General features: G+C 42.2%; 4 protein-coding genes across 8 annotated transcripts; 1 reads left to right on the top strand and 3 right to left on the bottom strand.

Annotated features, from left to right (window-relative positions):
- Positions 1-13,335: 13,335 nt before the first annotated feature.
- Positions 13,336-15,787, bottom strand: rbp4l (retinol binding protein 4, like). The gene is made up of 5 exons (NM_001141608.1): positions 15,736-15,787; positions 15,061-15,178; positions 14,648-14,784; positions 14,027-14,352; positions 13,336-13,828 (listed from the first exon to the last, which is right to left on the bottom strand). Exons 2-5 carry the CDS (start codon positions 15,175-15,177, stop codon positions 13,818-13,820), a joined length of 591 nt encoding a protein of 196 aa, NP_001135080.1. The 5' UTR covers position 15,178; positions 15,736-15,787; the 3' UTR covers positions 13,336-13,817.
- Positions 15,788-20,083: 4,296 nt separating this feature from the next.
- LOC106568151 (rod cGMP-specific 3',5'-cyclic phosphodiesterase subunit beta) lies at positions 20,084-42,049 on the top strand. Its single transcript, XM_014138229.2, has 22 exons — positions 20,084-21,242; positions 23,587-23,739; positions 24,893-24,982; positions 25,149-25,289; positions 26,176-26,250; positions 26,363-26,427; positions 26,544-26,610; positions 26,724-26,771; positions 26,885-27,034; positions 33,046-33,189; positions 33,280-33,345; positions 33,456-33,602; positions 33,822-33,929; positions 34,317-34,426; positions 34,621-34,708; positions 34,837-34,937; positions 38,794-38,901; positions 39,028-39,091; positions 39,222-39,296; positions 39,367-39,450; positions 39,652-39,775; positions 39,895-42,049. Exons 1-22 carry the CDS (start codon positions 20,772-20,774, stop codon positions 39,918-39,920), a joined length of 2,505 nt encoding a protein of 834 aa, XP_013993704.1. The 5' UTR covers positions 20,084-20,771; the 3' UTR covers positions 39,921-42,049.
- On the bottom strand, positions 41,406-45,597 carry LOC106568152 (ATP synthase subunit e, mitochondrial). The gene is made up of 4 exons (XM_045692437.1): positions 45,490-45,597; positions 44,036-44,090; positions 43,655-43,753; positions 41,406-42,929 (listed from the first exon to the last, which is right to left on the bottom strand). Exons 1-4 carry the CDS (start codon positions 45,553-45,555, stop codon positions 42,904-42,906), a joined length of 246 nt encoding a protein of 81 aa, XP_045548393.1. The 5' UTR covers positions 45,556-45,597; the 3' UTR covers positions 41,406-42,903.
- Positions 45,598-50,380: 4,783 nt separating this feature from the next.
- On the bottom strand, positions 50,381-62,833 carry fyb (FYN-binding protein). 5 transcript variants are annotated; one of them, XM_014138161.2, is made up of 17 exons: positions 62,649-62,833; positions 57,038-58,031; positions 55,046-55,169; positions 54,352-54,448; positions 54,207-54,250; positions 53,914-54,034; positions 53,614-53,773; positions 53,338-53,470; positions 53,154-53,173; positions 52,967-53,039; positions 51,890-51,930; positions 51,653-51,719; positions 51,435-51,534; positions 51,182-51,344; positions 51,053-51,086; positions 50,863-50,894; positions 50,381-50,677 (listed from the first exon to the last, which is right to left on the bottom strand). In XM_014138161.2, exons 1-17 carry the CDS (start codon positions 62,649-62,651, stop codon positions 50,655-50,657), a joined length of 2,229 nt encoding a protein of 742 aa, XP_013993636.1. In that variant the 5' UTR covers positions 62,652-62,833; the 3' UTR covers positions 50,381-50,654.
- Positions 62,834-65,303: the final 2,470 nt, after the last annotated feature.

The raw sequence follows: 65,303 nt of genomic DNA, 5'->3' as shown, positions 1-65,303 counted from the left end.
ACATTTTGTGTGGGCCATATTCACATGGGGACTTTCCGGGTAAAGGCTTTGAAGGCTCACACAAAGAACTACATATTAGAACTAACTTGATCATTTAATAGGATATCTGTGGTCTCATGATTCAGGAGTTGAGGCCGTTGAGCTGGTGTGAGAGAGAACTGACTTACAGAACTGTCCTAGACTGGACCTAGTCTGGACCTAGCTGGACCTAGTGTGGACCTAGCTGGACCTAGTGTGGACCTAGGCTGGACCTAGCTGGACCTAGTCTGGACCTAGCTGGACCTAGTGTGGACCTAGCTGTACCTAGTGTGGACAGAGCTGGACCTAGTGTGGACCTAGCTGTACCTTGTGTGGACCTAGTCTGGACCTAGCTGTACCTAGTGTGGACCTAGTCTGGACCTAGCTGTACCTAGTGTGGACCTAGTCTGGACCTAGCTGGACCTAGCTGTACCTAGTGTGGACCTAGCTGGACCTAGTGTGGACCTAGCTGGACCTAGTGTGGACCTAGCTGTACCTAGTGTGGACATAGCTGGACCTAGTGTGGACCTAGCTGTACCTAGTGTGGACCTAGTCTGGACCTAGCTGGACCTAGTGTGGACCTAGCTGTACCTAGTGTGGACAGAGCTGGACCTAGTGTGGACCTAGCTGTACCTAGTGTGGACCTAGTCTGGACCTAGTCTGGACCTAGCTGTACCTAGTGTGGACCTAGTCTGGACCTAGCTGGACCTAGTGTGGACCTAGCTGTACCTAGTGTGGACCTAGCTGGACCTAGTGTGGACCTAGCTGTACCTAGTGTGGACCTAGTCTAGACCTAGCCTGGACCTAGCTGTACCTAGTGTGGACCTAGCTGGACTTAGTGTGGACCTAGCTGTACCTAGTGTGGACCTAGCTGGACTTAGTGTGGACCTAGCTGTACCTAGTGTGGACCTAGCTGGACTTAGTGTGGACCTAGCTGTACCTAGTGTGGACATAGCTGGACCTGGACCAGTGGAGTCTCCATCTGCCAGTATTCACAGTTCACAGACTATGGGAGAACAACTGAGCAGGTAAATCCACTTATATTATTAACTATGGCTCTTACAAAGAGGTTCTGTGAGGAGAAGCTTTAGTTAGCAATCTGGCGTCTGAGGGACTGGTGAGTGGGACCATCTGGACCAGTGGAATACAAAACAACAACACAATAGACTCAAAACAAACTAGCTACACTGTTAAAAAGGCCAGCTCTTTGAAACTACAGGGCATGTTAGCTAATCCTTACCTTAACCCTTTAACCTAACTCCTAATCCTAACAATAACCCTAAACTTAAATCTTTAACCTAACACTTAACCCTAAAGTTAACCCTTTAACATAATTCCTAACCTTAACCATAACCTTAACCTCTAACCTTAACCCCTTGCCTTGCTAAAGTTAGCCACCTAGCTAATGTTAATTTTAACCACCTAGCCACCGAGCTACAAATTGTAGTTTTTTACATATTATAAATGTTTCAAATTCATAACATATTGTATGAAATTGCAGTTAGTGACATATTGCGCTAACTGAAATTCATAACATATCAAATTAATTGTAATTCGTAACATATTATACAAGATGTATGATGGACATTCACAAATGAATACATACCATATGAAATGTAACATATCATACTAATTTGAGTGTCTCAGATTTACATTTATTGTGTTACGCCTACCCCTGAGTCCAGTTTTATGCAACAGGTGTTTGTGAATGTTTACTTTATCTATATACAGTGTCTTCAGAAAGTATTCATATCCCTTGACTTATTCCACATTTTGTTGTCTTACAGTCTGAATTCAAAATAGATGAAGTCTTTTTTCCCACCCATCTACACACAATACCCCATAATGACAATGAAAATATATTTTTAGAAAAGTTAGCAAATTTACTGAAAATTAAATACAGATTGTATCATCTACATAAGTAGTTACCGCTGAGTCAATACATTTTAAAATCACATTTGGCAGCAATTACAGCTGTAAGTCTTTCTGGGTACGTCTCTAATAGCTTTGCACACTTGTCCTGGATTGTACAATATTCATACATTATTCTTTTTAAAATTCTTCAAGCTCTGTCAAGTTGGTTGCTGATCATTGCTAGACAGCCATTTTCAAGCCGTGCCGTAGATTTTAAAGCCGATTAAGTCAAAACTGTAACTTGGCCCCTCAGGAACATTCAATGTCATCTTGGTAAGCAACTCCAGTGTATATTTGGCCTTGTGTTTTAGGTTATTGTCCTGCTGAAAGGTGAATTTGTCTCCTAGTGTCTGTTGGAAAGCAGACTGAACCAGAATTTCCTCTAGGAGTTTGCCAGTGCTTGACGCTATTCTGTTTCTTGTGATCATAAAAAACATAGTCCTTGCCGATGACAAGTATACCCATAACATGACGCAGCCACCACCATGCTTGGAAATATGAAGAGTGGTACTCAGTGACGTGTTGCGTTGGATTTGTCCCAAACATAACACTTTGTATTTAGGACATAAAGTGCCTTCGGAAAGTATTCAGACCCCTTGACTTTTTCCACATTTTGTTACATTACAGCCTTATTCTAAAATTTATTAAATAAATAAAAAAAATCAGCAACACAGAATACCCCATAATGACAAAGCAAAAACAGGTTATTAGAAATGTTTGCAAACGTATTATAGATAAAAAATAGAAATACCTTATTTATGTAAGTATTCTGACCCTTTGCTATGAGACTCGAAATTGAGTTCAGGTGCATCCTGTTTCCATTGATCATCCTTGAAATGTTTCTACAACTAAAGTTCCTTCGGCGTACACATCACAGACAAACGGAAATGGTCCACCCACACAGACAGTGTGGTCAAGAAGGCGCAATAGCGCCTCTTAAACCTCAGGAGGCTGAAGAAATGTGGCTTGTCACCTAAAACCCTCACAACAGATGCACAATTGAGAGCATCCTGTCGAGCTGTGTCACCGCCTGGTGCGGCAATTGCACCGCCCTCAACCGCAAGGCTCTCCAGAGGGTGGTGTGGTCTGCACAATGCATCACCGGGTGGCAAACTACAGTGGGGAGAACAAGTATTTGATACACTGCCGATTTTGCAGGTTTTCCTACTCACAAAGCATGTAGAGGTCTGTAATTCTTATCATAGGTACACTTCAACTGTGAGAGACGGAATCTAAAACAAAAATCCAGAAAATCACATTGTATGATTTTTAAGTAATTAATTTGCATTTTATTGCATGACATAAGTATTTGATACATCAGAAAAGCAGAACTTAATATTTGGTACAGAAACCTTTGTTTGCAATTACAGAGATCATACGTTTCCTGTAGTTCTTGACCAGCTTTGCACACACTGCAGCAGGGATTTTGGCCCACTCCTCCATACAGACCTTCTCCAGATCCTTCAGGTTTCGGTGCTGTCGCTGGGCAATATGGACTTTCAGCTCCCTCCAAAGATTTTCTATTGGGTTCAGGTCTGGAGACTGGCTAGGCCACTCCAGGACCTTGAGATGCTTCTTACGGAGCCACGCCTTAGTTGCCCTGGCTGCGTGTTTTGGGTCGTTGTCATGCTGGAAGACCCAGCCACGACTCATCTTCAATGCTCTTACTGAGGGAAGGAGGTTGTTGGCCAAGATCTCGCGATACATGGCCCCATCCATCCTCCCCTCAATACGGTGCAGTCGTCCTGTCCCCTTTGCAGAAAAGCATCCCCAAAGAATGATGTTTCCACCTCCATGCTTCATGGTTGGGATGGTGTTCTTGGTGTTGTACTCATCCTTCTTCTTCCTCCAAACACGGCGAGTGGAGTTTAGACCAAAAAGCTCTATTTTTGTCTCATCAGACCACATGACCTTCTCCCATTCCTCCTCTGGATCATCCAGATGGTCATGGCTTGAGCAGGAGGACCTTGCGTGCGCTGCAGGATTTTAATCCATGACGGCGTAGTGTGTTACTAATGGTTTTCTTTGAGACTGTGGTCCCAGCTCTCTTCAGGTCATTGACCAGGTCCTGCCGTGTAGTTCTGGGCTGATCCCTCACCTTCCTCATGATCATTGATGCCCCACGAGGTGAGATCTTGCATGGAGCCCAGACCGAGGGTGATTGACCGTCATCCTGAACTCCTTCCATTTTCTAATAATTGCGCCAACAGTTGTTGCCTTCTCACCAAGCTGCTTGCCTATTGTCCTGTAGCCCATCCCAGCCTTGTGCAGGTCTACAATTTTATCCCTGATGTCCTTACAAAGCTCTCTGGTCTTGGCCATTGTGGAGCGGTTGGAGTCTGTTTGATTGAGTGTGTGGACAGGTGTCTTTTATACAGGTAACGAGTTCAAACAGGTGCAGTTAATACAGGTAATGAGTGGAGAACAGGAGGGCTTCTTAAAGAAAAACTAACAGGTCTGTGAGAGCCGGAATTCTTACTGGTTGGTAGGTGATCAAATACTTATGTCATGCAATAAAATGCAAATGAATTACTTAAAAATTATACAATGTGATTTTCTGGATTTTTGTTTTAGATTCCGTCTCTCACAGTTGAAGTGTACCTCTGATAAAAATTACAGACATCTACATGCGTTGTAAGTAGGAAAACCTGCAAAATCGGCAGTGTATCAAATACGAGGTCAGTGCATCAAAGCTGGGACCGAGAGTCTGAAAAACTGCTTCTATCTCAAGGCCATCAGACTGTTAAATAAATGTATAAATCTTCTTCAGGATCGGTGGGTCCCCTGCGGAACGGTTGAGCTAATGTAGGTTAATGAGATTAGCATGAGGTTGTAAGTAACAAGAACATTTTCCAGGACATAGACATATCTGATATTGGTAGAAAGCTTAAATTCTTGTTAATATAACTGCACTGTCCAATTTATGGTAGATATTATAGTGAAAGAAAACCATGCTATTGTTTGACGAGAGTGAACAGTTTTGAACATGAAAATGAATCATAAACAAATTAGGCACATTTGGGCAGTCTCGATACAAAATGCAATAGTTCTTTGGATCAGTCTAAAACTTTGCACATACACAGCTGCCATCTCGTGGCCAAAGTCCAAATTGCAGCTGGGCTGGAATAGTACAGTATAGCCTTTCCCTTGCATTTCAAAGATGATGGTACAAAAAATACCAAGAAACTGTAGTTTTTTTCTTTGTATTATCTTTTACCAGATCTAATGTGTTATATTCTCCTACTCTCCTTTCACATTTCCACAAACTTCAAAGTGTTTCTTTTCAAATGGTACCAAGAAAATACATATCCTTGCTTTAGGGCCTGAGCTATAGGCAGTTAGATTTGGGAAGGTCATTTTAGGCGAAAATTGAAAAAAGGTCCGATCCCTAATTTTTAATGCCAACATACAGACTAAAATCATTAGTCACTTTAATAAATGGATCACTAGTCACCTTTAAAAAATGCCACTTTAATAATGTTTACATACAGTTGATCTCGGAAGTTTACATGCACCTTAGCCAAATACATTTAAACTCAGTTTTTCACAATTCCTGACATTTAATCCTAGTAAAAAATTCCCTGTCTTAGGTCAGTTTGGATCACCACTTTATTTTAAGAATGTGAAACATCAGAACAATAGTAGAGAGAATGATTTATTTCAGCTTTTATTTCTTTCATCACATTCCCAGTGGGTCAGAAGATTATATACACTCAATTAGTATTTGGTAGCATTTCCTTTAAAATTGTTCAACTTGGGGCAAATATTTTGGGTAGCCTTCCACAAGCTTCCCACAATAAGTTCGTTGAATTTTGGCCCATTCCTCCTGACAGAGCTGGTGTAGCTGAGTCAGGTTTGTAGGCCTCCTTGGTCACACACACTTTTTCAGTTCTGCCACACATTTTCTATAGGTTTGAGGTCAGGGCTTTGTGATAGTCGCTCCAATACCTTGACTTTGTTGTCCTTAATCCATTTTGCCACAACTTTGGAAGTATGCTTGGGGTCATTGTCTATTTGGAGGACCCATTTGCGACCAAGCTTTAACTTCCTGACCGATGTCTTGAGATGTTGCCTCAATATATCCACATAATTTTCCTTCCTCATGACGCCGTCTATTTTGTGAAGTGGACCAGTCCCTCCTGCAGCAAAGCACCCCCACAACATGATGATGCCACCCCCGTGCTTCTAGGTTGGGATGGTGTTCTTCGGCTGGCAAGCCTCCCCCTTTTTCCTCCAAACATACGATGGTCATTATGGCCAAACAGTCCTATTTTTGTTTCATCAGACCAGAGGATATTTCTCCAAAAAGTACGATCTTTGTCTCCATGTGCAGTTGCAAACCGTAGTCTGGCTTTTTTTATGGCGGTTTTGAAGCAGTGGCTTCTTCCTTGCTGAGCGGCCTTTCAGGTTATGTCGATATAGGACTCGTTTACTGTGGATATAGATACTTTTGTACCTGTTTCCTCCAGCATCTTCACAAGGTCCTTTGCTGTTGTTCTGGGATTGATTTGCACTTTTCGCACCAAAGTACGTTCATCTCTAGGAGACAAAATGCGTCTCCTTCCTGAGCGGTATGACGGCTGCGTGGTCCCATGGTGTTTATACTTGCATGCTATTGTTTGTACAGATGAACGTGGTACCTTCAGGCATTTGGAATTTGCTCCCAAGGATGAACCAGACTTGTGGAGGTCTCCAGTTTTTTTTCTGAGGTCTTTTGATTTTCCCATGATGTCAAGCAAAAAGGCACTGACTTTGAAGGTAGGCCTTGAAATACATCCACAGGTACACCTCCAATTGACTCAAATTATGTCAATTAGCCTATCAGAAGCTTCTAAATCCATGACATCATTTTCTGGAATTTTCTGAGCTGTTTAAAGGCTCAGTCAATTTAGCGTATGTAAACTTCTGACCCACTGGAATTGTGATACAGTGAATTATAAGTGAAATAATCTGTCTGTAAACAATTGTTGGAAAAATTACTTGTGTCATGCACAAAGTAGATGTCCTAACCGACTTGCCAAAACTACAGTTTGTTAACAAGAAATTTGTGTAGTGGTTGAAAAACGAGCCAACTCCCCGTGCTTACCGTGGGGAGCGGGTGACGAGGAAAGCACCGAGCTATGCGAAAATGTGCACTGTATCGCCCATACGCAGGCACAGTCCGGTGTGGTCAGTACGGGCTCCTCAGCATTGCCGTGCAAGAGTTGGCCGGCAGCCAGGGAGAAGTGCGCCGGCACAACGTATCTGGTCTCCAGTGCGTCTCCTCGGCACAGCTTACCCTGCGCCTGCTCTACGCACGGCAGCCCTCATTTTCCAGCACAGCCCAGTTCGCCCTGTGCCAGCGCTCCTCCCGTGCCGGGCTACAGTGACCATTCAGCCAGGACGGGGTGTGCCAGCCCTGAGCTCCAGACCTTCGGTGCGGACCCAGTCTCCTGTAAGTCTCCCCAGTCCGGGGAGACCGGTCCCAGCTCCACGCAGGAGTCCTCCAGTGACGCTCCTCAGCCCGGAGCTGCCAGAGACGCTCCTCAGCCCGGAGCTGCCAGAGACGCTCCTCAGCCCGGAGCCTCCAGCGACGCTCCTCAGCCCGGAGCCTCCAGCGCCCCTCCTCAGCCCGGAGCCTCCAGCGACGCTCCCCAGTCAGAAGCCTCCAGCGACACTCCTCAGCCCGGAGCCTCCAGCGACGCTCTTCAGTCAGAAGCCTCCAGCGACGCTCCTCAGCCCGGAGCCTCCAGCGACGCTCTTCAGCCCGGAGCCTCCAGCAACGCTCTTCAGCCCGGAGCCTCCAGCGATGCCTCTCAGGCCGGAGCATCCAGCGACGCCTCTCAGCCCGGAGCCTCCAGCGACGCCTCTCAGCCCAGAGCCTCCAGCGACGCTCCCCAGTCAGGAGCCTCCAGCGACGCTCCTCAGCCCGGAGCCTCCAGCAGTGCTCCTCAGCCCGGAGCCTCCAGCGACGCTTCTCAGCCCGGAGCCTCCAGCGACGCTTCTCAGCCCGGAGCCTACAGCGACGCTCCTCAGCCCGGAGCCTCCAGCGGCGCTCCTCAGCCCGGAGCCTCCAGCGACGCCTCTCAGCCCGGAGCCTCCAGCGACGCCTCTCAGCCCGGGGCCTCCAGCGACGCCTCTCAGCCCGGGGCCTCCAGCGACGCCTCTCAGCCCGGAGCCTCCAGCGACGCCTCTCAGCCCAGGGCCTCCAGCGACGCCTCTCAGCCCGGGGCCTCCAGCGACGCCTCTCAGCCCGGGGCCTCCAGCGACGCCTCTCAGCCCGGGGCCTCCAGCGACGCTGCGCAGCCCGGGGCCTCCAGCGACGGTCTGCAGTCCGGAGCCTCCAGCAGGGGTCGGCAGCGCAGAACGGGGCTACGCCCGGAGCCAGAGCCACCTCCGTGGCTGGAGGATTGGCGAAGGGTGGGTGTAGCACAGGAACCGTCGTAGACGGTGGCCACCCTCCCTTCCCTCCCTTTAGGTTTGGGGTTGGTTTAGTGTTTTTTTGTTGTTGAGAGATGAAGTCGGGGTCTGCACCTTCGGGGGGGGTACTGTCATGTCCTGACCAGTGAAAAGGGTCATTTGCCATAGTAGAATGGTCAGGGCGTGGCAGGGGGGTTGTTTTGTGTGTTTTGGGGTTTGTTTGTTTCCAGGGGAATGTGTTATAGTTTTCATTTTCTATGTTTTGTTTTCCTGGTTTGGCCGAGTATGGTTTCCAATCAGAGGCAGGTGTCTTTCGTTGTCTCTGATTGGAAGCCATACTTAGGCAGCCTGTTTTCCTTTGGGTTTTGTGGGTGGTTGTTTTTCGTATAGTCGTGGTAGCTTACGGAACTGTTGTTTGTCGTTTGTTTATATTGTTTAAGTGTTCTCTCATTAATAAAAGAAGATGAGCACTCAACACGCTGCGCCTTGGTCTGTCCCTTTCGACGCTTGTGACATGTGTTTCAGACATAAGGAAGTGGATGGCTGCAAATGTTCAACTTTTAAACTCAGACAAACAGAGATGATTGTTCTAGGTCCCAAGAAAAAAAGAGACCTTCTGTTGAATCTGACAATTGTTCTTGATAGTTGTACAGTCGTCTCAAATAAAACTGTGAAGGACCTCGGCGTTACTCTGGACCCTGATCTCTCTTTTGACGAACATATCAAGACTGTTTCAAGGACAGATTTTCCATCTACGTAACATTGCAAAAATCAGAAACTTTCTGTCCAAAAATGATGCTGAAAAATGTATCCATGCTTTTGTCACTTCTAGGTTAGACTACTGCACTGCTCTACTTTCCGGCAACCCAGACAAAGCACTAAATAAACTTAAGTTAGTGCTAAACACGGCTGCTTGAATCTTGACTAGAACCAAAAAAATTTGATCATATTACTCCAGTGCTAGCCTCTCTACACTGGCTTCCTGTTAAGGCAAGGGCTGATTTCAAGGTTTTACTGCTAACCTACAAAGCATTACATGGGCTTGCTCCTACCTATCTTTCCGATTTGGTCCTGCCGTACATACCTACACGTACACTACGGTCACAAGACACAGGCCTCCTAACTATCCCTAGAATTTCTAAGCAAACAGCTGGAGGCAAGGCTTTCTCCTATAGAGCTCAATTTTTATGGAATGGTCTGCCTACCCATGTGAGAGATATAGACTCAGTCTCAACCTTTAAGTCTTTGTTGAAGACTCATCTCTTCAGTAGGTCCTATGATTAAGTGTAATCTGGCCCAGGAGTGTGAAGGTGAATAGAAAGGCACTGGAGCAACAAACCACGCTTGCTGTCTTTGCCTGGCCAGTTCCCCTCTCTCCACTAGGATTCTTTGCCTCTAACCCTATTACAGGGGCTGAGTCACTGGCTTACTGATGCTCTTCCATGCCGTCCCTAGGAGGGGTGCGTCACTTGAGTGGGTTGGGTTTTCACATTTTAGTCATTTAGCAGACGCTCTTATCCAGAGCAACTTACAGTAGTGAATGCATACATTTCATTTCATGCATATTTTTTTTTTATATATTTTTTTTTGTACTGGCCCCCCGTGGGAATCGAACCCACAACCCTGGTGTTGCACACACCATGCTGGTATTGTAAACACCTGAGCCACAGGGAAGGCCAGTTACTGACGTGATCTTCCTGTCTGGGTTGGCGCCCCCCCTTGGATTGTGCCGTGGCTGAGATCTTTGTGGGCTATACTCGGCCTTGTCTCAGGATGATAAGTTGGTGGTTGAAGATATCCCTCTAGTGGTGTGGGGGGGCTGTGCTTTCGCAAAGTGGGTGGGGTTTTATCCTGCTTGTTTGGCCCTGTCCGGGGGTATCGTCGGATGGGGCCACAGTGTCTCCCGACCCCTCCTGTCTCAGCCTCCAGTATTTTTGCTGCAGTAGTTTACGTGTCGGGGGGCAAGGGTCAGTCTGTTATATCTGGAGTATTTCTCCTGTCTAATCCGGTGTCCTATGTGAATTTAAGTACGCTCTTTCTAATTTCTTTCTTTCTTTCTCTCTTTCTCTCTTTCTTTCTCTCTCTCGGAGGACCTGAGCCCTAGGACCATGCTTCAGGACTACCTGGCCTGATGACCCCTTGCTGTTCCCAGTCCACCTGGCCATGCTGCTGCTCCAGTTTCAACTGTTCTGCCTGCGGCTATGGAACCCTGACCTTTTCACCGGACGTACTACCTGTCCCTGACCTGCTGTTTTCAACTCTCTAGAGACAGCAGTAGTGGTAGAGATACTTTGAATGATCGGCTATGAAAAGCAAACTGACTTTTACTCCTGAGGTGCTAACCTGTTGCACCCTCGACAACCACTGTGATTATTATTATTTGACCCTGCTGGTCATCTATGAACATTTGAACATCTTGGCCACCTGGCACAGCCAGAAGAGGACTGGTCACCCCTCATAGCCTGGTTACTCTCTAGGTTTCTTCCTAGGTTCTGGCATTTCTAGGGAGTTTTTCCTAGCCACCGTGCTTCTACACCTGCATTGCTTGCTGTTTGGGGTTTTAGGCTGGGTTTCTGTAGAGCACTTTGAAATATCAGCTGATGTAAGAAGGGCTTTATAAATACATTTGATTTGATTTGATCCATAATAAATACAAATACAAATACCTCCATCTCTACTTCCTCCTCCTTCTCTACTTCCACCTCCACCTCCACCTCTATCTCTACCTCCACCTCCACCTCTATCTCCACCTCCTTCTCCACCTCAATCTCTACCTCTAACCCAACCTCCACCTTTATCTCTACCTCTACCTCTATCTCTCTCTACCTCTACCGCCACCTCGATCTCTATCTCCACTTCTAACTCCACCTCCACCTCTATCTCCACCTCCACCTCCATCTCTACCTCCACCTCCATCTCCACCTCTATCGCTACCTCCACCTCCATCTCCACCTCTATCTTTACCTCCAGCTCTATGTCCAGCTCTATCTCTTCCTCCACCTCTATCTCTACCTCTATCTCCACCTCCATCTCCACCCCCACCTCCACTTCTATCTCTACCTCCACCCCCACCCCTACTTCTATCTCTACCTCATCCCACATCTATTTCTCTACCTCTGCCTTGGGCTCCCGAGTGGCGCAGTGGTCTAAGACACTGCATCTCAGTGCAAGAGGTGTCACTGCAGTACCTGGTTTGAATCCAGGCTGCATCACGTCCGGCGATGATTGAGAGTCCCATAGGGTGGCGCGCAATTGGCCCAGCGTCGTCTGGGTTAGGCCGGCATAGGCCGTCATTGTAAATAAGAATTTGTTCTTAACTGACTTGACTAGTTAAATAAAAAATACCTCTACCCCCACCTCAAACTCTACCTCTCTCTGTCAAGTTTGCTTCCGTTGTTCTCCAAACACAGGAGTACTCACCTGTGGTCTTTTTATCCATACCAAAGGTCTGATTGCAAAGTGAACATTTACGCAATTAGTGTTTGCACATGTAAAGAGAGAAAGTGATCAATTGGTAATTGAGCTTAGCTTGTTGAACAGCGTTGCTTTTCATTTGCACACAATAGATTTTAGTTGTGAAGGTTGTGCCAAAGGTAGAGAATTGTGTGTTATGTTTTGCCAAATGTTTGTTGAGGTAGGACAATTATGTGGATATATTGAAGGAACATCTCAAGACATCAGTCAGGAAGTTAAAGCTTGGTCGCAAATGGGTCTTCCAAATGGACAATGACCCCAAGCGTACTTCCAAAGTTGTGGCAAAATGGCTTAAGGACAGCAAAGTCAAGGTATTGGAGTGGCCATCACAAAGCCCTGACCTCAATCCTATAGAAAATTTGTGGACAGAACTGAAAAAGTGTGTGCGAGCAAGGAGGCCTACAAACCTGACTCAGTTACACCAGCTCTGTCAGGAGGAATGGGCCAAAATTCACCCAACTTATTGTGGGAAGCTTGTGGAAGGCTACACGAAACGTTTGACCCAAGTTAAACAATTTAAAGGCAATGCTACCAAATACTAATTGAGTGTATGTAAACTTCTGAACCACTGGGAATGTGATGAAAGAAATAAAAGCTGAAATAAATCATTCTCTCCACTATGATTCTGACATTTCACATTCTTAAAATAAAGTGGTGATCCAAACTGACCTAAGACATGGACTTTTTACTAGGATTAAATGTCAGGAATTGTGAAAAACTGAGTTTGAATGTATTTGGCTAAGGTGTATGTAAACTTCCAACTTCAACTGTATCCACCTCACTCTCAGAGAAATAAATAGTACTGCTAGGTTTTACACTGTTGAATGGGGGGGGAATTCAACCTAATGTTAGGTAGGTGTACCCCTGTTTGTTATACTCAAAGTATTATTCATATCCAGATAGATTTGGGTGAATTTGCTGGACTAAAAATATATACTGAACAAAAATATAAACACAACATGTAAAGTGTTGGTCTGAACTAAAACATCCCAGCAATTTTGAATACGGGGTTATGGGGTTATGGTATGGGCAGGCATAAGCTATTTGAATGCATTTTATTGATGGCAATTTGAATGCACAGAGATTCCATGACGAGATCCTGAGGCCCACTGTTGTGCCATTCATACAATGCCATCACCTCACGTTTCAGCATGATAATGCGCGGCTCCATGTTGCAAGGATTTGTACACAATTCCTTGAAGCTGAAAATGTCTGATCTTTCTTTTAAAGTATCTGTGACCAAAAGATGCATATCTGTATTCCCAGTCATGTGAAATCCATAGATTAGGGCCTAATGAATTTATTTAAATTGACAGATTTCCTAATATGAACTGTAACTCAGTAAATTCTTTGAAATTGTTGAGTGTTGCATTTATATTTTTGTTCAGGGTAACTTTGAGGTTTGTTGTGGTGCTCTGTCTCAGTGTTGGTCTCAAATGTACCTCAGGTATTGCTCTTTATAAACTGGGTGGTTTGAGCCTTTAATGCTGATTGGCTGAAAGCCATAGCATATCAGACCAGATACCAAGGGTATGACAAAGCATTTATTTTTACTGCTCTAATTACATTGGTAACCAGTTCATAAAAGCAATAAGGCTCCTCGGGGGTTTGTGATATATGGCCATTTACCATGGCTAAGGTCTGTATCAAGGCACTCCGCATTGCGTCGTGTGTAAGAACAGCCCTTAGCCATGGTATATTGGCCATATACCACACCCACTCAGGCCTTTTTGCTTAAATGCAGTCTTGATCAAACATGGATGCAACTCAGAGATTTGTTGAAAAAAAAGAAGATACATTTTAACACACGCACTTGACTTGACAGAACACACCAACCTAATTGAGCAACCCTTCCCTTGAGACAATGGGTGGCAGAGGTGGGCTTCTTCCCTCCCGCCTCGCAACACGGTCTATTCATTTCTACAGCGCTGCTATGGATGCATCCATCGGCCCTGGACGCCTCTTCTCATGCCAGCATGTTTAAGGAATTGAGCACAGGGTGTGCTGCCAACTTAGCAAGCACCTGTAGATGAAAGAGAAAAATAAGTTAGGGAGCATGAATAAGTTATCTTCCTAAGATTGTGAATATTTTTTTATTATATTTTAACTACAACTCTAAGCTCCCTCTTATCTTCCATTCATTAATCAGGATGCTGTGCTTCATGTTCATTGCAATTATCCAGATGGGATCAAAAAAAATTCCATGCTGTGTCCAACTCACCGGACTGCAGGACAGGCTCAAACTGGCCAGCCATGCAGATCTCCTCCTGTTTCCCACGGACAATGCGCTGGATGGCTGGGGGTAGGCCACGTGGGTTACGGGAGAAGATCAGGGAGTAACCATCCTCGCAGCTTCCATCCTCCTTCAGGGTACGGCAGGCATAGGTGATGGCATAGTTGTCATAGTCGGTGTCAATCACCCAGTAGTTGTCACCTCCACTGGACAGGTAGCTGGCCAGCCCCTGGTAGTTCATAAACATCTTGCCAGGGGTGGTGGGGTTAGGCACACTGTACTGGGCAGCCATGTCAGCACACACAACCCAGAACCTGTCATCACAACAACACACACTCATCAGTACACAATCCAGAACAAACTCAAACTCATATTAGCTCTCGCAAATCAGAACCGGAGGTCAAATACAAACTCTACATTATTGCGATCCATAACATACACTGTAAACTGTTGTCTATATTTCCTGTCCACAAAATCTTGTGGTCTAACAGACTAATTGTTTAGATTAATGTTCGGATATCAAACCACATTCTTCCGTACAATTAGACAATTAGTTTAGCCTCTATGCTTTATATGCTAGTTTTTCCAAGTTGATGTAGATCTACTCACCCGAAGAGAGTGACACGTCCCTTGGAGGAGGCGGTCATAGTGCCGTCATCATCGATGGTGTACTCAGCGGAGATGTTGTCCTGGAGGAATAGTCCCTCAGGGTCCTTCTTCTGAAGGGCATACCACTTCCCTGCATACTGCCACAGAGAGAAACAGAACAAAACTAGAAAGGTGAGAGATGCTCACACACACCGTAGACAGTGATGGAGATGAGGATGGAAATCCAGAGCACTAAATGTATATACGGAGATTTAAGACTTAATCAGTAGATCATTGTAATAATCTCATCTGCATTTACATTACACATTCTCGTATAGCCATGTTTATCCAATCATGTTGAGAACTGACATCATTTGCTTGTTTTTGTCTGTCTAGGGATGTGACCATAATGCATGTACTGTAGCAAAGCTCACCCTCTTCGGTTCAAAGTCCTCCTTGACTGTGAAGCTGTCGACCACGCAGGAGGCAGACCAGGTGTGTTCCACGCAGGCCATCAGGACCATGAGGAGAGCCAGCTTTGAGGATCCCATGCTGCACAGCAGAGAGAGAAAGAGAGAAAGAGAGAGAGAGAGAGAGAGAGAGAGAGAGAGAGAGAGAGAGAGAGAGAGAGAGAGAGAGAGAGAGAGAGAGAGAGAGAGAGAGAGAGAGAGAGAGAGAGAGAGAGAGAGAGAGAGAGAGAGAGAGAGAGAGAGAGAGAGAGAGAGAGAGAGAGAGAGAGAGAGAGAGAGAGAGAGAGAGACAGGGGATGAACTGACCACACTAGACAAGACAGACACTAGATCAGGAGAGAGCGCCTCAAATTAAATTAGTAAACACACTATAGTAGTTGTAGTAAAATTACATAAAAAATTTTTTTTTAGGTACGATGGCCATTCGGTTACATGTTCATAGGGTCCTGAGGTAGAAATGAGCTGTCCAATCCCGTATTTCGCATGCACATATATACAAAAGCACAACTCATTCTTAGCTAACTAGTATCTTCCAAAAAACAATTCCTACCTTATTCAAGAACAATATTTATGTTTTCAGTAAGATAATCAAGTTATATTATATCCACGGATCCTCTTTACCAAGTGGCTGGACCTTACCTTTCTTTGTAAAGATGAGCAGCAAGTAGAATTCAGTGATCTCTGTTTTGCGGTTGTCCGTTAGGTTGTGGAGTCTCTTGTGTTTGGGGTCCTTTATATACACAAACACAGACAAGCTTACTGATTATTTTCACTTCTTGTAAGTAAATAAGGTGATTAAATCGCGGGTTAATCCGGTAGGTGAAATTCCGACTGTAATCTGGCTTCACCTCTGAACCCGCCCATGCCTCCCGTAAAAACAATTAGGGCTTTATGTAACTGTGAAGAAACACACACACAAACACACACACACAAACACACACACACTTACAATGGGAAAATGTATTCTACAAACACAGAGGACCAGCAAGATTAGAGAAAACATACCCAGCAGTAATGAGCATTAGTTGTTGTGTTCCAGCACATAAATCATTACTATGCTGATGATGGAATACTAGTGTCGTTCCACTGCATCATCCTTGGTATTTTAAGTAGACATTTTGCACCAAACAGAATTTTAAAAGCTGTTATATTCATTTAAGTTCTCTTTAATATAGACCAAACAGAGAATACAATAAATCAGGTCTTTTATGCCAAAATAAAGACTTGTAAGTGCCAAAATTCTGCCTATTGACATGTTCATTTCTGAGACTTACAGAAAGATTTTAAACCACCTAATCCAAGTTTAAGATTTCACTAGGATTGTAAAGCCCTAGTTGTTTTGTTGCTTTGACAAAGTTATTTCTGAAGATTATTATTATTTATTTCATGTGATTAGTGATTCATTTTAAAGTAAAAAACAACATGTCCTTCATTTTAAAGTCAACCCCGCACTCTTAGAAAAAAAGGTGCTATCGGCTGTCCCCATAGGAGAACCATTTGAAGAACCCTTGTTGGTTCAAGGTAGAACACTTTTGGTTCCAAGTAGAACTGTTTTGGGTTCCATGTAGAATCCTATCCACAGAGGGTTCTACACAGAACCCAAAATGGTTCTACATGTAACCAAAAGGGTTTTATCTGGAACCAAAAAGGGTTCTCCTATGGGGAACACCAAAGAGTGTGATACGTGAACTTAAATCTCATTTTTACATTTTAGTCATTTAGCAGACGCTCTTATCCAGAGCAACTTGCAGTAATGAGCGCATACATTTTTGTTCTGGTCCCCATCAAACCCAGAACCCTGGCATTGCAAGTGCCATGCTCTACCAACTGAGCCACACGGGATTACTCTCATTTTAAAATGTTAAAACCATATTCCTTTTTAAAATTATTATTCAAAAGAAACATTGAGCATCTAATAGTCAAATCATAGTTTAAAGCAGGTGAGCTGGTTCTACGCTTTTTGGCAATTTTCTGGCGTTTTGTGGTGAAAAACTGACGGGGTCGAGCATAACACGTCAAGCCTGTTACCCATAAATACACAGGCTAAAAAATAAAAAATGCATTTTATTTTGTGAAGCTTGCCTGTTGCACACAGGCTTCCATTCCTGCTGTCACAAGGGGATTTATGGCTAATTGAAAATGAAATTGTCAACCCTGTTACGGTCAACCCTGTAACTTTATTTAGTACTTATCATGCACTTACATGTTTTTTATTTAACTTCTTGAGATGTGCTCTTTACGTGACAGAATGTATATATATTTTTTTTTTAAATCACCCACTGCCAGCAGCACTGCTCAGTTGTAGACCTTGACACTAGTTTGGAGATCCTGAAGTATGATAAAACAGCCAGCTGGCTAAAAGAGTATCTTGTAGTCTCAATATTGTAGTCTCATCCATCAGCTGAATCTCTCTGTCAAGCTATTGCTATCTGGTAGCAATTAGCCTGGGGACAAGGTGTGCTGTGTGAGCTTGTAAATTATGTCTGAGTGTTGGAGTGTGCCTCTAGCTATCTGTAAAAAATATGAAAATAGTGCCGTCTGGTTTTCTTAATATAAGGAATGTGAAATTATTCATACTTTTACTTTTGATACTTAAGTACATTTAAAACCAAACACTTTTAGACTTTTACTCAAGTAGTATTTTACTGGGTGACTTTCACTTTTACTTGAGTCATTTTCTATGAAGGTATCTTTACTTTTATTCAAGTATTACAATTAGGTACTTTTTCCACCACTGTCCACCTGTTACCAGTATAAGAGTGTAATCCCAGTACCTGGAGCCTCCTGTCTGGAGCTGTCTGGAGCTGTCTGGAGCTGACTGGAGCTGTCTGGAGCTGTCTGGAGCTGACTGGAGCTGTCTGGAGCTGTCTGGAGCTGACTGGAGCTGACTGGAGTTCTCTGGAGTTCTCTGGAGCTGTCTGGAGCTGACTGGAGCTGTCTGGAGCTGACTGGAGCTGTCTGGAGCTGTCTGGAGCTGACTGGAGCTGTCTGGAGCTGACTGGAGCTGTCTGGAGCTGTCTGGAGCTGACTGGAGCTGTCTGGAGCTGACTGGAGTTCTCTGGAGTTCTCTGGAGCTGTCTGGAGCTGACTGGAGCTGACTGGAGTTCTCTGGAGCTGTCTGGAGCTGTCTGGAGCTGACTGGAGCTGTCTGGAGCTGTCTGGAGCTGTCTGGAGCTGACTGGGGCTGACTGGAGCTGTCTGGAGCTGTCTGGAGCTGTCTGGAGCTGACTGGAGCTGTCTGGAGCTGTCTGGAGCTGACTGGAGCTGTCTGGAGCTGTATGGAGCTGTCTGCAGCTGACTGGAGCTGTCTGGAGCTGTCTGGAGCTGACTGGAGCTGACTGGAGCTGACTGGAGCTGTCTGGAGCTGTCTGAAGCTGACTGGAGCTGACTGGAGCTGACTGGAGCTGTCTGGAGCTGTCTGGAGCTGTCTGGAGCTGTTTGGAGCTGACTGGAGCTGACTGGAGCTGTCTGGAGCTGTCTGGAGCTGACTGGAGCTGTCTGGAGCTGACTGGAGTTCTCTGGAGTTCTCTGGGGGACATTTGGCTCTGAGGAGTGGACACAGAGGATGATGGCAAAGGGCCTAAATGATTGGCTAACGGGCTCAGCAGAGGAGTGGCACCACCCCTCTTCATTCAATATTCATTAATTTAACTAAAGGCACTTCCAGTAGTTAGAGCATTGTGTACTGTAATCTTTCTCAACACTACTTTGAGGCATTACACCCAGTGTTATTGTCTATTTCTGGGATAGCTCTTTGGGCATTAGTAGTTCTTTAGATGTTATGTAGTTCTTTAGTTGTTCTGTAGTTCTTTAGTTGTTCTGTAGTTCTTTAGTTGCCATGTAGTTCTTTAGTTGTTCTGTAGTTATTTAGTTGTTCTGTAGTTATTTAGTTGTTCTCTAGTTCTTTACTTGTTCTGTAGTTCTTTAGTTGTTTTGTAGTTATTTAGTTGTTCTGTAGTTCTTTAGTTTTTATGTAGTTCTTTAGTTGTTCTGTAGTTATTTAGTTGTTCTGTAGTTCTTTAGTTGGTCTGTAGTTCTGTAGTTCTTTAGTTGTTATGTAGTTCTTTAGTTGTTCTGTAGTCTGTAGTTCCTTAGCTGTTCTGTAGTTCTTTGAAAAGCCACGTACTGTGCTTGCAAACTCCAAGATGATGCCTGTACTATATTTATGCTTGTAATCACACACTTGATCTTAGACCTCAGGGAAGATTGCTGGCACATGGAAGTCTATTGACAATAGCATACGATATTGTACTGCGTTAGACAACCCACAGCTTTTTCTGTACAGGTTACTGTAATCATTTAGACCAGTGGAAAGTAAGTCTAGGTGTGTTGTTGCTTTTTATTCATTCAACCTTTGGGAAAGAGGCTGAGAGGGAGCATACATTTGCTGACTATATCTGGCATATCAAATTAATTGAACTGACATTGAAGTATTCTAGTGCCAATAGAAAATAACAGAAGGAGTATGACAAACAAGCAATGGTTCTAATATGTACTGGTTAAACAAAATCTCTTGAATACAATTATTTTGATGGCTTGAATCTCAATGGCATGGTCAGCCTCAGTAGCAATGATTAACAGTACAAGCACAATTAGCTTGATCCTTAGTATGAGCCGGCTGCCATCTTGTGTTGTAACACTGTATCTCTAGGTTAAAATGTGGCCCATGCACCATGGACGTAACACACCACAAAGGGGCAACAGTTCATTGGTGACGAACAGGTAATGTAGAGGCCTACAATGGTTGGATTAATATTACAGCTAGTATCATTGGATGTGAACATTTGTTAAATCCCTCATCTCCATGTGTAGAGAGTATCTTAGACGAATATAATGCCTTCGGATCAACAGTTCCTCTGCTGTCAGGTCTGTCAGTTCCCCTTGCTGCATGCATATGTACTGACTGACCCCATTAGTTTCAGAGGTTTATATTGTGATTAAAGAACTGTTGAATCAATTTTATATTTCTTATAAAATAATAGTAGTTATATCTAACATAATACTGAATATCAAAGATTACAGACTGAATTATTTTATACACACTCATAAGCAAATGCCGTAAGCATATACCCTCATAAACGAGGACAGACACGCGCAGGTTCATATGAACGAAACATATGACTATGACACACCTCCCTCGCCAGCTTCGTCTCACTCACAGGTAGCAGATGTGATAGTATGAATCTATTCATGTGGAGATTATCCAGCTGACCTTTTGTATAAGATGGTTAAGGAACCTTAATATAGCCGGGGTGGAAAGATTATTGCCATTTTATCATCAGGCTTGTCTTATTATCTCATAGACCCCCATACATCTCAATGATAGGACTGGACTGGGATGGCCTCCTTCATAGTGATCACCTGATCAGTTTTGCATGAGCAGATCCTGGTTCACCTTCAACACTATTAAGAGAAAAGCTTGCTGATGACAGTGGGATTGGACTCAGCCCTCCCTCCCCTGTCATTGCAGGTGTATCCTCTGTTCACAGCAGGACCTAACTAATGTGCCTAACCTGCCTGCCCTCTTTATTCAGGGTGTTTTGGGATAACATGGTGTGAATGTGTCCACTTTTTTATTTGCCAGTAATCAATAGATAATTGGTTTTGTCATATTTTTAGAGACCGTTGGTTTGAATACTGGGACTGGGGTAGAACCAGTACATCCCTTATCCAAGATGAGTGCGACAAAGGAAGATGTTGAGAAGTTCCTGGATGGAAACCCGGCTTTCGCCCAGGGCTACTTCAACAAGAAGCTCACACCAGGGGCCCTCTCTGTGATGGCGGGGATCCCGGAGTCCAAGGTAGATTTTGGGATGTTACAGGAGCTGAGCCAGATAGAGGAAGGCCAGATCCTTTTCGACCTGATCAAAGAAATGCAGGAGAATGTGAACATGGAGAAAGTGGTGTTCAAGATCCTGAAGAGGATCGTCGCCCTGATCCAAGCTGACCGCTGCAGCCTGTTCATGTACCGGGAGAGGAACGGCATCGCGGAGCTAGCCACGCGTCTTTTCAACATCACCACAGAATCTGAGCTGGACGACTGTGTGGTTCACCCTGACCACGAGATAGTCTTCCCCCTGGACCTTGGGGTGGTGGGAAATGTGGCCCAGACCAAGAAACACATCAATTTGAAAGATGCCAATGAGGTAAGAGTCAGATTGTGGAAATGAAACATAAATGTACACTGTGGTAGTGATTAGGACAGACAGACAGTGTCCTAGAGAATAGGAGCCAGTGGTAGTGATGGGGACAGACTGACAGTGTCCTAGAGAATAGGAGCCAGTGGTAGTGATGGGGACAGACAGACAGTGTCCTAGAGAATAGGAGCCAGTGGTAGTGATTGGGACAGACAGACAGTGTCCTAGAGAATAGGGGCCAGAGGAAGTGATGGGGACAGACAGACAGACAGTGTCCCAGAGGTTAGGACATAAATGTTGTGGTAGTGATGAGTACAGACAGACAGTGTCCCAGAGTCTAGGAGCCAGTGGCTTCAGTGTGATTGTGTCAATAACCTTTTTCAAGGGCCTTGTCACACACTCCAACATGATAATATATTTTAGCTGTACCTACTGCCACAAATAACAAACAAATACAAAATAGATAGATGCATGAAGTTCATGTTCAGCCAGACAAAAAAGTGAATAGTCATTTAATCCGTGATTATTTTAACATACACATCGTTTTCACATGTTATTCTTGTTAAAACATGGTGCCACATAAAGTAGTATGGCAACTATAATGTTCTGTGGGGAGCATCTAAATGTATATCTGGAGACAATATAAATCCCCTCGACAGACATAATCCAGTTATTATATATCCCTTTACCCCCTGCTGTATCTGGGATTATGGCACCTGTCTTGGGGCGTTAACACTGGGGTCAGCATGAAGCTATTTATAAATGTATAAATTTATATTTCACATTGCCCAGATTTACATTCACTCTTGATATTGAAGTGTATTTCTTAACCTCTCTAGGGTAGGTGGCACCAAATCGTCCCACCTACGTAACAGCCAGTGTAATCCCGTGGCGCGTTATTCAAAACCTCAAAAATGCAAAAACTTCAATTTTTCAAACATATGACTATTTTACACCATTTTAAAGACAAGACTCTCATTAATCTAACCACACTGTCCGATTTCAAAAAGGTTTTACAACAAAAGCAAAACATTAGATTATGTCAGCAGAGTACCCAGCCAGAAATAATCAGACACCCATTTTTCAAGCTAGCATATAATGTCACATAAACCCAAACCACAGCTAAATGCAGCACTAACCTTTGATGATCTTCATCAGATGACAACCCTAGGACATTATGTTATACAATACATGCATGTTTTGTTCAATCAAGTTCATATTTATATCAAAAACCAGCTTTTTACATTAGCATGTGACTAGCATGTGACTAGCATTCCCACCGAACACTGCCGGTGAATTTACTAAATTACTCACGATAAACGTTCACAAAAAGCATAACAATTATTTTAAGAATTATAGATACAGAACTCCTCTATGCACTCGATATGTCCAATTTTAAAATAGCTTTTCGGTGAAAGCACATTTTGCAATATTCTCAGTAGATAGCCCGACATCACAGGGCTAGCTATTTAGACACCCAGCAAATTTAGCACTCACCAAAGTCAGATTTACTATAAGAAAAATGTTATTACCTTTGCTGTCTTCGTCAGAATGCACTCCCAGGACTTCTACTTCAATAACAAATGTTGGTTTGGTTCAAAATAATCCATAGTTATATCCAAACAGCGGCGTTTTGTTCGTGCGTTCAAGACACTATCCGAAAGGGTAAATAAGGGTGACGAGCATGGCGCAATTCGTGACAAAACAATTCTAAATATTCCATTACCGTACTTCGAAGGGGTTTTAGTACTCTGATCGGCCACTTGCCAAAAGCGATAATGTGTTTCAGCCAGAGGCTGCCTCGATATCGTTCAGCTTTTTCCCGGGCTCTGAGAGCCTATGGGAGCCGTAGGAAGTGTCACGTTAGAGCAAAGATCCTCAGTCTTCAATAAAAAGAGCCAAGATGAAACACAACTTCTCAGACAGGCCACTTCCTGCATGGAATCTTCTCAGGTTTTGGCCTGCCATTTGAGTTCTGTTATACTCACAGACACCATTCAAACAGTTTTAGAAACTTTAGGGTGTTTTCTATCCAAAGGCAATAATTATATGCATATTCTAGTTACTGGGCAGGAGTAGTAACCAGATTAAATCGGGTACGTTTTTTATCCGGCCGTGTCAATACTGCCCCCTAGCCCTAACAGGTTAACAGAATGGCTACATATATCCCTTTTATACATTGTCTTTTATCTTGAATTTGCCAGAGGTTAACATGTATTAATCTTTGGTCTATAATGATATGTAAACTGAAAAAGGCTCAACACCAGGCCTATGTATTGACTTATAAACCCATCTTAACACATCCATGTGTGATCTCTGATGTCAGTGATTTGTTTGGTTTTCTGCCATACAGAGCAGTCACTTCAGCTCATTTGTTGATGACCTGACAGAGTACAAAACCAGGAACATATTAGCCTCGCCTATCATGAACGGAGAGGATGTGGTGGCTGTGATCATGGCCCTGAACAAGACCACTGGACCCCACTTCACCACTGAGGATGAGGATGTGAGTACTGAGGATTAAGTGAGTCTCTGAGAATAGGATCCACACATCTCCATGTGTCAGCAGGGAAATCCCACACAGTCACAATGGAAATACTATGATGAGGTCATTACTGGTCACCATAGCAGCACCCACCCGTAGCACACGCTCCAGCAGGTATATCTCACTGGTCACCCCCAAAGCCTATTCCTCCTTTGGCTGCCTTTCCTTCCAGTTCTCTGCTGCCAATGACTGGAACGAATTGCAAAAATCACTGAAGCTGGAGACTCATATCTCCCTCACTAACTTTAAGCATCAGCTGTCGGAGCAGCTCACAGATCACTACACCTGTACATAGCCCATCTGTAAATAGCTCATCCAACTACCTCATCCTCATATTGTTATTTATTTTATTTATTTTTTTGCTCCTTTGCACCCCAGTATCTGCACACTCCAGTGTTTAATTGCTAAATTGTAATTACTTCGCCACTACGGCCTATTTATTGTCTTACCTCCCTAATCTTACCTAATTTGCACACACAGTATATAGATTTTTTTCTATTGTGTCACTGAATGTACGTTTGTTTATTCCATGTGTAACTCTGTGTTGTTGTTTGTGTCGCGCTTCTTTGCTTTATCTTGGCCAGGTCGCAGTTGTAAATGAGAACTTGTTCTCAACTGGCCTACCTGGTTAAATAAAGGTGAAATAACAATTAAATTTTTTTTAATTACATGACGTTAGAGCCTGAATTAGTTGGGGATGGAAGGCAGGTAGCCTAGTGGTTAAGAGTGTTGGGCCAGTAAACGAAAGGTTGCTCATTTGAATTCCCGAACAAGGCACTTAACCCTAATTGCTCCTGTAAATTGCTCTGAATAAGAGCATCTGCTAAATGACTAAAAACAAAATGGTAATCAAGAGGCCTTCCCCAATCCCAAAGTTTGTTCACTGAAAGCATATGCAGCATACAAACACTGAATGCTGTTGTAGAACACAAACGTGTCCAACAAGGAACACATACAAACTGTATTGCCTTTATGAAGAGGATGGTCACATTTACACCTGATGTTTCCACATACAATACATGCATTCATCCATCTTGCTTTCCCTCTACCACCTTAATTACACATCAACGTATGTAATTCACTCTAAAAATAATTCTGATTTTCTGTCTCCCAGCTTTTTCTGAAGTATCTCAGAATAGCCTCTTTGAACCTGAAGATTTACCAGCTGAACTACCTGTACAACTGTGAGACTCGAAAAGGACAGGTGAGTCTGCTGTCTGTGCTGATATTCAGAGGAAGGAATAGTTGTAAATGACAATATGGTGCACACACAAAAAAAGGCTCTTATTTAGCTTTCACACATTTATGGTTATAGCAACCAACTGGTTTTTAACTAATCCTTTGTGGTTGTTAATTTCTGTCGGGTATAGGTCCTGTTGTGGTCCGCCAACAAGGTGTTTGAGGAGCTGACAGACATTGAGAGACAGTTCCATAAAGCCCTGTATACAGTGCGGGCGTACCTGAACTGTGACAGGTACTCTGTGGGCCTACTGGATATGACAAAGGAGAAGGTGATGCTCTGTCTGCATATAGCCGGGTCATTCTTCAATTGCGGTGACATTTCGGCATGGCATTTTGGAAAAAAATGACTTCATTTGTCTAAAATGTGTTTGGTTTAAAAATAATTTATTAAAGTGATATAATTAATCATGTTGCGCACAATGTAATTTCCCTGCATTTAAATTGAGTAACACCAATTACACTTTCGATTTAGACACACCAAATTTTCAATGGAATCCTCAAGTTTATGACATACTAAAAGGGTGTGATTAACAAATAATGTTCTTTAATATAGACCCCTCCCCCGATAACAGTTTGCCACTGGAGGGAATGCTCAATGCAATGAGTGATTTTCAAGGCAGTAACACCAATGAAATAAAACTTAGGGACGCATATTATATTTGTACTTTTTTTTAAATAAAGGTATTTTAATAGCCTTCTTCATTTGTATTGATCTATACAATACATGCAATACTTTTGATTACTTTCTTGCATTGAAAATATTAGATAGATATCTCCAAATCCCAAACATGTCACTACAACTCCTCTCATCACAACTGGGACCAGTCCATTTACTTTAAGGCACAAACATAAAGTTTTACAGTATAAAGTACTTGCATTATGTTTTATCATTGATAATCAGTAAAATATAAACAAAAATAGGTATGATATGTAACTATTTGTCATGTTCAAGTGATTTTTCATGGTTGCAAAGGTGAGGGGCGTAAATGCCACAGTAATTCAAGAATGACCAAGCCATTTAGGCATCATAAAGAAGTTATTATGGGTCCTTGGTAATACTGTAGCCTACATGACATAGCTCATATGGCACTATACAGTATATTATTAATATGCTGTGTGTGACAATCCATCTGTGTCATTGCTTTGTTGCTATAGGAGTTCTTTGACATCTGGCCAGTGTTGATGGGAGATCAGCCCCCCTACACTGGACCTGTTACTCCTGATGGCAGAGTAAGTGTTTATTATCTATCTACTTATTACCACATGAACAGCTCTTTACCGTTTTGCCTTTGTTCTGCAAATTCTCATTTGTGAATTTTTTTTGGGTTATCTGTGATTCTAGGAAGTCATATTCTACAAAGTCATTGATTATATTTTGCATGGAAAAGAGGATATCAAAGTTATCGCGTATGTTTCTCTCACCTTTCTCTGAACATTTGTGTATAGTTCGAAGTAGTTACAACCCTGTATGACACTGTATAGAGGAATAATCAATGTGCTGTCTGACTGTCTCCTGACAACAGGACTCCCACTCTAGAACACTGGGTGTTGTGTACCGGATTGCCCACATATGTGGCCGAAACTGGTCTTGTAAGTACCCCCTTTTAACTAGCATTCCAGTAGCGTTTAAAATGCTTTCAGAATTCAAATTGCCACGATTTGCATGTGTTGTTGATGCTGTACTGTTTATTATTAATATCTAGATATGTAACATCATGAATCCCACAACAGAGGAGATGTTCAAGTTTCAGGTACATTTTGCTTCATTATAAAATCAGGTATTCTTATATGTAGTTTTGGCAAAAAGTTGAGCAACTTGTATATTTCCTGTTGAGCATTTACTTTGTGTCTTCCCATGATGCAGTCAGAGCCCTTGGATGACAGTGGTTGGACCATAAAGAATGTGCTGTCCATGCCAATTGTCAACATGATGGAAGAGATTGTGGGCGTGGCTACATTCTACAACAGGAAAGATGGGAAGCCATTCGACCAGCAGGATGAGGAGCTAATGGAGGTACTTTACTATACTACAGCACTCAGCTGTTTTCTCAACTCCTTCTGTCTTCACAGAGAAGTGGTCAAGTAAAGTGACTCGAGAAAGCCTTCTTCTGCTCCTGCTTTGTGTAGACCACATTGACTTGAGTGAACTTACTCAAAATGATATTGTGACTGTCTGTCTCCCAATGTTTAAAAAAAAATGTAATAAAAATTTGTTGGTAGCGTACACAGATTTGCAGATGTTATCGCAGGTGCAGCGAAATGCTTGTGTTTCTAGCTACAACAGTTCAGTAATACCTAGCAATAAAATAACAATACACACATAATCCCGAAAAATATTTTAAGGAAGAGATATTAGAACGAGCAATGTCAGAGACCGGAATATATATATATACAGTGACTTCAGAAAGTATTCAGACCCCTTAACTTTTTCAATTTTTTGTTATTGTAAAATGGATGAAATAAAAAAATCCTCAGCAATCTACACACAATACAAAGACAAAGTGAAAACAGGTTTTAAGAAATGTTTGCAAATATATTAAAAAAAAAAACAGAAATGCCTTATTTACATAGGTATTCAGACCCTTTGCTTTGACACTCAGATGCAACCTGTTTCCATTGATAATCCTTGAGACGTTTCTACAACTTGATTGGAGTCCACCTGTAGTAAATTGAATTGATTGGACATGATTTGGAAAGGCACGCACCTGTCTATATAAAGGTCCCACAGTTGAAAGTGCATGTCAGAGCAAAAACCAAACCAGGTAGAAAGGAAGTGTCCGTAGAGCTCAGAGACAGGATTGTATCAAAGCACAGATCTGGGGAAGGGTACCAAAACATTTCTGCAGCATTGAAGGTCCCCGAGAACACAGTGGACTCCATCATTCTTTTATATTTAGTTTATTTTTTATTTTACCCCTTTTTCTCCCCAATTTCGTGGAAACAAATTGGTAGTTACAGTCTTGTCTCATCGCTGCAACTCCTGTATGGACTCGGGAGAGGTGAAGGTTGAGAGCCGTGTGTCCTCCGAAACACAACCCAGCCAAGCTGAACTGCTTCTTGACACAATGCCCGCTTAACCCGGAAGCTAGCTGCACCAATGTGTCAGAGGAAACACAGTACACCTGGCAACCGTGTCAATCAATCAATCAAATGTATTTATAAAGCCCTTCTTACATCAGCTGATGTCACAAAATGCTGTACAGAAACCCAGCCTAAAACCCCAAACAGCAAGCATTGCAGGTGTAGAAGCACGGTGGCTAGGAAAAACTCCCTAGAAAGGCCAGAACCTAGGAAGAAACCTAGAGGGGAACCAGGCTATGATGGGTGGCCAGTCCTCTTCTGGCTGTGCCGGGTGGAGAGTATAACAGAACATGGCCACGATGTTCAAATGTTCATAGATGACCAGCAGGGTCAAATAATAATAATCACAGTAGTTGTCGAGGGTGCAACAGGTTAGCACCTCAGGAGTAAATGTCAGTTGGCTTTTCATAGCCGATCATTCAGAGTATCTCTACCACTACTGCTGTCTCTAGAGAGTTGAAAACAGCAGGTCTGGGACAGGTAGCATGTCCGGTGAACAGGTCAGGGTTCCATAGCCGCAGGCAGAACAGTTGAAACTGGAGCAGCAGCACGGCCAGGTGGACTGGGGAGAGCAAGGAGTCATCGGGCCAGGTAGTCCCGAGGCATGGTCCTAGGGCTCAGGTCCTCCAAGAGAGAGAAAGAAAGAAAGAAAGAGAGAAAGAGAGAAAGAAAGAGAGAAAAAAAGGAAAAAAGAGAGAATTAGAGAGAGCACACTTAAATTCACACAGGACACCGGATAAGACAGGATAAATACTCCAGATATAACAGACTGACCCTGCCCCCCGACATATAAACTACTGCAGCATAAATACTGGAGGCTGAGACAGGAGGGGTCGGGAGACACTGTGGCCCCGTCCGACAATACCCCGGACAGGGCCAAACAGGCAGGATATAACCCCACCCACTTTGCCAAAGCACAGCCCCCACACCACTAGAGGGATATCTTCAACCACCAACTTAACATCCTCAGACAAGGCCGAGTATAGCCCACGAAGATCTCCGCCACAGCACAACCCAAGGGGGGGGGCGCCAACCTGGACAGGAAGATCACGTCAGTGACTCAACCCACTCAAGTGACACACCCCTCCTAGGGACGGCATGGAAGAGCACCAGTAAGCCAGTGACTCGGCCCCTGTAATAGGGTTAGAGGCAGAGAATCCTAGTGGAGAGAGGGGAACCAGCCAGGTAGAGACAGCAAGGGCAGTTCGTTGCTCCAGTGCCTTTCCGTTCACCTTCACACTCCTGGGCCAGACAACAATTAATCATAGGGCCTACTGCAGAGATGAGTCTTCAATAAAGACTTAAAGGTTGAGACCGAGTCTACGTCTCTCACATGGATAGGCAGACCATTCCATAAAAATTGAGCTCTATAGGAGAAAGCCCTGCCTCTAGGTGTTTGCTTAGAAATTCTAGGGACCATAAGGAGGCCTGCGTCTTGTGATCATAGCGTACATGTAGGTATGTACGGCAGGACCAAATCGCAAAGATAGGTAGGAGCAGGCCCATGTAATGCTTTGTAGGTTAGCAGTAAAACCTTGAAATCAGCCCCTGCCTTAACAGGAAGCCAGTGTAGAGAGGCTAGCACTGGAGTAATATGATACAATTTTTTGGTTCTAGTCAAGATTCTAGCATCTGTGTTTAGCACTAACTGAAGTTTATTTAGTGCTTTATCTGGGTTGCCAGAAAGTAGAGTATTGCAGTAGTCTAACCTAGAAGTGACAAAAGCATGGATACATTTTTCTGCATCATTTTTGGAGAGAAAGTTTCTGATTTTTGTAATGTTACGTAGATGGAAAAAAGCTGTCCTTGAAGCAGTCTTGATATGTTCGTCAAAAGAGAGATCAGGGTCCAGAGTAACACCAAGGTCCTTCACAGTCTTATTTGAGACGACTGTACAACCATCAAGATTAATTTACATATTTAACAGAAGATCTCTTTGTTTCTTGGGACCTAGAACAATCATCTCTGTTTTGTCAGAGTTTAAAAGTTGAACATTTGCAGCCATCCACTTCCTTATGTCTGAAACACAGGCATCCAGGGAGGGCAATTTTGGGGCTTCACCATGTTTCATCAAAATGTAGAGCTGTGTGTCATCCGCATAGCAGTGAAAGTTAACATTATGTTTCCGAATGACATCACCAAGAGGTAAAATATATAGTGGAACCAGGTCAGAACTTGTCCGTGTAGACCAATTTGGGTTTCCAATCTCTCCAAAAGCATGTGGTGATCGAGGGTATCAAAAGCAGCACTAAGGTCTAGGAGCACCAGGACAGATGCAGAGCCTCGGTCTGACGCCATTAATTTACCACCTTCACAAGTGCAGTCTCAGTGCTATGATGGTGTCTAAAACTAGACTGAAGCGTTTTGTATACATTGTTTGTCTTCGGGAAGGCAGTGAGTTGCTGCGCAACAGCTTTTTCAAAAATGTCAGCGTGCACTGCGCCCAGCCTGCCAAACCCTCCTGTAACCCGGACAACGGGTTACAGGAGTGGGTCTCCCGGTCTCCCGGTCGCGGCCGGCTGTGACAGAGCCTGGAATTGAACCCAGAATCTCTAGTGGCACAGCTAGCACAGCGATGCAGTGCGTTAGACCAGGGCTCCATCAATCTTAAATGGAAAAACTTTGGAACTACCAAGACTCTTCCTAGAGCTGGCCGCCAAAGTGAGCATTCGGGAGAGAATGGCCTTGGTCAGGGAGGTGACCAAGAACCCAATGGTCACTCTGACAGAGCTCTAGAACTCCTTTGTGGAGATGGGAGGACCTTCCAAATGGACAACCATCTCTGCAGTACTCCACCAATCAGGCCTTTATGGTAGAGTGGCCAGACAGAAGCCACTCTTCAGTAAAAGGCACATGACAGCCTGCTTGGAGTTTGCCAAAAGGCACCTTAAGACTCTCAGACCATGAGAAACAAGATTCTCCGGACTGATGAAAGCAAGATTGAACTATTTGGTCTGAATGCCAAGCGCCAGGTCCGGAGGAAACCAGGCACCATCCCTACAGTGAAGCATGCAGCATGCTGTGGGGATTTTTTCAGCAGCAGGGACTGGGAGACTAATCAGGATCGAGGCAAAGATGAACGGAGCAAGTACAGAGAGATCCTTGATGAAACACCGGCCTCAACGTCAACAGTGAGAGGCGACTCCGGGATGCTGGCCTTCTAGGCAGAGTTCCAAAGAAAAAGCCATATCTCAGACTGGCCAATGAAAAGAAAAGATTAAGATGGGCAAAAGAACACAGACACTGGACAGAGGAACTCTGCCTAGAAGGCCAGAATCTTTAGTCGCCTCTTCACTGTTGACATTGAGACTGGTGTTTTGCGGGTACTATTTAATGAAGCTGCCAGTTGAGGACTTGTGAGGCATCTGTTTCTCAAACTAGACACTAATGTATTTATCCTCTTGCTCAGTTGTGCACGGGGGCCTCCCACTCCTCTTTCTATTCTGGTTAGAGACAGTTTGCGCTGTTCTGTGAAGGGAGTAGTACACAGCGTTGTACGAGATCTTCAGTTTCTTGGCAATTTCTTGCATGGAATAGCCTTCATTTCTCAGAACAAGAATAGACTGACGAGTTAGAAGAAAAGCCTTTGTTTCTGGCCATTTTGAGCCTGTAATCGAACCCACAAATGCTGATGCTCCAGATACTAAACCAGTCTAAAGAAGGACAGTTTTATTGCTTCTTTAGTCAGAACAACAGTTTTCAGCTGTGCTAACATAATTGCAAAATGGTTTTCTAATGATCAATTAGACTTTTAAAATGATAAAATTGGATTAGCTAACACAACGTGCCATTGGAACACAGGAGTGATGGTTGTTGATAATGGGCCTCTGCACGCCCTATGTAGATATTCCCTTAAAAATCAGCTGTTTCCAGCTACAATAGACATTTAGAACATTAACAATGTCTACACTGTATTTCTGATCAATTTGATGTTATTTTAAAGGTAAAACAATGTTATTTTCTTTCAAAAACAAGGACATTTCTAAGTGACCCAAAACTTTTGAACGGTAGCGTGTATGTATATATGGGTAAAATTGGTAAAACAGTATGTAAACATCAATAAAGTGACCAGTTCTCAGTGTAAATTGGACAGCAGTCTCAAGGTGAAAGGTAGAGTACTGGGTGGTAGCCGGCTAGAACAGTGACTAAAGTTCAGGGCAGAGTGAATTCCAATAATTTCAATTTTATTTGTATTATTTGCATGGCCTGGAGATAGAAGCTGTTTCTCAGTCTCAGCTTTGTTGCACCTGTACTGTCTCTGCCTTCTAGATGGTAGCGGGGTGAACAAGCCGTGGCTCGGGTGGCTGAGGTCCTTGATGATATTCTTAGCGTTCCTGTGACACCGGGTGATGTAGATATCCTGCAGGGTAGGCAGTGATGTGTTGGGCTGATCGCAGCACCCTCTGGAGTGCCCTGCAGTTGTGGGAAGTGCAATTGCCATACCAGGCGGGTGGTACAGGCCGACAATGCTCTCAGTGGTGCATCTGTAGAAGTTTGTAAGGGTCTTAGGGGCCAAGCCGAATTTTGTCAGCCTCCTGAGGTTAAAGAGGCGCTGTTGCACCGTCTTCACCTTGTTGTCTGTGTGAAGGGACCCTTTCAAGTTGTCAGTATTGTGCACGCTGAGGAACTTGAAGCTTTTGACCCTCTGCACTATGGCCCCGTCGATGTGGATGGGGGTGTGCTCTCTCTGCTGTCTCCTGTAGTCCACGATCAGCTCCTTTGTTTTGTTGACTTGGAGGGAGTCATGGGTGAACATGGAGTACAGGAGGGTGCTGAGCACACTCCCCTGTGGGGCCCGCATATTGAGGACCAGTGTGGCAGAGGTGTTGTTGCCCACCTTCCCCACTTGTCTTCATCAGGACTTTCAAGTCTTCACCAAGTTTCACCATGTTGGCTACTGAATAAACCTACTCTGAATGACATTGTTTCTGTCTGTCTCCCCAGGCTATGACTAACTTCCTGGGCTGGTCCCACCTCAACACAGACACTAATGACAGGATGAAAATGATGGAGAACCGGAAAGACATAGCCCAGGACATGGTTCTCTACCACGTCAAGTGCCGTGATGACGAAATACAGCAAATCCTGGTGAAGACTTGCTCAAAGATATTGTACACACCAAAGATCTATAAGTATTGTTTTAATGTTTGACACTCATTGTTGTTTCATGTATGTTAGAAAACCAGGCAGTATTTCGACAGAGAGCCCTGTGACTGTGAAGAGGATGAGTTTCTGCAGATTCTGGTATTACCACGTTATATTTGTAGAATAACAGTTTGAAACCTCTACATTCATATGGCCGTATGTTGAGTTTGCTGTTAATAATGCCATAATAATCATGCATTATAACACAGAAAAAAGAACTACCTGGCCCCAAGAAGTTTGAGATCTACGAGTTCGGGTTCTCTGACTTTGACTGCACAGAGCTGGAGCTGGTGATGTGTGGGATCCAGATGTACTATGAGGTTGGAGTGGTCAAGAAGTTCCAGGTTCCACAGGAGGTAACGTTACTGTACAATCATGATCTGTACTGCAACATCTTTCAATGCTGGGGAAGTGTCAATTTGAGCAAATACACTGAATATACTGTATATATGAACATATATGTATGCTGTTTGTCATTAGTTAATTTATTGCTCTCCCATAATATCTGTTTATGTTCTAATGCTCTACTTCCAAATCCCATGAAAACCATCAGGCATCTTTATTTATTTCAACAGGTTCTGGTGCGCTTCCTGTTCTCTATCAGCAAAGGCTACAGGAAAATCACCTATCACAACTGGCGCCACGGTTTCAATGTTGGGCAGACTATGTTCACACTGTTGACGGTAGGAGTTCTTAAGCCTCAGTAGTAATGTACTTTATTTTGTCTCACAGAAAATAAAAGGCATATTTTCTTACAGATATCCTTATTTGACTAGTTTCTCACATTAGGAAAATAATCCTGCAGCAACATGAAATGTGAATTATAATTAATGGATTTTTTTCATGGGGTTGATATGCTTTTTGTTAGGATAAATCAAGTCTGATTTATCCTAACAAGCCTTTTAAATCAAGCCTTTTTAAACCTCAAATATACTACAATTGGCATTTTCGGCTGCACAGGAATATTCTCTGCGACAACAATCTGTATTTGAGCAAAAACTTAACTGAAAGACATAATTAAAAGACATCTCTAATTCTTAATGTCAAACTGCTGTGTTTTGTTGTGTCAGACAGGGAACATGAAAAGGTACTACACAGATCTGGAGGTGATGGCCATGATCACCTCTGCTTTTCTCCATGATATCGACCACAGGGGGACAAACAACCTCTACCAGGTGAAGTGAGTACTCCTGGGAATCTCTGCTCTCTGAGAGTTGGTACAACCAGCCCTTCATATATTTCTAGGTCTCTTCTTTTACTATCTCTCTCATCGCAACTGTAAATGTAGAGAAGCACTTGGATTAGCTTTGTGTGATGAATGGCTTATGATGAGCTCCCTGTACAGTGAGTGGTCTGGTCCCTCCTCATCGACAGATCTGGTAATCCGCTAGCCAAGCTTCACGGCTCGTCTGTCCTGGAGAGGCATCATCTAGAATTTAGCAAGTTCCTTCTGGCAGACGAGGTACGTAAGGCGTTTGTATCTCAACTACTGCAGTAGCACCTTTAATGTCAATTATTTATTAATTGGTACTCTTTGCTTCCATGTTGATCACATGACGCTTTCGTCTAATTCCTCCTCCCTCCCACCAGTCCTTGAATATCTACCAGAACCTCAACAGAAGACAGAACGAGCATGCCATCCACCTCCTGGACATTGCCATCATTGCAACAGACTTGCAACTCTATTTCAAGTGAGTAATAGCATTTTATTTGTCACATGCTTCGTAAACAACAGGTGTAGACTAGTGAAATGCTTACTTACGGCTCCTTTTCCAACAATGCAGAGGTAAAGATAAAAACACACTGAACTAAAATATAAACTTAACATGAAAGAATTTCAAAGATTTTACTGAGTTACAATTCATATAAGGAAATTAGCCCTAATCTATGGATTTCACATGACTGGGAATACAGATATGCATCTGTTGATCACAGATACCTTAAAAAAAGGTAGGGGCGTGGATCAGACCACCATTTTCCTCATGCAGCGTAACACATGTCCTTCGCATAGAAATGATCAGGCTGCTGATTGTGGCTTGTGGAACGTTGTCCCAATCCTCTTCAATGGCTGTGTGAAGTTGCTGGATATTGGCGGGAACTGGAACACGCTGTCGTACACGTCATTAAAGAGCATCCCAAACATGCTCAATGGGTGACATGTCTGGTGAGTATGCAGGCCATGGAAGAACTGTGACATTTTCAGCTTCCAGGAATTGTGTACAGACCCTTGCGACATGGGGCTGTGCATTATCATGCTGAAACATGAGGTGATGGCGGTGGATGAATGACATGATAAAATGCAATTGTGTTTGTTGTCCGTAGCTTATGCCTGCCCATACCATAACTCCACCGCCACCATGGTGCACTCTGTTCAGAACCTTGACATCAGCAAACCGCTCGCCCACACGACACCATACAGGCTGCCATCGGCCTGGTAGTTGAAACCCGGGATTCATCTGTTAAGAGCACATTTCTCCAGTGTGCCAGTGGCCATCGAAGGTGAGCATTTGCCAACGCCTAACTGCAGTAAGGTCAAGACCCTGGTGAGGACAATGAGCATGCAGATGAGCTTCCCTGAGATGGTTTCTGACAGTTTGTGCAGAAATTCTTTGGTTGTGCAAACCCACAGTTTCATCAGCTGTCCGGGTGGCTGGTCTCAGACAATCCCGCAGGTGAAGAAGCCAGATGTGGAGGTCCTGAGTTGGCGTGGTTACACATGGTCTGCGGTTGTGCTAGACATACTGCCAAATTCTCTAAAACGACATTGGAGGCGACTTATGGTAGAGAAATGAACAGTCAATTTTCTGGCAACAGCTCGGGTGGACATTCCTGTAGTAGACATGCCAACTGCACGCTCCTTCAAAACTTGAGACATATTTTGCATTGTGTTGTGTGACAAAACTGCACATTTTAGAGTGGCCTTTAATTGTCCCCAGAACAAGGTGCAGTTCTTTAATCAGCTTCTTGATACGCCACACCTGTCAGGTGGATGGATTATCTAGGCAAAGGAGAAATGCTCACTAACAGGGAGGTAAACACATTTGTTAAAGCATTTTTAGAGAAATAAGCTTTTTATCCTTATGGCAAATGTCTGTGATCTTTTATTTCAACTTATGAAACATGGGACCAACACTTTACACGTTGTGTTTATATTTTGGTTCAGTATATATTTTTAGTCCGGCAAATTCACCCAAATCTATCTGGATATGAATAATACACTGAGTATACCAAACAGTGGTACACCTACCTAATATTAGGTTGAATACGAAACATGGGACCAACACATTCTTCCTTCAGCTGTTCAGTGTAATAATAGAAACAGTGACACGAGGAACAAATACACAGTGAATAACAATAACGAGTAAAAATATCGTGGCTATACAGTATACAAGGAGTACCGAGACAGTGTGCAGGGTTCAAGGTAATTGAAGTAGCTATGTACACACACGTAGGGGTTAAATAAACGTTAAATAAAAACAATTTAAAAAAGGGGTAAAGTGACTAGGCAACAGGATAGATCACAGACCGTAGCAGCAGCGCATGTGATGAGTGTGAAAGTGTGTGTGTGTAGTCAGTATGCGTGTGTGCGTGTGTTATGTGTGTGTGGACGTACATTTGAAGTCAGAAGTTTACATACACTTAGGTTGGAGTCATTAAAACTCATTTTTCAACCACTCCACAAATTTCTTGTTAAACAAGCTATAGTTTTGGCAAGTCGGTTAGGACATCTACTTTGTGCATGACACAAGTAATTTTTCCAGCAATTGTTTACAGACAGATTATTTCACTTATAATTCACTGTGTCACAATTCCAGTGGGTCAGAAGTTTACATACACTAAGTTGACTGTGCCTTTAAACAGCTTGGAAAATTCCAGAAAATGATGTCATGGCTTTAGAAGCTTCTGATAGGCTAAATGACATCATTTGAGTCAATTGGAGGTGTACCTGTGGATGTATTTCAAGGCCTACCTTCAAACTCAGTGCCTCTTTGCTTGACATCATGGGAAATCAAAAGAAATCAGCCAAGACCCCAGAAAAACAATTGTAGACCTCCACAAGTCTGGTTTATCCTTGGGAGCAGTCGTCATAGCCGTCATACCGCTCAGGAAGGAGACGCGTTCTGTCTCCTAGAGATGAACGTACTTTGGTTCAATCCCAGAACAGCAGCAAAGGACCTTGTGAAGATGCTGGAGGAAACCGGTACAAAAGTATCTATATCCACAGTAAAACGAGTCCTATATCGACATAATCTGAAAGGCTGCTCAGCAAGGAAGAAGCCACTGCTCTAAAACCGCCATAAAAATGCCAGACTACGGTTTGCAACTGCACATGGGGACAAAGATCGTACTTTTTGGAGAAATGTCCTCTGGTCTGATGAAACAAAAATAGGACTGTTTGGCCATAATGACCATCATTATGTTTGGAGGAAAAAGGGGGAGGCTTGCAAGCAGAAGAACACCATCCAAACCGTGAAGCGGGGGGTGGCAGCATCATGTTGTGGGGGTGCTTTGCTGCACAGGAGGGACTGGTGCACTTCACAAAATAGATGGCATCATGAGGTAGGAAAATTATGTGGATATATTGAAGAAACATCTCAAGACATCAGTCAGGAAGTTAAAGCTTAGTTGCAAATGGGTCTTCCAAATGGACAATGACCCCAAGCTGTGGTAAAATGGCTTAAGGTCAACAAAGTCAAGGTATTGGAGTGGCCATCACAAAGCCCTGACCTAAATCCTATAGAAAATGTGTGGGCAGAGCTGAAAAAGCATGTGCGAGCAAGGAGGCCTACAAACCTGACTCAGTTACACCAGCTCTGTCAGGAGGAATGGGTCAAAATTCACCAAACTTATTGTGGGAAGCTTGTGGAAGGCCACCCAAAACATTTGACACAAGTTAAACAATTTAAAGGCAATGTTACCAAATATTAATTGAGTGTATGTAAACCTCACTGGGAATGTGATGAAAGAAATAAAAGCTGAAATAAATCTAAGAAATAAAAGCTGAAATAAATCTAATACTAATACTAATTCTCTCTACTATTCTGACATTTCACATTCTGAAAATAAAGTGGTGATCCTAACTGACCTAAGACAAGGAATTTTTACTCTGATTAAATGTCAGGAATTGTCTAAACTGAGTTTAAATGTATTTGGCTAAGGTGTATAAACTTCTGACTTCAACTGTACATGTAAATGTGTGTACTGTATGTGTGTGTTGGCGTGTTAGTGTGAGTTTGTTGGTAGTGTCCAGTGTGTTTGCTTGAGAGTCCGTGCAGGAATGTTAATGCAAAAAAAGTGTATGTAATTAACTGCAATACGTTTTCTATGCCCTATAGAAATCTTAGGAAGAATGTATTGTTGTCAATATGGACTTTCTCTGCATATTGAAGCACTGTTAATCCAAATGTTTGTTTTTCACAGCTTTAGTTGCAACATTCATTCCTACTTAGCCCTGTAAATTTGCGGAAAACAAGATTTCACAATGCACAGCTTATAACTTTAACAGAATGTATAAATCTCTGTTTGGACTTTTTCCAATGTCACCAGGAAGCGAACAATGTTCCAGAAGATTGTTGACCTATCAAAGACCTACGAAGATGAGAAGAAGTGGGTGGACTGGATGTCACTGGAGACGACCAGGAAAGAGATTGTCTTGTGAGTGCAGTTCATGGTAGGGGGAGGATTGTAGTAATAGTGGGATATGTAGGATTATAAAATGCACATTGGATCTTATCTTTGCACTTCTACTTTGCTCTGAACCTTCAATAATTCCCCTCAAAGGGCCATGATGATGACAGCATGTGACCTGTCAGCCATCACTAAACCATGGGAGGTGCAAAGCAAGGTGAGGAGATCCTCAGATTATAGCCCAATTATATACCTTGAAGACATTTTAGCAGAAGCTTTTGTGTTTCTGTAAATCAATACATCTGTCCAACATAGTGAAATACTTGGGACTGTCTGGCTTCATCCAGGTGGCACTGTCTGAAGCAGCTGAGTTCTGGGAGCAGGGTGACTTGGAAAGGGAAGTTCTTCAAAAACAACCCATTGTAAGTATATCTGTTGTGAGTGTGTGTGTGTTGTGCGTTTAATCATGTTTTTCTCCCTCCTTTCCCCCAGACCATGATGGACAGAAACTGCGCTGGCCAACTGCCCAAGCTGCAGTGTGGTTTCATTGACTTTGTCTGCACATTCATCTACAAGGTACAGTATGTACTACCCCTTTTTCAGACTAGCTACATCTCTCAGCTTCACATCTATTGCTAAGCACAAAGTAAACCATGAATCATACCTTCTATTGGATGTATAGAATTACTAAATGCACAACTGTCATTCAGAGAAGCATTATTTAGTTAGCTGGCTTGACTGTCAGAAATAGAGCTCGCTAGTTTATGTTTCCATCAGGAATTCTCCCGCTTCCATCCGGCCATCCAGCCAATGTATGATGGCCTCCTGAACAACAGGAAGGAGTGGAAGGCCAAGCAGGAAGAGTACGAGGCCAAGCAGGCCATCCTGGAAGCCCAGTCAGGTCAGAGTGGAGGATATATTGCATTATTGCTCTGTAGTTTAGATAGCATTTTGTCTGCAGTAAAAGTAACACAGATGATCCTTAGCACGTACTTTATTTTCTATTCTTGTAATGTACAGGGTCCAAGACGTGCTCAGTGTGCTAGAGCCCGTTTGAGGTAGATCACTCCAGGATACATCACAGCCACACAGTCTTGCTGCCGGCCGGGGCAGTGCCAGCCTCACCTCAGAGCAGCTGTGGAAAGACAGCCTGCACTCACAGCATATCAGAGCCTTGGAGAAGAGCCAGAGGGACTATTTAGCAGTCATGCAGAAAAGCAGTTGGACCTGCTGGTTACAGACCCATGTTGGCACATTATGGACACAACAGTCAAGTTTCTTCCTTCAGTTGAAGGGTAGTTGTCATTAGTTGCATTGGCAAATCCATATTTTAGAAGTTACCCGTCAATATGTTCCACGACCTTCGGAGGAATCCTGCACGTTCTGATAGCAAGTAGACGCGTGGAGAGTATGCGTCTTAGTGGATTTTTTATTTTTTTTTGTACCACTTTGAACTTTTTAAACGTATGTACACTAAGTTCCTGAAGGTCTTTATCAACCAATTTAAGGAACAAGAAATCACTAAATTCTGAAAAATTTGTTTCTAAACATATGTGGAATGTCCTATGAATATAACATTATTATGCATTGCTTCTCATTCGACCTTTTTCATACAGAATACTGTTAAATAAATCATTAACAGTATTCCGTATTTTTTTTACATTCCTTTTACCTTTATTTAACCAGGCAAGTCAGTTAAGAACAAATTCTTATTTTCAATGACGGCCTAGGAACAGTGGGTTAACTGCCTTATTCAGGGGCAGTTGTTATACAAAACCTTGGTGGATTCATCAAGAATCCAATATTACATCAACAGTGTAATTACCGTGACTTACGTTGTTCTTCATACCTTCCAGTCAGTCATCATTTACATGAGAGAATGTGTTTACCCTAATGGTAATCAAAAGTAGATTATGCAGTAGTAAGGTTAGCGTCCACATACGCCATGGCGGTAGCTAGACTAGCAGTTAGATCGTTGGGCCAGTAACCGAAAGGTTGCTAGTTCGAACTCCTGAGCCGACAAAGTAAAAAATCTGTCTGTGCCCTTGAGCAAGGCACTTAACCCTAATTGCTCCTGGGTCACCATTGATAATGGCAAACTCTGGCCATGACCCCATTCTCTGAGGGGGTTGGGATATGCAAAAAACACATTTCCAATTCACATGAGTATTAATACACACTTGTACATGTGTGAAATAGGACAAAAAAAGCACCCACGGTATTTGTGTGTTTTCTGATTTCACTCTATTACAGGGTAACGTTATCCCTTGTTGTGGGTTGCTATGTGATAGTTTTGTTGTCAACTAATTGTTACCGTATTGTCCCGTGCTGTTTAAGTACAGCAAGGTAAATGTTATAGAAAGACTGAAGTCAAGACAGTCGAGATTCTCTGTGTGTGTATATTTACAATGTATTGTACTGAGAAAGGAGAGAAAGGAGTTGACATTTTCAGGAAGGTCTGTTCCAGTCCCTGGCTATCAACACTGAACTAGAAATGCTTCATTTTGAAAAAAACAATCATTCTCAATATGTAATTGTTCACTGTTTATTTTAGAATATTTGAATGAGACATACTTAAGGTAAAAACAAGATACAATATGTCTCAAATTATGTGTGTGTATGATCAATATAACAATATGGATGGATTTCCAAATGGTCCACTGAGGATAATGGTCAAAGTCCCATCCCTCGGTATAGTTATTGAAGCCAGTGGCCTTGATTCTGATAAGAGCCGACTCAGTGGATCCATAGAATCTCCTAGTACTCGTTATGAACAAAGAATAATCATGTTCTTATAGCAGCCTCACTTTCTATGGGGTATCTATGCTTTGATAGATGTAATCACTTGTAAATAGTCTCCTGCTGTAAATATATTTAAATTATAGTATATTTTTTCAGATGATTAAGAGGTAATACATAGATTTCCTCTATGAACGTCAGTGCAACATTACTGTTATGCTCTGTTGACATTAAACTAAATATCAAGTACCCATTTATTAGAAGCAGCAATTATTTTTGCTTAATCTTTCCAATATCATACCATTAAAAATTGCAACTAACATTTTATTACCCAATTTGCTGTTACAAATATTTGCATGTAAATATGACCAGAATTCTGAAGCTCTGTATGTGCTATCTACAATTACCAAAATAAAGCAAATTAATTTTTAAAGGATGCATTTTGTCTAATGGTATCTTGTCAGTTTTGTATAACAGGAAACCTAATTTGTAAAATATCCTATTGTTTGTATGCATATGGCCAGAGGTTGGGTCAAAGTATCTAAGTTACCCCTGGCCCAGCAGCATACAGATAGAAATGCAAGAACAAGTTACAACAAAATGCTTTCAGATTATAAAAAAAGTATGTGCATGTCAAATATTCATGAAAGTAATCACAAATTGGCCAGGTAGATGACTATTCTGTGTTAAACCCATACACTTATACATCGCATAATTTATCTGTCCCAAAAGGCGTCTGCATTTCGGCACTAGTCCTCAATCTATCTCCATGGTTGAACCTAGGCAGAAGAGTGTGTGGCAGTAGTGTTGACTCAGCACTTTCTTAGATTGGCCTATGACCTGAATCCTGGGATTTATGCTAAACTGGGCCTGGATTACAACCTAGTCCTTTGTCCTATCATTGAAGGGCAGGGCAACAGTCCCAGACATACAGTATACACCTGGGAACCAGACAGTTAGCTTTACTATTTATTCCTCTCCATTTAGACAGTAGAATACACAAGGGTATAGACAAATGTACTCCGATTTGAGATTAAAATTATTCAAAATATTTCACAGAGAATTTGTGAAACATCTGGGTAAAAGAAGTTCGACATCTGGTTGAATTTGGATGTCAAAACACATTTTGGATGTGTTTTGAGAGTACTGGACGTTGTTAGTATTATACTAATAACTAAGCACATTACTATCTAAACAGATATACCAGAGAAGAATTCTGTAATACATTCAATTAATTATGTTTATCATTCATTTATTCTTCTTCTAACATGACAGAGTAGATCCATAAGTTCATTTCAGGATGGTGTCTTCAGAGGCTGTGGGGGAGAAAATAAAAAACATGCTTCACACTCCATGCTCAAATCAAACATTTCTTCAGTTACATCTTCACGGCATCCTCTAGCTGATGGTATCATAGAGTTCTTATCATGCTGAGATAACCATTGATCTCAGCAGCTGTATAGGCATAGCAGGAGATTTTTCAAATAGCCTTTTCTTGGCGACCCTTTCTTCGTTCTCGATTAGGAGAGGCACCGTTGCCTTATAAACTTCTGTGTCCAGTTGCAGGTGGTACTCCAAAAACCAGAGAATATTTAGAAAAACATGAAATCTACTTTTTGCACCGCGTGAAGAGGTTCCTCATCATCGAAGCTACTGCACATCTCGCATTTTCTAACATCTTTGCAGGAACTACTGATTTCTATGCGACGTGGCCAAGTGTAAAGGTAGATGACAGTGCATCACAGTGTGACCAAAACAAAGACATACACACTGTTAAAATAAAGGTCCAATAAATAAAAATCTCACTTGATTAATATTGTTCTGAATATTCTGTTTTTTGGAGTACCACCTGTAACTGTACACACAAGTTTATAACTCGCCTAATCAAGGACAAAGAAAGTATCGCAAAGAAAAGGTTGGTCGAAAAATCTGCTATGCCTATACAGCTGCCTGAGATCAACAGTTATCCCAGCATGATAAGACCTGTATGATACCATCAGCTATTCATCTCCCCTAACATTCTGATGGGTTTACTATTTACCTTCCGCAAGTGCTTTGGCTATTCTTTCCTGTTCCTCTCGTATCTTCTTCTCTGCTTCCTCAACACGCCTCTCTTCCTCAGCTCTTGGCTTCAGATAGTCTAACGGAAACGCAGAGACGACATTCAGTAACATTGCAATTATGATCATTCAAAATACCCTCGGGTGACATTAACACAATCTTATATCTTGTAGGGAGGCAGGTAGCCTAGCGGTTAAGAGCGTTGGGCCAGTGACCAAAAAAAACTGATTGAATCCCCGAGCCGACTAGGTGAAAAATCTGTTGATGTGCCCTTGAGCAAGGCACTTAACCCGAATTGCTTTTGTAAGTCGCTCTGGATAAGAGCGTATGCTAAATAAAATTAAAATGTAATTTTACTTACCATATCTCTGTTTTCCATAGAACATGCCAATGAGCAAGAATGACCACCTTGCCGTCTGAAATAAAGGAAAATGAATTAGTTGATTTACCCAGCTTAAAAGTATTGACCTCTATCTAAACTGGTTGACTTTCAATCGTCTTTTGGCAGAATATTTAATTAAAGGGCGCGTTCATAAATTTGCTCTGGTTATCTACTCCGATTTCAGAGCACTCTCATCTGAGCGTGACCGAGCGCAAACTAATATGAATTTACGAATGCTCAACACCCTTTGTCACCCACACAAGACGCGATCAGGACACAGGTTGAAATATCAAAACAAATTCTGAACCAATTATATTAATTTGGGGACAGGTCAAAAAGCATTAAACATGTATGGCAATTTAGCTAGCTAGCTTGCTGTTGCTAGCTAATTTGTCCTGGGATATAAACGTTGGGTTGTTATTTTACCTGAAATGTACAAGGTCCTCTACTCCGACAATTAATCCACAGATAAAATTGTAAATTCCTGCAGGCTTCTTTTTAACTTCTTTGGACTTTAAATGGCGGTTGGCAACCACCTTTACGGTGCATTACCACAGATGAACTGAGTGTGGACCTCAGTTCAGCTTTCAATCACTCACGTGGGTATATGCGCCTAAAAACCAATGAGGAGATGGGAGCGTTTGAGCATCACAAAAAGAACCAAGTTCTATTTTAGCGGCTGGCCATGCAGAAACTCCATTATGCGCGAGCAGTGTGGGTGCAATGATTGAATAACATGCATGTGTAAATGTATTTTGCAATGTTCGCGCACACGGTGTGGTCAGCATGTTACAGTCACCAACGCTCTGGATAACATGAAAACAGCCTAACCAGCTCTGCTAGGGCGAGTAAAAAGGTCAGAGTGAGGTGTTCTCTCATGTGTCTGGAGGTAGCTAGTCAGCAAGCTAGCCAACGTTAGCCAGTTACCTTGGGTGCTTGACTGACAAAGCGTCCAGTGTGCGCTCTGAATGCTCCGAGAGCGAAATTCTCTGAATTTACCAACGGACAATCTGACAACGTTCCACATTTACGAACACCCATAGTGAATTTACGAACGCACCCAAAGTTAGTCTGACATGTTAGCAAGACTACCTCTTAGATGAATAGGAACGCCCCCAGTTATCCATGCAAGTCTATAAATTAGCCCGGTGTCATCAATACTTATTACAGGTCAATGAACTAAACTACTATAGTCATTGATTTTGGTTTGGCAGGATTATTTAGTTACGTTTGGCTAGTTTTGTGGCAGGCATATCGTTAGTCAACGTTAGTTAGCTAGCTGACTAACCCTCATTGGATTTAAACAGTCAATGTCATATGAAAGTTCACGTTAGTAAACGGGCCAGACGTCTGACATAACATTTTGTATTCATCATATGATTTCAATGAAGTTAGTTATACAACACAATTTCATAAAATAAATATAGATTTACCTTGTGACAGGCGACACTACAATTGGAGGTACCATATTGCTGTTGTAAAATTGAGGAAGTGCGCATGCCAGGGAGGAGTGTTGATCGCAGATCAAATCGATTATTCGGAACAGGTCCGTCCTTTTCTTTGTTTTGATTAAGGCCAGAGAAAGCAGTGATATTAATTATTACTTTTATGTTTTTGTTATTATGTGATTCAACGTTATTTCTATGGCATGGGCTTTATATAAAATCAAGTAATTTGTTCCCTCGCGCTTTCAACCAGAAAGGTTAGGGCAATGTCATACAATGTAATGTGGTCATGGACAAGTGATGGGAAGTAAGCCTCATTTTACTGACTCGGATCTTTACGATTCATTCAGTATGGGGCAAAAATGTTGGACCCCCTTGTGGCCCCCCTTAATGTGGAATATGAAATAATTTTTACATAACACATTTTTGCTATCGTTCTTTTTTTACATCAGTTATTAGACAGTGGCAACGCGGAACACTAATGATTATGAACATGGTCTTTTGCCAGCTAATGTCTGCAATGCAGTGAAGAAAACGATATGACAACAATAACGTCTAATGTAACTGGCCCCTCTAACAGTACAACTGGCCCCAGCTTGCCCCCCCCAGTTGAAATGGTCTAGAACCGCCACTGCTCTGGAGGCACTGAGCTGGAGGAGCATGTATTTATCCTGCTGTAGGCCTCATTCTTATAGAGTACCACAGTATGAGTCATAATACCCATAAAACCTAGCATTCAAACAAGGAAATTGCTCTGACCAGGTTGCTGCCTGCAGGTTGTCCGCATGAGGTTCCTTGATTGGTGAAGCGTGTAGAGTTGATCCATAGTTCGGGGAATGGAAAATGGCGGCGAGTAGTGTGGGCGAAATTGAGAAAAAGTTGGTGAAGCAACAGCTGTGCTGGAATACGAACAATATGGGTATCAGTTCTGATTGTATGGAATGGGAGGATGAGGGCCAAGGACCAGAATGGTAGGTAGTGGAAAGACAGGAAGAAGAGAGATCATGATACAGAAAGCAGTGGAGCGTCTAGTAAAGAAAGCATAAAGAGAGCCAAGTTTTGAATCAAGAGTAGTGATGTGTTGGAGTGGAAAGTGGTGATAGTGTTTGATGAGACCACATGGCCCCACTTACACCCTATCCGACTAACCAATGCTTTAGAGAAAGAGGTAGGTTAAATGAAATTAGCTCGGTTTATTGCAAATGGCAGATTGTTAATATTGTGTGGTAGCCAGGCTCACCAAGAGAAGATTTAGAAAATGGAAAAGCTTAATGCGAAGAAGATTAAAAGCCATGTCCCTGGGGTCCCAATATCTATGTCCACAGATTATATTAAAATGTGAATGGAGGCAGACTTATTGAGGCCAAAAGGTTGATCAGTAGGAAAGAGGGTCAAAGCAGTGAAAGCTTTTCAGTGATGCTGAGGTTTGAGAAAGTCTTCCTTAGTGTCAATGTTAGAGAATTTGTCCCGTATGCGCTGCAGTGTTTTAAATGCCAAAGAATGGGACATGTAGCTGCTCAGTGTAAAGGAAAGAAACGGTGTGCCAAGTGTGGAGGGGCACATGATTATGGTGAATGTGGAAGCAATGTGATGGTTAAGTGCTGTAATTGTGGGGGAGAACACAGTGCAGCATTTGGTGGATGTCAGGTACAGAGAGAGGCTAGAGAGGCTCAGAGATATAAGATCAGTCATGATGTATCATATGCAGAGGCTGTAAAACAGGTTGGTGGAACTACAGTACGGACTGATGGAGCTTACATGGATGTACCTGTAGTAAGTGGTACATCCTGTCAGACTGATGGAGTTTACATGGATGTACCTGTAGTTAGTAGACCTACTGTCAGACTGATGGATCTTACATGGATGTACCTGTAGTAAGTGGACCTACTGTCAGACTGATGGATCTGACATGGATGTACCTGTAGTAAGTGGACCTACTGTCAGACTGATGGATTTTACATGGATGTACCTATAGTAAGTGGACCTACTGTCAGACTGATGGATCTTACATGGATGTACCTGTAGTAAGTGGACCTACTGTCGGGTCTGGTGCTTCTGCTGGTCCTGGCATGGTTTGGAGGCCTGTTCAGAAATCTTGTGCTCGTGAATGTGCGGTGTCAAAGGACATTTTGATTATGAATGAAGTTGACTTCATAGCTGTTATTGATAAGGTTATCAATACGACTCAGGTTGTGGAAAGCAGAAATGCCAGGTTGAAGGTTGTTGTGGAGACGGCATATGTTACAAATGGTTGTTGACATACTGAACAATCCTAAGGGTGGAGTGTTTCAGCATGATATAGATCAAGATTAATGGGGTGGGGGGGGGGGGGTGCTAGAAGATAGTAGGGATTTAATTTGGTTTTGAATTGTATTTTCATGGTAGTACAGATTTGGCCAGATCATGATTGATCGTACATTCCAGCACAGTAGGTGGCGGCATGCACTTAAACGATTGTTTCCTGACTGTCATGATATCATTTAAAAAAAACAAATTTATTTTACCTTTATTTATACAGTGTCATGACGTTGTATTAGTTAATGTGACGACTGTTGCTCATCGAATGATTAACGGTTTATAATTGCGTGATTAAATGAATTAAGCGATGAATCAAGCAATTATTAACTCAATTTAATCAATTTCTTTCAGGGCTTTACATACTTCTGGAACAGAGAAGGATGAAAAGGAAAACCTGGTGAAGGAGTGCACAGGGGTGTCAGGTAAATGTTTAGGGGGCTCAATTATACCTTTGACCTTTTCAAATAAACTGCCTGCATCTAAAAAATGCTGGTTCAAGGCTTTCAGAATATAAATTCTCTCAGTTACAATCAGAGTGTCGACCAACAATTGTTTAGGAAGCTGTGTATCTTTTCTGCACTCCAAACCTTTCACTACTTGCCAAAATTTGGATGGATTATTTACATTTTGTAAAGTAGATTTCAGGTAGTGGTCTGCTTTCAATTTACGGATCATAGCCACACCCATATTTCGAAGACGTTTAAAAGCCATCCAATCATCTGCCAAACCAGTCCCTCTTGCTTTAGCCCACACAGCATTTCGTTCCCTTATGAGTTCCTTAGTAAACCAAGGGTTATCTCTGCCCTTAAATCATCATAGAATCATAGAAGAAGGAGGAGGAAATGGTTCCAATCTTTTTTCCACCATTCGTTTTTCCCATATGGGATTTTATAAACACTTCAAATAAGGGCTGTGTTTTGTGTAGGCTTACTGTGGCGTGATGTTTTGATAACCATGTAAATCTCTCTCTCAATATTTTCACCTGTATTTTCCCCCCAAAATGAAATGCTAATTAGATGTTAATGTTGCTATCATAAATAACTACAAATGCCATTATGATCTGGACGAGACTGCCGACTCGAGACAAAGGTAAGAGTCTCTGTGTCACGACACCGACGGATGGTGGCTCGGCGGTCGTCGTCGCCGGCCTACTAGCTGCCGTCGATCCTTTTTGTTTCACTTTCTATTGGTTAGGTCTAGGTAGGCACGCACCTGTTTTGGGTTAGTTATTAGTAGGGGGGGGGGTTATTTAGTTTAGCGTAGTATGTCTGTGTTTGTGCGTGATTATGTTCCTTGTCAGGTTTGTGTGCTTGAGGAACGTGTGTTTTTTTTCCCCCTCTGCCTGTGGTTGGGTTTTTGTGTTTTACCACCGCAGAAGTATTTGAGGGCTGCGTCCCTATTTTCTGACGACCATAACAGTTTTCTTGAATTAAAGTGTGTTCAAGAATTCACTGTCTCCTGCGCCTGACTCTACCTCTCCTGCTTTCTTGAGCCAGCCGTGACACTCTGGATGAACTACCTAATGTTAGCTAAATGTAGTAATAAATAAATCAATTGGCTACATTTCTTTGAATTTACAATTCTGTGAACTGTCTTGTGCAGGTTTTAAATTGAATCAGTACCTGTTAGCAAAGGTGTCAGTTAAAGATGACGTACAAGAGGGTTTTGTAGTCTTGCATGATGCCTACTTTGATGCTAATGATCATTTTTGAATCTGAGTAAATAGAGCCAAATATATTGATGAAAGTCACCTTGTTAGAGATTTACATGGTTATCAAAATGCCACGCCCTTATTTTAAGTGTTTCTAAAATTACCCATGGGAAGAATTACTGGTGGAAAAGCGATTGGAACCATTTCTCTGTTTGATAGCTGGGTATCATGACACCTCCACTGTGGCCCTCTATTATATCTCAGTGGTAGGATACATTGCTGCCAGTACTAGCAGGTCAAGCAAAGAACTAAAATGAACAAGTCACTCAGTCAAACTAATTATGATTCTCGAGTCAGTAAAAAGAGTAGTTAAAAAAGAACAAATCGTTTGCGAACTGCAGATCACTAATGGACTCTTACTTTCAGTAGGTCTACTGTCACGACTCCTGCCGAGGGTGACTCCTCTCCCTGTTCGGGTGGCGCTCGGCGGTCATCGTCACCGGCCGACTAGCTGCCACCGATCCCTTTTTCCTTTTCTGTTGGTTTTGTCTTTATTGGTTTCACCTGTGTCCCATTAGTGATTAGTTGGGTATTTAAGCCCGTTTCCCCACCTGTTCTGTGTGCGGACTTATTTCTGTCTTTCACTGTGTTGTGTGTAAGTGAAACGTGTTTTGGGTCCTTGTATTTTGTGATTACACCCTGTTGTTTTTGGGTGTATACTCTCTTTGACGGTGCATTTATTAAAGCACGATAGCAAATGCTCTTGTTTCCTGCGCCTGACTCCACACCCATTACATCAAGCGTTACATCTACAATATGACATAACTCACCTGTCAGGTGAGAATCAGGTGACAACTGATCTGACATGCTATATTTGGCATCAAATGGTAAATAATTTTTTTGATGAAAATGTATCATCATCATTACACCTTTTGTTTTCAATCAGAATTTTAATATCTCTTGTTGAATATAGAATATAAGCATTGAAATACACTTTCAATATAAAAATGTAACATTGTATATCATTTAGGCTTATTCAATGCAAAGTCACAGTTATTCATAAAGGGAGGAAATGTCTGTGGACTGTGTTCTTGAATGAAAACCACTTCACCTCAAAATAATCACAGTAAATTAGATAAAGGTTGTTGATATAAACAAGAAACCCCCCAAAATACAAATATCGGCATCACTTTGTGGACAGTGTTCAGTCGTTGTCATAGATGCAATCTGCAAAGAAATGACAGCTATTAGAGATGACTGATATTTGTGAAAAAAAATTCTCAGACAAGAAAAACATATCAGCACCATATTGCAAGAATAAAATTCATAGCGTTGATCGCTTGATCTTCTGATTTAGCATATATTATGATATTCATTATTAAATGCCATTGCATGTCAAGTCTGAAACATACCATCACCAATGTCATCATAGATATCAGCATCTCTGTAAAAGCAAAACAGATGATTGGTATCAAATTCTGGGTATTTCATATCCAAGCATTTTTCTCTGCAGTTTAGTAAACTGTTAATTACATACTATACAGTATATTACATGTATTTATGGATGTGATTTTGTATTATCTGTTTTTGTGATGTACTTACTCTACTACAATATGGCTGGTCAAGACGTAGCCAACTGAAGGAGAGAGAGATCATTGAAGTTAGTCCCCTTGCAGATTTGTTTTATTGCAGAACGCCTATGTATCATACTGAGGATTCATTATTACTCACACTTGCCCTCCTTGTTTCTGCAGATGAGTTTGTTGTCTACAGGCTTAACGATAACATCCAGAGTCTCCCCAGGTCTCAACAGCAGATCTTTACTGCGCCACTTCTTATTGGCCAAGGTGGAAACGATGGTCACCTGATAGAGTACCTGGATCTCCCCATCATACTATAGGTATGAGAGGTCAGGTTTGAGGGTCGAACGAATGTACAAAAAATGTACAATTATAAATGTAAATTGTGATAATAGCCAAATTACCTTGAACTTCTTTCTGAATTCCTTCTCTTCCTTTTCAAATTTCTTTAGCTTTTTAGTATCTTTGTCCTCAGCCTTACCCTTGGCTTTACTTAGTGGGAGACTGAAGAGAGAAAAACGGGACATTATCAAAATGCTTCTCAGTGGATGATAAGAACATTCTTAAGTAATTACAGCGACTTTGTTTAAACACTGGTCAAAAATATTCTCTCTGTCATTACCTGCTGATAGGTGGAGGCAGATGGAAGTTATTGGTGTCAACATCATCATAAATATCTGAATCACTGACTTCAGAAGATTTTTTTAGAACAACAAAAGATACAGAGAAAAAATATCAAGAACACATTGAAATGGAAGGGAAGTTAACAGTACTTCTCAAACTTCTATTCTTCAGTTGTTGTAATGCCACCGACACAGAACACACATAGTCACTCTGCATATGAATCATATTATGTTACCAGTATTTCCTGTCTGGTCAAACTGGGAAGGTGGGGATACTCTGAAAATGACAAAAACTGAATTAAAATATTAGTCCATGTTATGTCTGGTGCAAGTTCATTTTATTGATTGTGGGTTAATTGTAATCAAAAGGACACGAATCAATACAGAGAATGGTAGAGCATGGTGTGTGCAACGCCAGGGTTGTGGGTTCGATTCCCACGGGGGGCCAGTACAAAAAAAACAAAAAAACAAAAAAAAAATGCATGAAATGAAAATTAAATGTATGAAATGTATGTATTCACTACTGTAAGTCGCTCTGGATAAGAGCGTCTGCTAAAATGACTAAAATGTAAAATGTAAAAATGAGAATCTAGCATTAATAAAACAAAAAACAGGTCAACAAATCACAACCAATTGAACTATGATTAGAATAATTTTTTTAACACCTGTACATAGAACATTGTATGTGAGTGCATCTACAGTAGATGTATAGACAGAAATGGGGAAGGTTGTTCATTCATTAAAGGATGTAAAATAAGTATTTTATTTAATGATTTACAGTGCTTGACTTGGGCAGGAGCTCACCAGAGCTAAGTACCATTACCCCAAACTTTCTACTGCTTGATAGAATATTAGCTCAATGGTATTGTGGAGCTCCTGCACCTAAATATTAACAGCACCGGGACCCAAAATGAGTACTAGCACCTATTTCAGTCCAAGTCAAGCACCGATGTTTTAAGTATGATTTCATTAAATTATTCAGTAGTGAAGTAATGAATCCCTTCAGTCCCTCCTGATTAGTGCTTTGATATTTTGGGTTATCGGGTTAGGAGGTAATTACAGTGTATTTCCTGATCCATCTTATGGTATAACTCAATTTTGCTGCCTGGGCTTTTCCTCCACTGGTCGAAGCCCTTAATAAACATCCAAGAGCAAGGTTTAGGAGGGGATCTGGAGTCCGACGGGCTAGGGCTGCACATACATACTTATTCACATACTTACACACACACAGACACATGCATAGAAAGTATACACTCACAGATGAATGCACACCAATGAATCTACACCATCATAGTGCAACATGATATTCTCACCTGACGTCGAAGCTTGAATCGTCAAGATCATCATATATGTCACTATCCTCATCAGGAGGTGGAGGAAGAACCACTAGGAATGACCAAGATAAAAATGGAATCTAGATTTAACTAAAGTCATTTGTGACCACATTGCCATATTGTGTTGTTTAGTTTCAATATTACGTTTTGGTCATTTGAAACTTACCTCCTGCACTCTTGATCCCACTGGAATGAGGAGGACATCATTTCATTGGATCACATAATTACACAATCAAAAGACAGAAAGGAATTCATGCAGTGCATTACTATAATAAGGTATTCATGTCTTTCCAATGGTTATTTGTCTCAAATGTTTTTTACAGTGTCAGCAGGTTCGAGAGCCATTTTACCTGCTGAGGTCATTCTGAAAGGCCACATCATCGTATACCTCTGGTTCGTGTTCCATATGACTGGATATAGACACACCCTGACGCTTCAGGGTGTCAAAGTCAATCTCAACAGACTCAGTCTTCACATAGCCATCTGCAAATATACAGAGCACATTTTAGTCTTGCACATGAAGAACAGTCAAAAGGATGTGAGGGAGAAAAGTAATCTGGAATAGGAGTGAAGAGGAGAAGCAGGAGGGGGAGGGGGAGGGGGAGGGGGAGACAGCTGTCACTTACAGGAGCCGTCCTGTGACCTCCCTAGCCAGCGTCCCTCTGGGTTGTCCAAAACACGCATGATGTCAATAGACTCTCCCTGCTTCAGCCCCAGGTCCGTCTTACTCCCTTTACTGTCCACTCTGGCCTGGACCCTGTGGATGACCTTCAGTGGACCAGTCAACTGCCACATAAGGAAACATAAATACATGATAGAAGATTCAGCGTAAACACATTCACTTCATAAATAGTATACCGGATGGACTCTACAATACAGCAAGATCTAGGGGAACTACTGAACAACAGGCTTTTGCAAACACTTACTTTGAATTTCTTTTTGGCCTCTTGTTCTTTCCTCTCACGTTCTTTCTGTACTTTCTTTTCCACCTGTCGTTTTGTCTCCTCCCTCTCTCTCTTCTCTTGCTCCTTTGATTCCACTGCCCCCCTGATGATAAATAAGTGTCAGTGGTGTTAATGCTCACTAGAGGGCAGTGTTCATATAAAACTATAGACTTGTCTCATAGAGTCCTCTGCCTCTATGTCTAAAACCTGTTCCACATTTCACACATTGGTACAATAGAAAAAGTTGAAAAGAACTTGGAGGGAATCTTTCTCACCATCTTTCATCAAGATCTTCATACATTTCATCACTTTCACTGTGCTATTGGATGAAAAAGATGCATTCAGAATACTGTAAGCCTGTATGGTGGTATTTAATAAAATACATAGGCCTAAATTGGACAAATTAGGAAAAGAATTCACCTTAGTGTTTTGACTAGGATGTCCTCCAGAGTGAGGGGGTGGAGTATTGTTAATTAACCCCACATCATCATAGTTCTCATCTGGGTCAGGTTGGATTCTGGAAGCAGAGACACAAAGTCAGCCAACTGGCCAAAATGAACCATCACATCACAATGGAAATAAGGTCAGTGGACAAGTATGCCACTGGGCATAGACATCAATTCAACATCGATTCCATGTTGGTTCATTGTAATTTCATTAAAATGATGTGGAAACAACGTTGATTCAACCAGTGTGTACCAAGTGGGATTCTACTTTGAAAGTTACTGAGGGAAATAATGAATAATAGGATCTCAACAAAAAAACTGGGTTTTGTGAAAGGGATGGTGTGCTGTTTCTATGCTCTGAAGCAAGTACAGTGTGTCTCTACAGGCTTATGTGCATTTTAATTATGTATGTACTTCACAGGAGGTTGGTGACAACTTAATTGGGGAGGACGGGCTCGTGGTAATGGCTGGAGTGGAATGGTATCAAATACATCAAACATGGTTTCCATGGGTTTGATTCCTTTCCATTAGCTCTGTTCTGGCCATTACTATGAGCCGTCCTCCCCTCAGCAGCCTCCTGTGATGTACTTCAATGCCAGTAGTGGTATTCTCTAATATCGTCCGGTTTTCACACGACTCTCCTCTGATTATCAGAGTCCGGTACTCACATGGCTTCTGGTGGTCGTGGGGGCAGGCTAGGGGCCATGGGGTGAGAGGGCAGGGGTGGGGCCATATGGTTACTGGGGTGAGAGGCAGGGGGTGGGGCAACAGATCCCTTTAACCCAGCAGGACCTTCAGGGGAGACAATACAAGCCTTTAGATGACCTCCTCACGCATACAGTGAAGAAGGAAATTGCATGAACATGTTAATTTTCAAATCAGCTGCATATAGTGATTGAATACAAGCATTTTGCTACACCCGCAATAACATCTGCTAAACATGTGTATGCAGTGGCTGATTTAGATATAGGCGACATGGGCAGCCGCCCAGGGCGGAATGGTGACATTTGCACGATCGGTTTTCTATTGATCATTTGCACGTCACATCAATGATATGATGTCACCGTGTGGGACTTTTTGGTCAATTAACCTTGTCGGAGTGGGTGCACTGGTTCTAGTTTGTGAGCTAGGCAGGCTACTGACTGGGAAGGTCTCCCACTCCGAAGTACGAGATTGGGAGGGGGGTGGGGGTAGGGGTAGGTTGACCTCAGGTCTCCCCACTGGAAGCCCGAGGTAGGGGGAGCGGGGGAATCTATCAAATAGCACACCTCTAACTTTGTACAGTACTAATGCAATTAGTAAAATCAGTCACACTACGAAATGCTACCAAATAAACCACAATTCATTCATAATACTGTGAATATATAGTTTCACAGACATATTGTTGCATTTTTTTCTGGTTTGTGCGAAATCGTTAAGAATAATATAAAACCAGTCTGCACACCACCAAGGTGAATTACTTTAGTCTTGACTCTTGGGATGGGTAATGTATTGATGCTCGAGTGCCAAATCAACACAAATTCATTTCTATTTGTCTTTGTTACTTATTTTTGATATTTATGAGTCTCGTTTTTGTATATGTTTTCATATTTATAAATATTCGGATTATTTATTTGTGTTGTTCCAAATGTCTGAATAAATATTGCAGTTAGTGCAGAATGGTGCTTTTTTTTGTTGTTTGGGGGGGGTCGCCCAGGGATCCATACAAGCTAGAAACGCCACTGTGTGTAAGTGACAAATACAATTTCATTTTATAAAGCATCAGTCCTGCTTCTTCTGTGGATGTTATTCTGTAGTTGAAAAGGAGAACAGCAGAGTTTGAGATGACCCTTGTACTCTTGGATACCTGGTTACTGAATATGTTGATTTTCAACCTGCATGTAGACAACAATCATTACTCAAATCAATAAATAGAGTCTGTAACAGCTTTGGCCTACATTCTCACCAGGGGGAGTGTGGAATTCACATTGGATTGTTCTCTCTGCTGACTAACAGTAATGCATGCAAACCATGCTGAAATCTGTCTTTAGTCAAAACCATATCCACATGTGGATCCAAAACTGAAACCTTTCACTTGAATATGTGCCTGTTTAAAGAAGAACTTCCCAGTTAGGGTGCAAACAGCTGTAGAAAGGAGGAAGAAAAAAAGAGAAACTAGAGAGGGATCTCATTTAGGGGAAGCATTCATTTCTGCATCTTTGGTTTTACATTTTGACGTTAAATTACAACACAGCTGCATGTTTAACTTCACTTCTTCTTTATGTAACAGAGCTTATAGTATAAAGCAATGGACTGTACTGTAAAGCAAATTCAACAGCTCTAATCTGTCTCTCAGTTGTCAGATTCTGTCTTGTGATGAAGACCTATGATGCAGCCGAGTGTGTGAGTGAGTGTGTACTGTACGTGTGCATGCATGTACATGTGCGCGTGTGTGTGTGTGTGTGTGTGTGTGTGTGTGTGTGTGTGTGTGTGCTCTACTACCTGTCTCTGGGGGTTCTGATCAGTGGAACATACAACCACATAAACCTCTCTGGTCTGGGTGCAAGATGGAAAGTCTGAACAACTGCAGCATGTTTAGAAAACCACAGCAGAATCGTCTTCGCTATTGATGGATTTGGCCTTATGTGATTTATTAGTTACGTTTGAGACAGAACACTTACCATCGGTACTAGCCTCTGTGCCCTTCTTGAACTTTTCCAAGTTGACCCTAGGAGGCCGGTTGGGTTTGGCTGGCACAGTTCCTAATGCCAGGAAATTGGGCATGGGGTTTAATTTGGGGGGGGGCGGGCTACTGTTGCTCAACCCCACGACCAGGGAGGTGGAACCCAGGGGCTTCTTAATGAAGCTGGGTTTCTTACTGGCTGTAGGTTTAGGAAGACAAGAGTCGCTGGAAGTGAGGGGAAGTTTGGCTATTTCCTTTACCCCATTCTCAGATAGGGTGTCTTCTCTATTGAACATGTTCTGTGCAGTCCTGAAGTTGGAGGGTTTGAGGATAGAAGCTGCTCCCAGCGGTTTGGTTGTAGAATCCACTGCTCCATCCACACTATCCTCTGTCTGTAGACTCATCTTTGCAATGGAGATTATGTTTTTTTTGGAAGGGGGTATTTTGGGTGGGATGGAGTTCGAGGTACCCCCACTATTGTCAGGTTTGGGGCTGCTGTCTTTGACCCAGGAGGGTTTGGCCACACCCAGGGGAGGTTTGGGAAAGGCAGACTTGGTGTCAGACAAGGTCAAGCTCAGAGAGGGTTTCTGGAGAGGGAGTTTGGGCAAAGGGCTTTTGACCTCAGCATCCTGGGATATCTCTGGGCCAGGAGGTTTGAGTTTAAAGGGGTACTGTTTGACAAAGGATGGTTTGCTGTCCTCTTGGGTGTTTCCAAACTTACTAGGGATCACTTTGATTTTGGGCAAGTCCCTGACTTCTGGAGCGCTCTTGGTGGAGATGGTGCTCTTGAGGAAGTTGGGTTTGGGCGCGGTGGACGCTGCGCTGCCTGAGAGGCTGGTCTCCAGGGCAGGTTTCTTAGGCTGGATAGGGGGTCCTGAGGACAGGGTGGCGTGCACTGCAGCTTTTGGACGTTCTGAGGAGATACCCTCTGTGGCATTTCCCCCCGTGTTGAAGCGAGCCATGATGGCCTTCACATCAGACTTGTTGTCCTGCTGGCAGGAAACAGAGAAAGACTACTGAGGAGGAAGTTTGCTTTATGTATACACTCTCAGGAGTTTCCGCTAATGAATATGAATTTGAGGAAGATGGAAACATTTAATGTCATTCACATCAATATTGCATTATTGATTCATTAACCACCATTGAAAATGTCTCTACTATACAAACACAGGCACATTTAACGAGGGAGCTAGAGAAAGGAGAGAGGGAGAGAAGGAGAGAGACAGGAGGGAGGAAGCAGGAGGTTGTAACAATTGTTCAATAACTGACATTCAGAAATTACTTCAACTTCCACACATACAGCTGCTCATTCCAAACTAATCACAACATCTAAGAGAAAGGTTGCTCTATGATTTTACAGCTCAGATTGAGTTTCATCAAAGGACGGACTCTAAAAATGATCCTAAGCCTTCTGACCGAACCCTGAGTAAGCTATATTGTGTTTGCACCATGTTGGTACTTTTAGCCACTTCAATCTCACTGAAGTAAGCCAACAATGATTCACTTACCTCTTCGTGTCTTGAGGTGCTAAGAGCACTTAGACCCTCAGGACCCAGTGTGTGACAGATCACACAGGAAATGTAACAAAGTCATGGTGCTAAACAGGAAGTGGACACATAGGTGTTTTGTGCTCACATTACTTGATTAACCCATGCTCTGCTTTGTTTTTCATAGTCAATATAGTTGGTCTAACGATAATGGTTCTACTACTTACTATTTGACAAAAACAATATATTGAATGGCTGGCTGTTAAAATATAATTACAATGACCTAAAATGGCCAAAATAATCAGATTACCACTCTATGATGAAAGAGTTCTTTAACTTCTGTGTCCGCCTACATTGTTGCTGTAGCTGTAGTCTCTTGTCAATACTGTATTTCCACGCTCAAGATGCAAATTACAAAAAATATGTTTATTTGTGTTCTGTCTGTGTGAACTGGTACCATAGGTTCTGGGAACTCTACTCTGGTGTGAGGTTTTGAACATGCATCTGTTATAAGCTGCACTAGTGATAGCTGCAGTAAAAGACTACTGTATGCTCCATGTTGTTGACAATAAGGGACAGGTGGTGGATGGCTTTCCTCTTGTAGCACCACACCTCACATTAATGAGGTTTGTTTGAATCGAGACAGAGTAACCTATCATGAGGAAGTGCTGATAAGTCCGGAGGACAGACATTCCTATTGCACAAGGCTGACGGCCGCCTGGCCAGGGAGGAACAAACTGCGCTGTTGTTGAACTTGGACAGACAATGGAGACAGCTAGGGGGGCAGAAGTGTCCATAAGAAGTGGCATCAACTAATCAATTAATGGAACATATGTTAACACATGTTCCACAGTGTATTGTTTTTAATGAATACACAAATAGCCTAATATATTGTGTCATGTCATATAAAGAGCAACAACTTGTCACACAGCCACAGAGGGAGATTACTTATTAGGTATCTGAATATCATTCCCACTGGTTCTGCTTAAAGCAGTCAATGCACGTGACATGTTCAATCATTAGCTAAACACTACCTTTAGCCTCATTGGTGAGCATGCATGACTATTGCTCAACTCCGTAGTTTCCCCACAGAAACGACACGGAATCCACTTCAGCTGGAATCCACTTACAGTGGCAAGAAAAAGTATGTTAACCCCTTGGAATTATCCGGGTTTCTGCATAAATTGGTTATCAAATTTGATCTGCTCTTCATCTAAGTCACAACAATAGACAAAGATGTTGTGCTTAAACTAATAACACACAAATTATTGTATTTTTCTTGTCTATATTGAATACATAATTTAAGCATTCACAGTGTAGGTTGGAAAAAGTATGTCAAACCCTAGGCTAATGACTTCTCCAAAAGCTAATTGGAGTCAGGAGTCAGCTAACCTGGAGTCCAGTCAATGAGACAAGATTGGAGATGTTGGTTAGAGCTGCCTTTCCCTATAAAAAAGACTCACAAAATTTGAGTTTGCTATTCACAAGAAGCATTGCCTGATGCAAACCATGCCTTGAACAAAAGAGATCTCAGAAGACCTAAGAATTGTTGACTTGCATAAAGCTGGAAAAGGTTACAAAAGTATCTCTAAATGCCTTGATATTCATCAGTCCACGGTAAGACAAATTGTCTATAAATGGAGAAAGTTCAGCACTGTTGCTACTCTCCCTTTGGAGTGGCCATCCTGCAAAGATGACTGCAAGAGTAGAGCGCAGAATGCTCAATAAGGTTAAGAAGAAACCTAGAGTGTCAGCTAAAGACTTACAGAATATTTGGAACATGCTAACGTCTCTGTTGACGAGTCTACGATACGTAAAACATGGGAGGACACCATGGAAGAAGCCACTGCTGTCCAAAAAAAACATTTCTGCATGTCTGAAGTTTCCAAAAGTGCACCTGGATGTTCTGTGGACAGATGAAACTACAGTTGAGTTGTTTGGAAGGAACACACAACACTGTGTGGAGGAAAAAAGGCACAGCACACCAACATCAAAACCTCATCCCAACTGTAAAGTATGGAGGAGGGAGCATCATGGTTTGGGGCTGCTTTGCTGCCTCAGGGCCAGGACAGCTTGCTAACATCGACGGAAAAATGAATTCCCAAGTTTATTAAGGACAGGAGAATGTTAGGCTATCTGTCCGCCAACTAATGCTCAACAGAAGTTGGGTGACGCAACAGGACAACGACCCAAAACGCAGAAGTAAATCAACAACAAAATGGCTTCAACAGAAGAAAATACGCCTTCTGGAGTGGCCCAGAGTCCTGACCTCAACCCAATTTGAGATGTTGTGAGGCATGACCTCAAGAGAGCAGTTCACACCAGACATCCCAAGAATATTGCTGAACTGAAACAGTTTTGTAAAGGGGAATGGTCCAAAATTCCTCCTGAACGTTGTACAGGTCTGATCCGCAACAACAGCAAACATTTGGTTGAGGTTATTGTTGCCGAAGGAGGGTTAACCAGTTATTAAATCCAAAGGTTCACATACTTTTTCCACCCTGCACTGTGAATGTTTACACAGTGTGTTCAATAAAGACATGAAAACCTATAATTGTTTGTGTTATTAGTTTAAGCAGACTGTTTGTCTATTGTTGTGACCTAGATGAAGATCAAATTTTATGACCAATTTATGCAGAAATCCAGGTATTTTCAAAGGTTCACATACTTTTTCTTGCCACTTACTAGTTCATGTCCCTTACAAATGTAGCTATTTGGAAGCTAATCATTATTCAACAAAGATCTAAAGGGGAATGTGTTTCTGTCTGTTATGGATGTGCTAAAGGCAGTGTGACAATGCTATCTCATGTTTATGACTTTACAGACACAGTGGGTTTCACTTGTCTAACGGCTACTATATGTGTCACAAAGACAGTGAAGAAGGTCCTTTCAGCATCCTCCTGTCTAGCAGGAGTAAATTACAGCCAATAACAGAGGTTCTACGGTAACACATTGACTTTTTGATACATGAGATTAGTTGGCTGTGAGCTGGGGATTATTTTGGTATGATATGGCCTGGAGCAGTTACATAAAATCCATGGGTGAAAAAAAAGTAGGCTGTTGTAATTAAGATTACTTAGTATTAATGATTTTTCCAACAAAATAACTAACCTCCTGACACGCTAAGGAGAGGTCAGTGTCTTAAATGTTGTCCTTACAGCTCAATAAAGGATAGCATGTCTTGAGTAAAAGCAAAGAGGAACCAAAGGTTTCAAGTTGAAAAGGCTGTATTACACAATCCAGACTGCCACAACCCTGTTTAGCAAAACTGCTTTGAACAAGGACTTCTCTAATGCAGAGGTTACTACTCTAATAAGAAAAAACAAAAAGACATCTACGAACTTTTCTAATCTCCATCTCATAGCGCTTTCATAAAACTTCCAAGAAAAATGTGCATAGAAAACAGGGCACCGTATAACAAAGAAAATGAAAATAGAATAGCATATATTTACAAAACTATAGTAATGAATCAATGGGCTACCACCTGCTCCTACCTGCCACTACACTACATTGTACAACAAGGACTGTAAACAAACAGTAAAGCTTTCCCAAGTTAAATATTCTGCCCTGTTTACATGTATATCCTACTACCATTCACTTTTTATGTATAAACCCATTTGGCACTGACCTGTACATACTTGCATTCTCATGTTTCTTTAACTCTCATTGCAGTTCTTGTGTGGTTTTTAATCAGACTTTTTTTTATTTTATCTATGTTATCTAAGTTATGATCTATGTTATTATTATCATTGCACTGTTGGAAAGATCTCTCAAGGTTAGAATTTCACTGTACCACAGGAGGATGTTGGCACCTTAATTGTGGAGAATGGGCTCATGGTAATGACTAGAGTGGAATGAGTGGCATGGTATCAAATACATCAAACACATGGTTTCCAGGTGTTTGATGCCATTCCATTTGCTCCGTTCCGGCCATTATTATGAGCCGTTCTCCCCTCAGCAGTCTCATGTTCACTGTACTGTTTTACTCCTGTTGTATCCTGTGCACGTGGCAAATACACTTTGAAAGTTGAAGCTAGTTATACAGCAGCTAATAAAGATACAGTACCATTTACTTCTCAGGGTCTCAACACATGATGATATGATTGTAAGGCTGGTACTCACCATAGTGGGAACAGTCAGCGCCCAGGGAATCTATCTAGTCTGTACGTGGGCTGGTGGTCCTTGGGTATGGGAGAGTCTTTGTTTGTGCATGTGAATGAGTTCCTCTGTGTGTGTGTGTGTGTGTGTGTGTGTGTGTGTGTGTGTGTGTGTGTGTGTGTGTGTGTGTGTGTGTGTGTGTGTGTGTGTGTGTGTGTGTGTGTGTTTGTGTAAGCATTTGTGATCTCAGTGTCTGTGTGCTTTTAACAACTTCCCCTCTCTGCAGAGGGACTCCTGTTGAGTCGTAAGTACGGCAGCCTTATCACTTTCTATCCATCTCCTGTATTTGCCTATTCCGAGCAGCCCCACTGCTGTTTCCATCTCCACTGAACCACCAGTGTCACATGTCTACTGTAATGTTTGTCATGTGAAATACGGCCTCTCTCCTCCTCTGGACTACCGGTCAAAAGTTTTAGAACACCTACTAATTCAAGGGTTTTTCTTTATTTGTTTTACTATTTTCTACATTGTAGAATAATAGTGAAGACATCAAAGCTATGAAATAACACATATGGAATCATGTAGTAACCAAAAAAGTGTAAAACAAATCAAAATATATTTTATATTTCAGATTCTCCAAAGTAGCCACCCTTTTGATGGCAGCTTTTCACAATCTTGGCATTCTCTCTACTAGCTTCACCTGGAATGCTTTTCCAACAGTCTTGAAGGAGTTCCCACATGTGCTGAGCACTTGGTGGCTGCTTTTCCTTCACTCTGTGGTCCGACTCATCCCAAACCATCTCAATTTGATTGAGGTCGGGGGATTGTGGCGGCCTGGTCATCTGATACATCACTCCATCACTCTCTTTCTTGGTAAAATAGCCCTTACACAGCCTAGAGGTGTGTTGGGTCATTGTCCAGTTGAAAAACAAATGATAGTCCCAGATGGGATGGAGTATCGCTGCAGAATGCTGTGGTAGCCATGCTGGTTAAGCGTGACTTGAATTCTAAATAAATCACAAACAGTGTCACCAACAAAGTACCCCCACACCATAATACCTCCTCCATGCTTTACGATGGGAAAAACACATGCAGAGATAATCTGTTTACCCACAACGCGTCTCACAAAGACACGGCGGTTGGAACCAAAAATCTCCAATTTGGACTCCAGACCAAAGGAAAAATTTCCACCTGTCTAATGTCCATTGCTCGTGTTTCTTGGCCCAAGCAAGTCTCTTCTTATTATTGGTGTCCTTGAGAAAGTGGTTTCTTTGCAGCAATTTGTCCATGAAGGCCTGATTCACACAGTCTCCTCTGAACAGTTGATGTTGAGATGTGTCTGTTACTTGAACTCTGTGAAGCATTTATTTGAGTTGCCATTTCTGAGGCTAGTAACTCTGGGTCTTCTATTCCTGTGGTGGTCCTCATGAGAGCCAGTTTCATCATAGCGCTTGATGGTTTTTGCGACTGCACTTGAAAAAACTTTCAAAGTTCTAGAAATTTTCCGGATTAAAGAAATTATGAAATGTCTTAGACATTTTTGTAGAGGTGGATACGTTTTTCACAAGGGAAAATCATTGGAAATTACAAACTTCAGAAGCCTTTGTAAACTTTGAATACATTTATAAGTTCCTCACCATTTCTATTTCCTTTCCATTTCCTGCGTTGCAGGAAAGTTCACCTACAACAGGGTGATTCAATTAAGATCTTACATCTGTAGGTCACGATGAAACACATATTACTATTAGTTTACAGCTAATCACCTGACCTTCTGTTGTCAAACCAATTCCTATCCTACTACCTGGATATTAACGTTAGTCTATAACAAACTGTAAGAGTTGGACTTATTGTTCATGACAATGTAGACATGTGTGATTGATGTGGCCAAATAGAGGAGTTTTTGAAGCACACCTTCAGGCATAGTTTTTCATGACTTTCTTTTTTACAGCTGTCCACGTCTGTAATTTTGAAAGAAACCAGATGTCAACATCACAATTATAAAAACAAACCTTCAATTTCAAGAAACATGTTAGGTATTTCCAAAACGTTATATTCATCAATATTTTACATTTGTGTTTTTTCATCAGCAATAATTGCTTATGGATATCTTCATGTTGTGTGTAAAATATTACTGTTCTCTGATTTTTATTTATACATTTTTGATGTGAATTAAAAAAACTGGGGGGACAAAACAGTATATATCCATTGTTTAGCTGGAATGGAATGTTTGTATCCTGTATAACTGACTGTGGTATGTGGTTGTCTCACCTAGCTATTTTAAGATAAATGCACTAACTGTAAGTCACTCTGTATAAAACCATCTGCTAAATGACTAAAATGTCAAATGTAAATGCCTTACAAACAGATCTCATATTACTGTAGTGAATTATTTTTAACTTTTTTTCAAATAAATGTATAATTTATACTGTTCTTTATTACATAGATATTTGTAACATTTCACTGTGTAAAACCTAGCAGTACTACTTATTTCTCTGAGAGTGAGGCCGGTATGTAGCGTTTTGTGAAAAAACATGATTATTTGTCTCTCTGAAATGAATCCATCAAGTGATAGATTTTAAACAAATACAACTCTGTTATTGTCATGACTTCCGCCGAAGTTGGTTCCTCTCCTTGTTCGGACTGCGTTCGGCGGTCGATGTCACCGGTCTTCTAGCCATC

Source organism: Salmo salar, chromosome ssa13 (assembly GCF_905237065.1).
Source record: "Salmo salar chromosome ssa13, Ssal_v3.1, whole genome shotgun sequence".
NCBI classification, from domain to species: Eukaryota; Metazoa; Chordata; class Actinopteri; order Salmoniformes; family Salmonidae; genus Salmo; species Salmo salar.
The sequence above is the reverse complement of the archived record's forward strand: the minus strand, read 5'-3'. Positions and strand labels throughout refer to the sequence as shown.

What these genes read in the sequence shown, in the direction of transcription:
- LOC106568151 (XM_014138229.2), top strand. Translation starts at nt 20,772, where the DNA reads ATGAGTGCGACAAAGGAAGATGTTGAGAAGTTCCTGGATGGAAACCCG. An exon ending in TCTGCACATTCATCTACAAG is followed by an intron (nt 39,451 to 39,651) that starts GTACAGTATGTA and finishes TGTTTCCATCAG; the next exon opens with GAATTCTCCCGCTTCCATCC. An exon ending in CATCCTGGAAGCCCAGTCAG is followed by an intron (nt 39,776 to 39,894) that starts GTCAGAGTGGAG and finishes TGTAATGTACAG; the next exon opens with GGTCCAAGACGTGCTCAGTG.
- rbp4l (NM_001141608.1), bottom strand. Translation starts at nt 15,177, where the DNA reads ATGGGATCCTCAAAGCTGGCTCTCCTCATGGTCCTGATGGCCTGCGTG. An exon ending in AGGACTTTGAACCGAAGAGG is followed by an intron (nt 14,785 to 15,060) that starts GTGAGCTTTGCT and finishes TCTCTGTGGCAG; the next exon opens with TATGCAGGGAAGTGGTATGC. An exon ending in GGACGTGTCACTCTCTTCGG is followed by an intron (nt 14,353 to 14,647) that starts GTGAGTAGATCT and finishes TTGTGATGACAG; the next exon opens with GTTCTGGGTTGTGTGTGCTG.
- LOC106568152 (XM_045692437.1), bottom strand. Translation starts at nt 45,555, where the DNA reads ATGCGCACTTCCTCAATTTTACAACAGCAATATGGTACCTCCAATTGT. An exon ending in CTATGGAAAACAGAGATATG is followed by an intron (nt 43,754 to 44,035) that starts GTAAGTAAAATT and finishes CGTTTCCGTTAG; the next exon opens with ACTATCTGAAGCCAAGAGCT. An exon ending in AGCCAAAGCACTTGCGGAAG is followed by an intron (nt 42,930 to 43,654) that starts GTAAATAGTAAA and finishes TCTCCCCCACAG; the next exon opens with CCTCTGAAGACACCATCCTG.
- fyb (XM_045692176.1), bottom strand. An exon ending in AGGCCAAAAAGAAATTCAAA is followed by an intron (nt 53,774 to 53,913) that starts GTAAGTGTTTGC and finishes CTTATGTGGCAG; the next exon opens with TTGACTGGTCCACTGAAGGT. An exon ending in TTTCAGAATGACCTCAGCAG is followed by an intron (nt 53,174 to 53,337) that starts GTAAAATGGCTC and finishes TCCTCATTCCAG; the next exon opens with TGGGATCAAGAGTGCAGGAG.